The sequence below is a fragment of the Schistocerca cancellata genome, chromosome 1, assembly GCF_023864275.1.
Source record: "Schistocerca cancellata isolate TAMUIC-IGC-003103 chromosome 1, iqSchCanc2.1, whole genome shotgun sequence".
NCBI lineage: Eukaryota > Metazoa > Arthropoda > Insecta > Orthoptera > Acrididae > Schistocerca > Schistocerca cancellata.
The window spans coordinates 183,872,829-183,944,917 of record NC_064626.1 but is presented as its reverse complement, the minus strand read 5'-3'; positions in this window follow the sequence as shown (position 1 = coordinate 183,944,917).

The following is a 72,089-nucleotide window of genomic DNA, read 5'->3' as shown; positions in this document are numbered from 1 at the left end:
AGACGTTTCTTCAATGCGTTCATAATAACTGACAATCATTTTAAATTAGATAACATTAACAGCCAACTGTCACCAGGGCTTGGGTCAGATTAAATTGTCAGAATGGACGGGTTGGGATCCAGTCGCACCTTGGTTGCCGATTGTAATTAAGAGCTTAGTGGCTTTGAAGTAAATCTTATCATTGTCATATTGTTTCTAATATGTTTAATCTTTAAGCACAGCTGTGCATCTTAACCCCGAACATTTCGACATACAGCTTTCAAATTAAGTCATCTGTTTTCTGTAATGAATACTCTTGTCATCAATGGTGCTTATAGAGTTTCATGTGTTGCAGAAGGGCATTTAGTTAGACTGTGTCCAGAGCGGTAGCAGACATTGCTGTTTCACCTGACAACGGACAGGACGCAGGCCCGGCTGTCTTGTAATCACTGTCGTATTATTTGCTGTTTTGCAATACTGCACTTGAGATTTCCTTTGCAAAAATTAAAAGCTTATTCAAGTGCAGGTTTAACGTCAAAAGAACTTTGCAAATTTGTTCATTTCGTTACAGAAAATTTTATGGTTAAATGCTTCGATTATCTGTAAAACACAGTTCAAAAAATGGTTCAAATGGCTCGGAGCACTATGGGACTCAACTGCAGAGGTCATTAGTACCCTAGAACTTAGAACTAGTTAAACCTAACTAACCTAAGGACATCACACACATCCATGCCCGAGGCAGGATTCGAACCTGCGACCGTAGCGGTCCCGCGGTTCCAGACTGCAGCGCCAGAACCGCGCGGCCACTTCGGCCGGCAAAACACAGTTAATATGTTGTTAAATAAACAGGTTGTGCGAAAAGAAAGTTATATTGGTGGTTTCTACCTTCCACGTTTTCCTTAATTCCAGTAAGTATCACGTATCACGACTTTGTGGTGGTGATGCAGTAGGATGCTTTAGAGCTATATGCCGAACACGATGGTCTTCCCTCTCGGTAGTACCACGTGACCGTCCAGACCCAAGTCTTCTTGCGCCTGTACATTCTCTTGATCGCTGCTGCCGGGAATCATGTGCAGTGGTTACATTCCTGCCAAGTCTTTCTGCAATATCGTTGAAGGAACATCCAACTTATTGTAGCCCTATTACACGACCTCGTTCAGACTCAGTTCGGTGTTGACAATTGCACCTTTGAAGTCTCAAAATGCATTCTTGACTACCACCACCTCACCACGTCCAATCTTAAAGGCAAATAAAGCTCGTGACCTTCACAGCGAGTATTTAAAGAAAAAATTATCTAAACCCCATAGTGCCGCTATCAGCCCCACTCTTAAGCGACTGACGCGAAATTTGAAGAGACACAATCTTTCAAGTGTAGAAACATGCGTACCGATTTCGTTTTTTGTCGTACAGTTAATTTTTGGTGATTTTTCTTCAGTCAGTGCAAGTTGTTTTCTAAATAAACACTACAAATCAAATGCGCTACCTGGCATTATACCTGAAATTTTCCAATGTCTCCAGGCCTCTTCTACGTTACAGCCTTCTTTCATGATTCTTAAACCAAGTGCTAGCTATGATTAAGCTATGCTCTGCGCAAAATTCTGACTTACTGTCTCTGATACTTTTGTGTAAGCGATCGTCCGTTTTCTTTCAAATTTTCTTTCAGTGCGGGGTGTGGGAGAAAAGCAGGTGAAAATATTTTCGGAGATCAGAAGAAAATATGAACCTTCCAAATAGGGTACCATTGTCTTACCAACTGCGTCAAGTCGACTGGTTTGATAGTTAAATATAGTAGCAGTAAAACTGCGAAGAGATCTTGATGCTGTCGAAACTGCTTGTAATAATTACTGAAATTTTTTTGTTTCTTACCTTACTTAATATTTCTGTAGTTATACCTGCAGAAAAGGGAACAAATTGTCCTAAAAATCGTTGTACAGTACCGAGTACCCCTTGTAATCTAGTAGCTCTTACGAAATGCGTGCTGCGTAATCGAATTCTTCTGATGTGCAAGTGACGTACATTAATGCACTTTCAGTACTCGACACACCAAAGGGGATTTGACTTTTTCGCCGACAACGTTGGGAACACTTGAGGCTGGAAGTATGAGGCGGCCTGGCTTTCAGGCAGTAATCACACGTGGAGACGCGAGGCACTTAGCGCCCCCTTCCACCCGCCAGGGCCCAGCAAGTGGCCGCTGCGTACAATGCGCCTTGCAGCTAGACTCTCCCGCCGCGCAGGTTCTCGCCCTGCCGCCGCCTCGAAATGCGGAGCACGCGCGCTCCAGATTACTTTGGCCGCGCCTTGGGCGGCATGTGTGCGTCTCGCAGGCTATGGGCCGAGCGGCGTTCGCCTGCTTTATCTGGGCTAGGACCTCGGGTGCAAGTGATATTCCACATGCCGGCTGCGTACGCCGGCAATGTTGCCTGCGCCCAGCTGAAGGAACTGAGGAGAATAACGTGACTGCATAGAGCGTGAGGAATCAGCTAAGCAAATCTAGAGTTGGAAGATTTATTTTCTTCTTCGCACACTAGGCTATTTAACCAACCGCATACTTCAGATATTACTTGTAGCTTTTCTCGGTATCCGAAGGAAAGTAAGTATGGATGATTAGAATTTAATGTTCTGTCCACATCGAAGTCATCAGATACGAATCACAAGCTCAGACTGTTTCAGGGTCAGAGAAGGAAATCAGGCGTGTTCTTTCAATGGGACCATCCCTGCATTTTCCTGGTCTGAATTAAGAAACTCACGGGTGAAGTAATCTGGATGGTTGGATGCGGATTTGAGCCCTCTTTCTCCCGAATGCTAGTCCAATGTGGTAATCACTTCTTGGTATCTGGTATTATATTGTCATCTTGTTACATCCCTGTCATATCCAGCCTCCAATATTTCTACATAGAGATGCTTCGCCCGTGTGCAGAGTCGTCCCTACCACAGAGACGTACTGCGAAAACCCATTTCACTGAGGTAGGCAATGCGAGATTATCTGGGCCAGTAGCCGATTTCGTGGGAAATAATTTAGACATTCACCCACCGGCTCCATGTTGCAGTTCGTTCTGATGGTGCCCCATGCAATATGTGGTACTAGCATGTTGTAAACTAATAAACCATGACTTCGTTCAAAACTGTACGTTTCTGTATATTAACGACTGACTCTGACCCTGTCATTTTCTTTATCAAAACTAGATTAGTTCATTGTATTAATGCCGCTAATACGACCAATAACTGAAAAACTTTCCCAGATATTTATGAGACCAAAAAAAGTTATTGTTATTAATGTTCAAATGTGTGTGAAATCTTATGGGACTTAACTGCTAAGGTCATCAGTCCCTAAGCTTACACACTGCTTGACCTACATTATCCTAAGGACAAACACACAAACACATGACCTAGGGAGGACTCGAACCTCCGCCGGGATATTGCTATTAATGATTGTAGGTGAAATTATGAGTGTTTACCGCCAGTTCTACAGGTCATCTCCAGTATATGTGTCATCGGTACAATCCTCAGACCATCGAGGTGCTATAAGAACCATACGTCACAACATATACGTTGCTCAAAACTTTCTTCAGCCTTAGAAGCCATCTCTCACTATAGAGTGGTAGGTTTTAAAGTATGTTTGACAACATACTGTAACGTCTGAATCTCTGTGATATATAAGAAATCTAATTACAGAAATGTGTATTAGATGATAACTCTCCTTCTGCCTACATTGTATGGTATTTTTAAGGTTAAGGCTGATAAAGCTCTGTATAAAACTTTTTTCAGTGTATATGCCGACTCGTGAATCAGTTGAAGTTTGAGCTTTCAAAGATCTTCCAAATCTTCTCAACCAGAAGTCGACTGACTGTTGACACCGACGTGAGTCTCTTGTATAGCAAACGCGTGGCCTACTATTGGCGGAATGATGTCACTACCGGAGTAAATTCTTTAATGGGCGAGTGAGAAACATATCAGCTTAACAACGCTCCTCTGGCATCATAGTTTTCATTTTTATCTGATTTAAGACCAAATTTATTTGTAAACCACTACAATACATGTTCTGAATTAGAAGTGTGGTATCAATTTTAGTGTGATCTCCTCTTCTCAAAGTTACTTGCATGTATGACAAGGAGTGAAATGAATATTCTTCTCCCACGTTATGTAGGTGAAAACGACGGCAGTGCTCTGTAGCACTTCTAACTTCCGCATCTCTGACCAACTAAACAGTCGCCAAATATAACCGCTGTTGTTCAAACAAGATGGAGATTCTCAGCAGCGTGTTAGACAATGTGTGCGAAATGCCATATGTTCGTACAGTACGTTTCCTATCTCTTAAAGCGTTAGTTATTGCCACAGTCAGCTACAAATGAAATGTATTTACCTCAGTCGCAGTACAATACTATCAGCCTGTCCTACAAGAGATTGCCAGTTTCACTCGAGGAAGTCTCCCACAGTTTGGAGACGAAACGTCACGGAATGGTTCTCTATATCGACTACGGTCTCTAGCTTGGAAGTGTCAATTGGAGGGAACACGACCGTGAAAGCCTACAATGTATAAACCGACAAGAACTGCTGCTGCTAGTGAATGAAGATCTATCTCGAAACAACGCACTTCTTCAGTGGAAAAAAAAGAAACAGAGAATGAACAATAATTGACTGGAGGCGTTTGGTGTGGTATGACAAGTCGCCATTTTGCCTCTTTCTTATTGAGGTAGTTCGTCGAGTGCACCAACGACCAATGATGCGTGAATGTGACGGGTCAAGTTCAACTCAGATCTGACACTGTTATTTTCCGAGGTGTTTTCGTAGTATTACTTGCGATTACTCTTTTATGCTACCGAGAACGTAAGTTTTTTCAGTGTTCTCGGTAACTACAGTTCCGCTCATTAATTTAAGTAAACCATGACTGTTATCTGGTATTTCAAATACGAACAACAACAAAAATCTTATTTCTAAGAACTCTCCTTAGATTTATTGACTGCCTCACAAAATCGAGGCATATGGTCGATACGCTTTTGTAGATACTGTGAGTCTATGTGATTCCATGATATTTCTGAGATGTTCCTTGCTTGTTATGTGAACTTTCCGGTTATGCCTCTCCCCTCATCCAAGACTATTTCAATAGGGTTGCAAACAGGACTTTGGAACGACGATGTCCTATTTTTGAGTAGCTCCTGTTTTTATTTTTTTTTATTTTTTGGTCGTCAGTCTACTGAGTGTTCCATGCGGCCTGCCATGAATTCCTCTCCTCTGCTAACCTCTTCATCTCAGCGTAGCACTTGCAACCTACGTCTTCAATTATTTGATGCATGTATTCCAATCTCTGTCTTCCTCTAGTGTTTGCTCTCTACAGCTCCCTCTAACACCATAGAAGATTTTTTTTGTCATTCATTCATGTCTTAACAAATGTCCTATCATCCTGTCCCTTCTCCTCACCAGTGTTTTCCACATACTCTTTTCCTCTCCGATTCTGCGCAGAACTTCCTCTTTCCTTACCTTATCAGTCCATCTAATTTTCAACATTCGTCTGTACCACCATATCTCAAATGCTTCCATTCTCTTCTGTTCCAGTTTTCCTACAGTCCATGTTCCACTACCATACAATGCTCTACTCCAGACGTATATTCTCAGAAATTTCTTCCTCAAATTAGAGCCGTCATTTGATATTAGTAGACTTCTCTTGGCCAGGAACACCCGTTTTGCTTTACATGTCCTCCTTGCTCCGTCCGTCCTTGGTTATTATACTGCCTAGGTAGCAGAATTCCTTAACTTCATCTACTTCGTTACCATCAATCTTGATTTTTAGTTTCTCGCTGTTCTCCTTTCCACTACTTCTCATTACCTTCGTCTTTCTTCGATTCCATATTCTGTACTCAATAGACTGTTCATTTCGTTCAGCAGATCATGTAATTCATCTTCACTTACACTCAGGATAGCAATGTCATCAGCGAATCGTATCATTTATATTCTTTCAGTTTGAATTTTAGTTCCACTCCCGAACGTTTCTTTTATTCCCATTATTGCTTCCTCGATGTACAGATTTAACACTAGGGAGAAAGGCTTCATCCTTGTCTTACACCCTTTTTAATCTGAGCAATTCGATCTTGGTCGACCACTCTTATTATTCCGTCCTGGCCGTTGAACACATTGTATAAGACCCGTTTCTCCCTATAGCTTACTGCTACTTCTTTCAGAATTTCGAACATCTTACACAATTATACATCGTCGGACGCTTTCTCCAGGTCGACAAATTCTATGAACGTGTTTTCATTTTACTTTAGTCTTGCTTCCATTAGTAACCGCAACGTCAGAATTGCCTCTCTCGTGCCTTTACCTTTTCTAAAGCCAGACTGATCGTCACCTAGCACATCCTCAATTTTCTTTTCCATTCTTCTGTCTGTTATTCTTGTAAGCAACTTGGATTCATGAGCTGTTAAGCTGATTGTGCGATAAAACTCCCACTTGTCAGCTCTTGCAATCTTCGTAATTGTATGGATGATGCTTTTCCGAAAGTCAGATGGTATGTCGCCAGACTCGTACATTGTACACACCGACGTGAATAGTCTTTTTGTTGCCAATTCTGATGGAATGTTATTTGTCCCATCGCCCTTATTTGATCTTAAGTCTTCCAAAGCTCTTTTAATTCTGATTCTAATACTGGATCCCCTATATCTTGTAAATCGACTCCTGTTTCCTCTTCTATCACATCAAACAAATCTTCCTCTTCATGGAGGTTTTCAATGTATTCTTTCACCCATCCGCTCTCTCGTTTACGTTTAACAGTTGAATTGACGTTGCACTCTTGATTTTAATGTCGCTGAAGGTTGCTTTGACTTTTCTGTATGCTGAGTCTGTTCTCCAGACAATCATTTCTTTTTCGATGTCTTCACATTTTTCCTGCAGCCATTTCGTCTTAGCTTCCCTGCACTTCCTGTTTATTTTATTCCCCAGCGACTTGTATTTTGTATTCCTGAGTTTCCCGGAACATGTTTGTCCTTCCTCCTTTCATCGATCAATTGAAGTATTTCTTCTCTTACCCATAGTTTCTTCGCATTTACCTTCTTTGTACCTATGTTTTCCTTCTTAGCTTCTGAGACGGCCCTTTTAGAGATGTCCATTCCTCTTAAACTGTACTACCTACTGCGTCATTCCTTATTGCTGCATCTATAGCATCAGAGAACTTGTCATTCCTTAGTACTTCCGCATCCAACTTCTTCACGTAATGATTCTTCCTGAGTAATGTCTTAAACTGCAGCCTAATCTTCACTACTATATTGTGATCCGAGTCTATGTCTGCTCCTGGGTAGGCCTTACAATCCAGTATCTGATTTCTAAATCTCTGCCTGACCATGATATAATCTAACTTAAATCTTCCCGTATCACCCGGCCTTTCCCAAGTATACCTCCTTCTTTTGTGATTCTTGAACAGAGTTTTTCCTATTACTAGCTGAAACTGGCTACCGAACTTAATTGCCTATGAAATATTTCTCTATTATGCGCAACCCACATGGTATCTTATGTTACAGAGGTATGCGATAGTAGTGCTTTTGGGCCATTTAACCTTCTATTTTCAGAATGTCACCAATTCTATCTCCCGCAAAATACCACCAAAGCATGATATGCGCCTACTGAGCCTCACTGTAGGTAGAAAGCACTACTGGGACATCCTTTCTCCTTTTGATTGACGAATCAAAGTTCTACTTCTATTACCAAAAATATCCCATGTTTATTCATCTATGGACAATAATTCTTCCACTCTTTATGTGTCCACATAGTATGTTTTCTAGCCTATTCGAGACATTTTTATCAGTTTCAGGAGAGGTCTCCTCGCTGTCACACATCCTCTCACGCCGGAACCAATCAGCCTTCTTTTTCCGTTGCAACGGATATGTTTTTCTTGTTCGTTACCACGAGTTCTGAGAAACTTTGTGCTGCTGTTTTGAAGACATTTTAGTTACTAGTAATTCTGATGAAACTGTCAATACATTTAGCAGTTTTACGAGGTCTTCCTGGTCGTGGTAGGTGCTAGTTGCTACCTGTTATCTTCTAGCGGCTAAGGATGTATTGGAGTCCCACTGTAGACACGCCAGATTGTTTCTCAATTAGGGGATTATATAAATGTCCTTGTCTGAGTGCTAAAATTGCAGCCCGTTTACATACGGATTTTCCGCTCTTGGAACCATAATGACGATGTCCACACTGCCAACTGTCACTAAGAAACTGAAGTGCAGAAGGCATACATGCACGCAGCGTACCACTAACTGAACTACACTGCAAGGAACAACAGACCTATGAGGAATGGTCATTTATTCGTCACACAGGTAAGTAAACATACCGTTCCAGGTAACTATTTTGTGTGCACACAACACTCTATAATATAGCATGTAGATGAAGGTATAAGCAAAACCTGACACGCTTACCAACGTTTGTACTGTACTACTGATTAATCAGCCTTAGCCACGGTATTAAACAGTGCTCGGCTAGATCATACCTACCTACAGTCAGTATGTCCACCTTTGTCACGGATATCAGCGGTGACGCGTCGTGTCATGGAAGCAATGAGGCTTTGGTAGGTCTCTGGAAGGAGAGGACACCACATGTGCGCACACAAATGACTGAATTCCCATAAATTTCTGGGAGCGGGACGATGAGTTTCGACGCCACGTTCAGTCACATCCCAGATGTCTTCGGTCGGGTTCAGAGCTGACGAGTTGGTGGGCCGACATATCAATTGGAACTCGACACTGTGTTAGTCTGATCACTTCATCATACTCCAGGACTTGTGGCGTGGCACATTACCTTATTGCCGTCGGGAAACATGATCGTCATGAAGGGCTGACAACCAGTATACGATATTCCATGGTCGTCATGGTCCCTCGACGAGCTACAATGGACCCATGGAAGCCTACCTTGAATGTTCTCCAAAGCACAGTAGAGTCGGCGACAGCTTGTCTCCGTCCTACAGTACAAATATCAAGGAGCTGTTGCCCTGGAAGGTGGCGCATATGCTTCCTCCCATCTCTATGATGAAGGTATCGCGATTCATCAACCCATGTAACTCTGCTAATGCACCAACGTCCAGTTCCGATAGTCAAGTGCCCATTTCAGTCGTAGTTCCGGATGTCGTGATGCTAACATTGGAACACGCTCGGGTCGTCGACTGAGGTGGGCCATTGTTAGGAAGGTTCGGTGTACTGTTTGTGAATACACGCTTGTACTGTGCACTAGTCTGATGTTAGTTTCGCCACAATTCGCCGTCTGCCCTGTTTTACCAGTCTGCCTAGCCTACGACTTCCGTGATCTGTAATGACAAGTGGTCTCCTAAACCCACGACATCTGGACGCGGTTTTACCTTGGTTTCGCCACATGGGGAAGACACCACAGCATTCCACGAGTACCCGACAAGCGAGACAGATTGCACCCCTTCCCCATTCTACACACAGCCATACTCTTACTGATACTACATGCACCGTGAGTGTTTATGACTAGCAGTCATTCCTAGCCAGGTGACGCTGCTATCATCTGGTCGGGTTTTTATCGATAGTTGGTCGATGATTATAATGTTCTGACTAGTAAGTGTATGATACCTGCAGCAAGTTAGATGTCAGTAATTAGGGTTATTGAAATTAATGGGCGGTAGTTCAAGTGTTGCCTTTTCTTCTACATCTTCATGACTGGTATGATGTAGACGTTCGCGTGTTCCAGGATGACAAAAGTCGTCTTCACATGGCAGCACGTCTGCGTTACTGGTTTCAGGAACACTAAGCGGCCACCCCGCTGACTATTAAGATCTAAATTGCACAGAAAATGTGTGTGATTGTTTAAAACAATGGGCTAAACTTAACAGTCAACATTCCAGTAATCTAGTTCTCCTACAGAATGAAGTCATCAGTGAATGGCTTCAACTGAATATTCTGTGCATAAATAAACTTTTATATATCTTCCTAGCGAGTTTGGGGCCATTACCAAGTGTGCAGGCGGTGGTACACAGCATTAGCGAGTTATCTCGTGAGTGACTAACTTCTTATCCGCTGTGCTTAGTATTGTCTCATTCAATCGTTTTTTATTTACTCATTCGTGGAACGCATTCCCCTTCGGCACTGGAAGTATTGTTGTTTCCTTGTAATAATAGTCAACTGTAAGACAGTTTTGATGTTATGTTGATGTATAATTGTGATCTTGGATGACGAGTATTCAATGGTCTTAAGTAGTAGTTTCTTATAACAATATATAATTTAATTGTTATAAAATAAAACGCTATTTCTCTGAAAAGAAGATAAAGGACATGCTGAACACGATTTTGTCTATAGTATAATGTGTAATCGAACTGTCAGACGTTATGAACGGGTAGCCACGTACTGTCGCCTGTTACATGTGATGTCATACTGACGACATCGACAACTGGTTACAATGTTCACAGACTCACAGACGTCAGCGACGCTGTCATGTCACTCCCCCTGCCCGTTGCGTCATACACCGTCCCGATCTCACAGGGCGACCACATCTGGCCGTGTCGCAAGACATTTACGCTATTTAGGCATATGAACAGTAAATCACATTATGCCTCTGGCGCCACCATAATATGAGTATTACGTCATTAATTTCTTCTTATTAACATTTAAAAACTTGTTTTTTTTCACAAACCTGTAAGAAAAGTTTTTTTATCCAACTCTCTAGTTTGTTATTACATATCTCACTCTTTTATCCATTGTTTACGTAGGCACTGTTTTGTGGACTTTCTCTAAATCCATCACACTGCTAATGTGCTCCTGCTCTTACTTTATTTTATTGTTGGAACTAACACCTTTCCTGAATTTTCTAGTGCTGCAACATAACAGAGCTAAATATTATGTCTTACTCTCGACAATATATTATTTATTTTAGGTTGCAGTGATATCTGTTACTACAGTTTCCTTTAATCAATTAGTATTCCTCTTGAGTCTTGTAATAATTTCCTTTCCCGCTTCCCTGCTCGGTACAAGGTGTCCTACAAAAAATTATAATGAATATTAATAAATAACTACAATCTAAAATCTCGTAGTCTACAGATTATACTATCCCGAATCTGTATGGAATCACTCACTTCAATTGTCTCCCTGTTCAAAGAGAGGAAGACAAAGAAAACATAGCCCATTTCCTATCCACCACTATCAAAAGCAGATGTTTTCCCATGTGCCAAGATGTAGGAACACTTAGTGCATCCAGGAACATTGTTGAACATAAATGTTTTATTACTCATCAGTCAACGTTATTATCACACGATGTGCGTCTTTTCAGTGGTGCATTCGGCCCTGAATTTATTTTTATGGTTGACTTCGCGCGCTCGAATCAAAGAACACAGGTAGTGGAGCTCTGGTAACGAGGGATGTTCGGTGAATGGACTGGCTTGCCCATTCTCCCCGACTTTAATTGCATCGAGCACGTTAAGATGTGTTGAGGGACGCATTGCTGTTTGCCCATATGCACTAAAGACTGTCCAACCGCTGTCAACAGCCCCGGTGGGGCAAAAGAACATCCTACCAGAGGAACTCTTCACCAACCTTGTAACCAGCATGGGAGCACATTCCAGAGCACGCACTGCCATGCCTTGTGATCACACGCCCTATTAAAAACTATCGCCTTTTGTAATTTCCAGGAGACCATAAAAAATCACAGTGACTTCAACATAATTACGATATTGTCTTTGAATAAATGTGTTATTTCTGTTCGTCTCATTGCGTAGTTTGTCCATTTAACTTCTGTACTATGTTGTAGCAGTTCTTTCTGTGTTGTGCGGTCAGTTTCATCGAGCTATGTTCTTAGCAGTGACACATCGAACGAAAGTTAGTTTCTTGCATGTCAGTGTACTTAGCTACTAAGTCTCCATGCAATTTTATGATGAGTATCACCTTCATAACTTAATTGATGACATACTCGTACGACAGGCAGTCGTATTGATCTTTGTTGTACTCACAACCTTTTCCTGCATGTTTCTTATAGTACATATTGTAGTACGTATTGAATATAAATAATATTTTTATACGAATGTAGTAAAAGTGGTTATGGATATAATTTATGCACTGTTCCACATACGTAAAATGTGTAAATACGTGCCGGCCGCGGTGGTCTAGCGGTTCTAGGTGCTCAGTCCGGAACCTCGCGCCTGCTACGGTCGCAGGTTCGAATCCTGCCTCGGGCATGGATGTGTGTGATGTGCTTAGGTTAGTTAGGTTTAAGTAGTTCTAAGTTCTAGGGGACTGATGACCACAGATGTTAAGTCCCATAGTGCCTAGAGCTTTTTTTTTTTTTTTTTTTTTTTTTTTTTTTTTTTTTTTTTTTGTAAATACGTGTTTACGGTGGGACTTTTCATGGCGTAATATCATAAAGTAATAGAAGGAGGTGGTGCTCCAAAGTTTCTCAAAAACTATGGAGTCTGCACAAGGCTAACTCCTACGGTTTCCGGTGTTGATTTAGAAGAAAAGACTGGAAACACGTAACGATAACCACTCGGTACGAAGCGCGATGGAATTATTCAGAATCAGTCCATATTTGCATTTCCATCTGCATCAGGGAACGAGGTACTGTCTGGGGAAAGATCTACACAGAATTAGCGATCGCCAAGTTTGTAAGGCCGCAGAGAGACATACTATTTCTCGTATTTCTTCTAAGTGGTAGAGCATTAACCTAACTAATCAGCAGCAATTCTCCTACGTCCTTTACTGCGCCTATTGTTGGTGAGGCTGCTCTGGGCTTCGTTATGATGCTTGATTTATGTTGAAGTCGTCCATTTCTGTTTATCAGTGCGAAATGGAATGTCAATTAATATATAAAAGGATGTGAGGTGTTCCCAGGATTGAATCCTGTGGAACATCGGTAGTAATTTGGGCCCGCTCGGAAAATCAGTTTTTGTTTGGGACTGAGTGAAATATTTTACGACACTTCTTTCCAACAAGTTATGCATCACTGAATCGACTGACACTTCCATAATGTTGTTCATGATTCTCTCTGGACAGCTTTGCGAAAAGAAAGTGGCTCCAAGCACTATGGGGCTTAACATCTGAGGTCATCAGTCCCTTAGACTTAGAACTAAGTAAACCTAACCAACCTAAGGACATCACACACATCCATGCCCGAGGCAGGATTCGAACCTGCGACCGTAGCAGCCGCTTGGTTCCGGACTGAAGCGCCTAGAACCGCTCGGCCACCACGGCCGGTGGACAACTTTGCAGCTATATTGCAACTACTGTTGGAATGGGGAATAAGGAAGGGGGAATTACCGACAGTGCTTGGCATTATTTCGGATGATAGCATAACAGAAAAATGATTGAGAATCACTGATAAACGTGTCAGCTTGTTTGTCGCCAATCGAAGCCGACAACCGTCTTTAGAATGCATTGAGGTCGATATCACATTGGCGAGCGTGTCCCGTGTGATGCCGAGAGTAGACTTTCACGCCCGTGTCTGCTGTTACGTGCCGTGTGAGGACGGCTAAAGAGCGTCGAGGATTCTGCCGCAGAGATACGACGCAGCCCGGCCCGTGTCGGCGCCGCCGCACGCCCCAGGCCGGCTGTTAGGGAAATGGAGCGGTCCCCACCGTGGCGTTAGCAGCCACCCGGGGGACGGAGCTGCCGCTACGGCCCAGGTCCTCGGGCACGCCGGCTAACTTCTGCAGCCGCCCACCGAGGGTGCACAAGGGCTATGAGAGCCGTCTTTACAAGCCTCTGACTTGGCTGTCTCCCATTGAAAGCTGTCTGCTTCTATAGTTGGTGAACGTGAGTGCCCTCGTATTTTCTCTAAATTAAGTGACAGACCATTTCATTAGGATTAATCATTAACCCTCCGTCGGGCGCAATCAGCCCAACAGGCACAGATGTCGTGTTTTTCTCCCTCTCTCGCCAAGTCGGCGGCGTGGGATTTCCCCGCCACTAGTAGCTTCCTATCTTCAGGTGCTGTTTACAACTCACTCCATTAGTGCTCGAGTGACCCTCGTGGAGAGGAGGTGTGACGTTCGTCGCCTCTCAAGCTCATTGCGCCTGATCACGTCTCATTTACGAAGGTGCGTATTTTTTGTTCTTTTTCACCAGAGTGCTTATTTTGTTCATTTGATGGATGAGTAACGTGAATTTTGTGAGTTATTTACGCAAATATATATTATTTTGAGCTCGGCCTTTCAGGCACATTGCGCCTGAACACGTAATTATTCTGGGTATGGCTCGGAATTGCTATGATCTGTCTAACCCACGTCATCTTGAAGAAATATAGGATTTGCTGATGTGCGCTGAAGAGGAAGACCGCATGCTGATTGAGGATCTTGGGGATGAGAGTGACATTGATTCTCAAGACGAGATGGAAGAACGTGAAGGCGATTCAGTAACAGAGCAACATGAGACTGATGAAGACGAAGAAAGAAGGGACAACAAAACAAAAAACTTTTATTTAGGAAGAGATAATAAGACCATGTGAGCCAAAAAGCTACTTGGGAAAAGAAAGCTCAAGGAGTCTCACAACGTCATCACTCACCTTCCTGGAACCATAGGAAATGCTAAGAATGCTAAAACTGCTGTTAAATGTTGGAATAATATATTCACTGATGACATCCTTGATAGTATTGTTAGATAAACAAACCAATACATGGACACTATCAAGGATCGTTTCTCCAGAGAGAGAGAGACATCAGTTCCATAGATGTAATCGAACTAAGGGCCTTTATTGGCTTGTTGTACCTAGCAGGATCATACAGAGGGAACCGTCGAAGTCTGGAGAAACTTTGGGGGACTGAAGGCGACGGCGTTGAAAATTTCAGCCTCGTGATGAATCTCAAACGATTTAAGAGTCTGATACGTTGCCTTCGTTTTGATGACCGAATGACCAGAACCCAACGGGAAGAATTTGACCGGCTAGCACCGATTCGTGAAGTTTTCTAAAAGTTTGTGGAAAATTGTCAAAAGAGCTATTCCCCTGGTGAAAACGTCACAATAGACGAAATGCTTCCAGGTTTTCATGGAAGATGTGTTTTTCGGCAGTACATACCATCAAAACCAAACAAATATGGAATAGAACATTTTGCTCTTGTTGATGGTAAAATGATGTATACAGTCAACATGGAGATCTACGTTGGATTACAGCCATTGGGTCCCTTCTGTATCACCAACAAGCCAGGTAAAGTTGTCAAGAGATTGGCTAAGCCTTAATTTGGATCTGGTCGCAATATTACGGCAGATAACTGGTTTTCAGATTTAGAACTCATCGACTATTTGAAAACAAAAAATCTGTCATTTGTTGGAACTGTTAGAAAAAAAATGCAATTGCCATCAGAATTTGTTGAAGTAAAAGGGAAGGAACGATACAGCAGCATGTTTGGTTTTAATGATGGGAAGGTTTTGGTTTCCTACATAACACGCCAGAATAAAAATGTGAGTCTTGTATCTTCGTTGCACAATGACGCTGCTATTGATACCGAATGTGGAGGGAAAAATAAACCACAAATTGTTACTTTCTACAATTCAACAAAAGGTGGTGTTGGTACTGTAGATCAGAATGTGTGTTACTTATAGTGTTAGCCGAAACACAAAGCGCTGGCCAATGATAATTTTTTTCACAATACTGATTGTGGGTGGTATGATCTCACAGGTAATTTATCTTTGAAATTAACTGGAGAAAATGCGTAGAAGAGTGTACCTAAAATCACTGGCACATCAACTTGTTCTTGGAGAGCTACACAGAAGAAGTACGAAAAGTTGGTTCAAAAGATTTATCCCCACTGAAGATAGAGAGGAATCACCACGTTTCCCACGTCCAAAAAGACGTAGATGCACCACCTGCACTACAGAAACGGGTTGCAGAAGGATGTAAAACTATGAATGTAAAAACTGCCATAACGCAATCTGCCTATCCCACGCAAATATGGTTTGCTACCCCAGGTGTTACGTGCTTCACCCACTGTCCCTGCTGTCGAGACATCTTCGCGGGTACCGGACGCGGTTGGGCCACCCTCTCTTCAAGGGGAGTGGCGGGTTCAGCGGCGTTCGCGGCGCATGAGGCGAAGGGTCAATGTGGAGGTTGGCCGTGTGGCATCGTCCGCTCTGCCTGTAAGTGGACATGTGGCCGCTCCTTCAGCAAGGTCCGAGCAGGCACACGGGGGGAGGGGTTTATTAGTTATTGGGAGCTCCAACGTTAGGCGGGTGATAGAGCCCCTTAGGGAAATAGCGGAAAGGTCGGGGAAGAAGGCCAGTGTTCACTGTCTGCTTGCCTGGGGGGGGGGGGTCTCATCCGAGATGAGGAGGAGGCCCTGCCGGCGTCCATAGGGAGCACGGGGTGCACCCAACTGCAAATTTTTGCTCATGTCGGCACCAATGACTCCTGCCGTCTGGGTTCAGAGGTCATCCTCAGTTCGCACAAGCGGTTGGCGGAGTTGGTGAAGGCGGAAAGCCTCGCTCGCGGGGTGGAATCTGAGCTAACTATTTGTAGTATCGTTCCCAGAACCGATTGCAGTCCTCTGGTTTGGAGCCGAGTAGAAGGCTTAAACCAGAGGCTCAGACGATTCTGCGGAGATCTGGGGTGCAAATTTCTCGACCTCCGCTATCGGGTGGAGAAAAATAGGGTCCCCCTGAATAGGTCAGGCGTGCACTACACGCAGGAAGCAGCTACAATGGTAGCGGAGTACGTGTGGAGTGCACATGTGGGTTTTTTAGCTTAGAGAATTCTCTCCCCAGGCCCGGCAAGACGCCTCCAGAGACGCGGCAAGGTAGGAGTCCGCAACATGCAACAGGGAATAACAGTATTAATGTGCTAATAGTAAACTGCAGAAGCGTCTATAGAAAGGTCCCAGAACTGCTCTCATTAACAAACGGTCACAATGCCCACATAGTACTAGGGACAGAAAGTTGGCTGAAACCAGACGTAAACAGTAATGAAATCCTAAACTCAGATTGGAATGTATACCGCAGAGACAGGCTGGACAGTGAAGGGGGAGGCGTGTTTATAGCGATAAGAAGTGCAATAGCATCGAACGAAATTGACGGAGATCCGAAATGTGAAATAATTTGGGTGAAGGTCACGGTTAAAGCTGGCTCAGACATGGTAATTGGATGTCTCTATAGACCCCCTGGCTCAGCAGCTGTTGTGGCTGAGCACCTGAAGGATAATTTGGAAAATATTTCGTATAGATTTCCCCACCATGTTATAGTTCTGGGTGGAGATTTTAATTTGCCGGATATAGACTGGGAGACTCAAACGTTCATAACGGGTGGCAGGGACAAAGAATCCATTGAAATTTTTTTAAGTGATTTATCTGAAAACCACCTTGAGCAGTTAAACAGAGAACCGACTCGTGGTGATAACATATTAGACCTTCTGGTGACAAACAGACCCGAACTATTTGAAACAGTTAACGCAGTACAGGGAATCAGCTGTTATAATGCGGTTACTGCATCGATGATTTCAGCCGTAAATAGAAATATTAAAAAAGGTAGGAAGATTTTTCTTTTTAGCAAAAGTGACAAAAAGCAGATTTCAGAGTAGCTGACGGCTCAACACAAAAGTTTTGTCTCAAGTACAGATAGTGTTGAGGATCAGTTGACAAAGTTCAAAACCATCGTACAATATGCGTTAGATGAGTATGTGCCAAGCAAGATCGTAAGAGAGGGAAAAGAGCCACCGTGGTACAACAACCGAGTTAGAAAACTGCTGTGGAAGCAAAGGGAACTTCACAGCAAACATAAACATAGCCAAAGCCTTACAGACAAACAAAAATTACGCGAAGCGAAATGTAGTGTGAGGAGGACTATGCGAGAGGCGTTCAATGAATTCGAAAGTAAAATTCTATATACTGACTTGGCAGAAAATCCTAAGAAATTTTGGTCTTATGTCAAAGCGGTAAGTGGATCAAAACAAAATGTCCAGACACTCTGTGACCAAAATGGTACTGAAACAGAGGATGACAGACTAAAGGCCGAAATACTAAATGTCTTTTTCCTCTGTTTCACAGAGGAAGACTGCACTGTAGTTCCTTCTCTAGATTATCGCTTTGATGACAAAATGTTAGATATCGAAATAGACGACAGAGGGATAGATAACCAATTAAAATCGCTCAAAAGAGGAAAGGCCGCTGGACCTGATGGGATACCAGTTCGATTTTACACAGAGTACGCGAAGGAACTTGCCCCTCTTCTTGCAGCGATGTACCGTAGGTCTCTAGAAGAGCGTAGCGTTCCAAAGGATTGGAAAAGGGCCCAGGTCATCCCCGTTTTCAAGAATGGACGTCGAACAGATGTGCAGAACTATAGATCTATATCTCTAACGTCGATCAGTTGTAGAATTTTGGAACACGTATTATGTTCGAGCATAATGACTTTTCTGGAGACTAGAAATCTACTCTGTAGGAATCAGCATGGGCTTCGAAAAAGAAGATCGTGTGAAACCCAGCTCGCGCTATTCGTCAACGAGACTCAGAGGGCATGGACACGGGTTCACAGGTAGATGCCGTGCTTCTTGACTTCCGCAAGGCGTTCGATACAGTTCCCCACAGTCGTTTAATGAACAAAGTAAGAGCATATGGACTATCAGACCAATTGTGTGATTGGATTGAAGAGTTCCTAGACAACAGAACGCAGCATGTCATTCTCAATGGAGAGAAGTCTTCCGAAGTAAGAGTGATTTCAGGTGTGCCGCAGGGGAGTGTCGTAGGACCGTTGCTATTCACAATATACGTAAATGACCTTGTGGATGACATCGGAAGTTCACTGAGGCTTTTTGCGGATGATGCTGTGGTATATCGAGAGGTTGTAACAATGGAAAATTGTACTGAAATGCAGGAGGATCTGCAGCCAATTGACGCATCGTACAGGGAATGGCAATTGAATCGCAATGTAAACTAATGTAATGTGCTGCGAATACATAGAAAGAAAGATCCCTTATCATTTAGCTACAATATAGCAGGTCAGCAACTGGAAGCAGTTAATGCCAAAAACTATCTGGGAGTACCCATTAGGAGTGATTTAAAACGGAATAATCATATAAAGTTGATCGTCGGTAAAGCAGATGCCAGACTGAGATTCATTGGAAGAATCCTAAGGAAATGCAATCCGAAAACAAAGGAAGTAGCTTACAGTACGCTTGTTCGCCCGCTGCTTGAATACTGCTCAGCAGTGTGGGATCCGTACCAGATAGAGTTGATAGAAGAGATAGAGAGGATCCATCGGAGAGCAGGGCGCTTCGTTACAGGATTATTTAGTAATCGCGAAAGCGTTACGGAGATGGTAGATAAACTCCAGTGGAAGACTCTGCAGGAGAGATGCTCAGTAGCTCGGTACGGGCTTTTGTTGAAGTTTCGAGAACATACTTTCACCGAAGGGTCAAGCAGTATATTGCTCCCTCCTACGTATATCTCGCGAAGAGACCATGAGGATAAAATCAGAGAGATTAGAGCCCACACAGAGGCATACCGACAATCCTTCTTTCCACGAACAATACGAGACTGGAAAAGAAGGGAGAACCGATAGAGGTACTCAAGGTACCCTCCGCCACACACCGTCAGCTGGCTTGCGGAGTATGGATGTAGATGTAGTCGTAGATATAGATGCCAGCTTTGCTTTTATGTGCGCCAATGTGTTCCTTCTGATAATTCTGAGTGAGTGTGAAAGACACCAGCATCAAAAAAGTGACTTAAAATTGGAGGTTTTTTCTTAAATTTACTGTTTAATGAAATTTATGTACTAAAAACGGTAACTGTTTGGTGATGGTTTCAAAATTTCATTCCTTTCAAATTTGTTACTTTTGCGGTTAATAATTTTTTTTCTTCCTCTTTCGTATGTTATGTCTCTACACATTCCCATGAAAGTAACTGATTACGTTTAGGGTACTAAAGTTGAGAATCTGAGATAGTAGGTGATTTCAAAATCTGTGCCTGCCAGGCTCATTGCGCCCGAACTCAGGAGTCCCAGAATTGCGCCCGACCGAGGGTTACTAGTTTCCAGTATTTCATTTATTGATCTGTTAGTTGGGAAGCTCTCGGATTGATTACGACGCTGAGTCATCAACAAAGACCACAATTCCTTACTTTGTAAAGTCATTTACAGTGAGGTTCCAGGTCATGGGTAGCGATATGCACATACAGAGATACCGTTAATATCGCGCACACAAAGTCTAAAAGAGCAGTGCATTCGCAGAGCCACCATTCGTACTCAGATGATTCATGTGGAAAGGTTTCCGAAGTGATTATGGCCGCACAACGGGAACTAACAGACTTTGAACGCGGAATGGTAGTTGGAGCTGGATGCATGGGACATCAGATTTCGGAAATCGCTAGGAAGTTCAATATTCCCAGATTCGTAGTCTCAAGATTGTGCCGAGAATATCGGATTTCTAGCATTACTTTCTCACCACGGACAACGACCGAGAGCAGAGGCGTTTGTGTAGTGTTGTGTCAGTGCTCACAGAGAAGCACCACTGCGTGAAATAGCCGCAGACATTAATGTGGGACGTACAAGAAATGTACCCGTTAGATCAGCGCCTTTGCTAACACACGATATTGAATGAATAGCCTCCCCTGCGCTCATGAACATATCGGTTGGACCGTAGACAACTGGAAAACCAAGGTCTGGTCAGATGAGTCCCGATTTCAGTTGGTAAGAGCTGGTGGTAGGGTTCGAGCGTGGCGCAGACGCCACGAAACAAGGCACTGTGCAAGCTGGTGGAGGCTCCATAATGGCCAGCCGCTGTGGCCGAGCGGTTCTAGGCACTTCAGACGGGAACCGCATTGCTACTACGGTCGCAGGTTCGAAGCCTGCATCGGGTATGGAGGTGTGTGTTGTCCTCAGGCTAGTTAGGCTTAACTAGTTCTACGTGTAGGGGGCTGATAACCTCAGATGTTAAGTCCTATAGTGCTTAGAGCCATCTGAACCATTTGAGCTCCATAATGGTGTGGGCTATGTTTACATGGAATGACTGGCTCCTCTGGTCAAACTGAACCGAAAACTGGCTGGAAATGGTTGTGTTCGGCTACTTGGAAACCTTTTGCAACCATTCATGGACTTCATGTTTCCAAACATAATGGTATTTTTATGGGTGAGAATCCTCCATGTCACTGGACCACAGTTTTTCGTGATAAGTGTGAAGATCTTTCTGAAAAATTGTAGTGAATAGTTTGGTCACCCAGATCGCCCGACATGAATCACATCGAACATTTACGGGATATAATCGAGAGCTCAGGTCGTGCAAGAAATCTTGCACATGCAACACTTTCGTAATTATGGGCTCAATAAAGCGAAACGTGCGTGGTGGGGAAAACGCACATTTTGCTGTAGTTGAAACGACGGAACAAAATTACACCCAGGAACTTCAATAAAATGATTCTAAGAAAGCGTGTAAATGTTCTAATTTGCCGAAAAACATAGAAGAGGTACAGGCTATCCCTAGCAGAGAAGGAATGTTGTACCACCACTGTCGCAATGGAAATCGTAGTCCATACGAGTACTTTCTTCACTTTACTTGCTTTTAAGGAGCGATGCCAAGCTTTGCCTAGATCTGAGAAGGCCGGCCGGAGAGGCCGAGCGGTTCTAGGCGCTTTACTCTGGCACCGCACGACCGCTACAGTCGCAGGTTCGAATCCTGCCTCGGGCGTGGATGTGTGTGATGTCCTTAGGTTAGTTAGGTCTAAGTAGTTCTAAGTTCTAGGCGACTGATGACCTCAGAAGTTAAGTCCCATAGCGCTCAGAGCCTTTTTTAGATCTAAGAAAAGAACCATTTATATGCAAATGTGGTTGTATGATATTCAATGTAATACTGTATATGTGTACCTGCAAAGTCATTCCTTAGGCATGAATGTACTTCTCTTTCTGTGCTGCGTTCTTATACTCGCACCTTTCATATCTGTTTTGCTAGAGAGCACTATATTAATTTCCTGGAATTCAACTTTCAGTTACGTGAAAAGAATTTCTGTACGCAGCCCCAAACGTAATCCGGAAAGCAAAATTATAGACTCAGTATAATTGTCAGTTTGCTAGCACGAGAACGGACAGACGCAGTCCACCCACACTAAGAATAATTTTTTAATCGAATAGAAATTATTTCTCTCTGTTTAATATCAAAAATTCCATACACTATCCAACAGAATTAGAATTTTTCAGCAAACTCAGTCCTCATGAACATCCATACACGTCAAAAGAGATATACTTGTATATGAATATACTTATGTTCCACATTTCCTCCTAAACCATTGTACCGATCTGAACCAAATTTGTTACACATATCACTTACTGTAGGAAAATCATGGCTGTGGTGGGTAAGAACCACCTACCTTTCAAAGGGCGAGGGGGTGGGGGGTGGGGGAATTGAGTCAAAAAGCAATGTGCCCACGGCATGGGAGTACCCATTCTATCTGTGGTTCCTGTTCCATAAACGTTCGATGCTTGCGACCATTCAACGTGCTGTCGACAAATACGGAGCAATTGTTTCCCATAATGCCACACCAAACGTTAATTGAACAACAAGGACGTAGACAGTCAACTAATCAGTGCGGATTGTCTACACTCTAGTAACGCATGTTAAGACGATTAACGCTACCATGGTTTGCGTATTTAGACCCATCGGCAAACGGTACCCCGTCGAAGATCATGGGGATGTGTTATAAAATACGACGCCATGAAGTTCTTGATGCAGTAACGCGTGATATGGATGATACTTATGCCAATGGTGTATTGTGACAATATTAGTACGTACATACCGGAATCGTGTTGTAATTGCCGGGCGCTTATCCGTGGGCTGTAGTGCACTGCTGCTGGTTTAACTGGTACAGATATTTCATTAGTTTCCACTGTAACACGTTTGCTTCGTTTCCCTTTGCCGGTATGTCCGCTGCCATCAGACATAAAGGGGTTCACAACCTTGTAAAAGAACCAACTTTCTCTGGAAAACTCTCGGCATACAAGCAACAGCAGCCTCAGCATTTCTCCTACATTCTCCATCAATCAGGTTCATTTCAGTTCTTTTTTCTGTGGTTACAACATTCATCGTCCGCTTGCACGTCTCTTCTCTAAATAATAGGTAGGTGTGCAAGCAATGAATGCTGCGCAAGTGGTGTAAAGTTTAGAGCCGCTATCTACGTCTTCACGATACGTGATCCTGGGTCGCAGTGTACTGCCTGTTATGATACGTCTCAGTTCGCTACACGGCCACGTGGCCCGTCGGGTAGTCACCTGCTCGGTATGTCGGAGGAATAAAACGTTGCAAACGGCGTTTCCAATTGGAAGTTAGGAAATACTGGCCGCTCCTACCATCGCAGCATGGAGGTGGGGGTCCCACGTGCCATTGGCTGTTGAAGGTCCACTGTGTAGCGTGTCGTAAATTACGAGTGCGTATCCATTTATATTCCTCCGATTACAACGCCTTTTGTAGTGAAAGGAAGAAAATGCTGCTCTTATACCAGGTGATCAAAAAGTCAGTATAAATTTGAAAACTTAATAAACCACGGAATAATGTAGATAGAGAGGCAAAAATTGACACACATGCTTGGAATGACATGGGGTTTTATTAGAACAAAAGAAAAGTTCACAAAATGTCCGACACACGGCGGTGGACAGCCAAACGTCAGTGACCGCTACCGTGACGGGTGAGAGGTACGCCGATATGTTACAGAATCGCATCATCCCCAGCCTGGCTGATAAACACTTGCTGGAACGTAATATGTTTATGCAGGATGGCGCTCCGCCCCATATTGCTAGATGCCTGAGAGATCTCTTGCGCTCGTCGTTTGGTGACGATCGTGTGCTCAGCCGTTACTTTCGTCATGCTTGGCCTCCCAGACCTCAGTCCGTGCGATTATTGGCTTTGGAATTACCTGAATCGCAAGTGTATCGTGATCGACCGACATCTCTAGGGATGCTGAACGGCAACATCCGACGTCAATGCCTCACCATAACACCGGACATGCTTTACAGTGCTGTTCACAACATTATTCCTCGACTACAGGTATTGTTGAGGAATGATGGTAGACATATTGAGCATTTCCTGTAAAGAACATCATCTTTGCTTTGTCTTACTTTCTTATGTTAATTATTGCTATTCTGATCAGATGAAGCGCCATCTGTCGGACATTTTTTGAACTTTTGTATTTTTGTGGTTCTAATAAAACCCCATGTCATTCCAAGCATGTGTGTCAATTTGTACAAAAAGCGGGGTTTCCCATTGAAGATTTCAAAGATTTACACCACCATCGCCGGCCGTTGTGGCCGAGCGGTTCTAGGCGCTTCAGTCTGGAACCGAGCGACCGCTACGATCGCAGGTTCGAACCCTGCCTCGGGTACGGCTAAAATGGTTCAAATGACTCTGAGCACTATGGGACTTAACATCTGTGGTCATCAGTCCCCTATAACTTAGAACTACTGAAACCCAACTAACCTAAGGACATCACACACATCCATTCCCGAGGCAGGATTCGAACCTGCGACCGTAGCGGTCACGCGGTTCCAGATTGAAGCTCCTAGAACTGCACGGCCACACCGGCCAGCTACCTCAGGTATGGATCTATGTGATGTCCTAGTTAGGTTTAAGTAGTTCTAAGTCTAGGGGACTGATGACCTCAGATTTTAAGTCCCATCGTACTTAGAGCCATTTGAACCATTTGAACACGCCTCAGGGTGGCGTAGCGGATCGAATGTCCCTCTCCGAGACAAACAAATTGGTATTATAATTTTTTTTGATCCGATGTGTAGTTTTCCAGATATTTAGATGTCTTCAGTTAAAATGAACATCCTGTACATAAAAACGTACTACGGGCCATTCAAGATGCATCATAAATAAAAGAGGTGAAACGTGAATGGCAATAAATAAACTGTCTTTCATTTACTTGCAAGGACGGAACATACTTCCATGAATTTTGATGGAATGACGGTAAACGGAAAAAATTACGACGTTATAGGCTATTAAGGTTTCTCTCGTCGATTTATACAACAGTATCAAGAATATCCATCTCAGACTACAAATACCATCGAGCAGTCTTCAACTATAAATAATGTAATTTTACGTTATATAGACGTAAAGGTCAGAAACAAGTGTTTGATAGCACAAAGAACAAAATTATATGCACAAAAGACTTGGATAAAAGAAACACACACAAATAATATCCACTCGCATAAAGAATAAAATATTTGCTAAAAGAATCCTCTGTCACAAAGAATGACATGTTCACACATTACAGTGTATACACACAAACACAAACAAATCAAATGAACAAATATCAGACCACACACTCAACACAACCAAAAAATGAAAGATAAATACACAGCAACAGTTGGCAACACTGCACTGTAAACGCACACCACGTTCAACAAACAATGAAATGTGAGAATGAAGTGTTGTGATAAATGTTGGTGAAGAAATGCCGAAAACCGACAATCTGCAGTACGTGGAATGTGCAAACATATCTTTAGAACCATACACATGGAAACGCAACACAGTAAGACACTTGTACCTAGTTCACAGTGCATTCCGTCAATTTTACAATTTGTAAGTGGTCTACTAAACCGGTGGCGTAACAAGGCTAGTCAGAGGAGATCAAAGAATGTAGAATGATGGAAACAATTCGTGCAGGTAGCTAATTTTTGTACTGTCGTAAGAGAGCGTGCCTTGAACCACAGACAACAAATTCTCGCTGGTGGGGAGTGAGTGTGGGAGTGGAGGCACGTTTGTAGGTCACTTTTGCACAGCTTGTATCGTTAACGTACCTCAGTGAAGAATGTAGCTAATGAAATTTCCTGCAAAAAAAAAAGTCCTGTTCATTTTTTCTGTAGGACTAGTAGTTCGTGCGTAGCGAGCGAGATAATACGAAAACCTCTCACGTGATTTAATTTTTTTAAGCCTGATATAGCATAACGGAATGCATAAAACGACATCGGCAGAGGCAGCTGAATCACCCTACCTTTGGGTTAGCCTGCCTTAACTGTCTCGCCCTGTACACGGGTCATAACCTTATCTGCATTGCTTTTATTCGTTTCGCTTCAAACGTCAGCACGTTTATGTAGCAAAACGGAACTCTTATTTCAAGGAATTTTGTTAGCAGGTAATTTGTACATGTGAAAGAATACGGACTGAAATGAACAAAAACGAGGGTTATGAAAGTAGCACAAATGAAAATTGCGAAACGCTTAACATCAAAACTGGTAATCATGAAGTAATTCTGCTACCTTGGAAGGAAAACGGATGAAGCAAGGACAACATAAAAAGCAGACTAGCAAAGGAAAAGAGGGTATTCCACCGAAAAGAATTCTACTACTAAAGTATATGCTTTATTAGTTGGCCACGCACGAGCAGATTTTAGCATAAGACCACGGATATTTCCGATGGATTCAGGAACACCTGCAGTGTCTACCTGTGCATCAGTGGAGACAAGGTCTGTATCCGTCATCCGGAGTTCTCGGAACAGACGATCCGGCCTCGTTATCTGAGCGCAAACGAGCGGATTTCTGCGAAGGGCCGCGATCAGAAACCCTGTCAGTTTCCTGTGGTCTTCGCGTGAAAGTATCTTATAGTTACTTCCATTATAGCTAAATATCAAAAAACTTATTCAATTTTACCGCGAAAGACCAAGTTTGTGGAAAATGTCCCATCAGCATTACACGAACAACAATATAGTAAATTTGCTTAGCAGATGGAAATAGCATAAAGGTTTTCTGAGACGTGGCAGTCAAATTCTGTACGCATAAAAAAACTTCTGTCTTGACCACGAGTCTTTATTACACATTTTCTGTCCTTACATGATCAGCATTCAACCATTTTCAGAAGATCAAGATCCTATTGACACAGAGTATCGCAACGAAGTTAATTACATCCACATCTACATAAATATTCCGCATTCCATCTTAGGGCGCGTGGCGCAGTGCACCCCATACCACTACCTTTGCCCCTCACAAATACAACGAGGGGAAAGCGGCTGTGTATATTGTTTCGTACGAGCCGTAATTTTCTCGTATCTTACTTTCGTGGTCCTTACAGGCAATGTGTATTGGATGCCACAGAGTCGTTCTGCCTTCAGCTTCAAATGTCGGCTCTCTCGATTTTCTCAATAGTGTTCATCGAAAAGAATGTTGCCTTCCCTCCAGTAGCAGCCCGCCTCTGAACTGCTTCGATGTCTTTCTTTAATCCGACCCGGTGCAGATGCCAAACACTCGAACATAACTCAAGAACAGCGTCGACCTATATGCGGTCTCCTTTCCTAGGAGTCTCACAATTCTCACATTCGCCTTTCCTACCACAATCCTCACATCGTAGTTCCATTTCATACCGCTTTGCAACATTACAACCAAATACTTAAATTCCGTGACTGGCAAGCAGGGCACTACTAATGCAGTATCCGACCATTACCGCTTTGTTTCCCCGACTCGTCCGCATTAATTTTCATTTTTTCTACGCAAATTAGAAATTTTGTCTAACTCATCTTGTATACTCCTACAGTCACTCAACTTTGACACCTACCCGTACACAACAGCATCATGAGCAAACAACCGTGGATTAATGCCCACCCCGTCCATCAAATCATTTATGTATATGGATAATAACAGCGGCTCTTTCGCACTTCCCTCGGGCACTCATGACGATATCCTTGTCTTTGATGAAAACTCGTCGTCGAGATCGAGTTCTATATCAAAGAAGTCTTCGATCCACTCACATACCTGTGAACCTATTCCATATGCTCGTACCTTCTTTAACATCCTGCAGTGGGGAACGGTGTCAAACGCTCCCCGGGAAAAGATTAAAGTAATATAGTAACGAATTAAATTTAAGACACAAGTGTATTTATGTGTTCATTATCATATTAAGCATTACTGCGTTACGCGCATTATTTTACCAACATTGAGAGCTACTTTTCCTTACAAATGATGAAGAACGCTGTCTTCCTAACGTATGAAACCTTCACGATTCTCAGGGGAGTGTCTGCATTTCAGGAAGCCAATCTCTGCCCCGTTCACATATCTTCACACGTTATTGAGTCTTAGTTCTGTAGCGTGATTGTGACGAGGCAGCCAATAAACGTAAGAACAAAACGGGAACAGCTGAAGAAGGCGATTAGGTCGGTCGTCGTAATAGTGTGCATAAACGGAAAGTACAAATCGACAGAAAACCCGGAAGTACACCATTAATCATTAAAATACAATGAACTACAGTAGATGCTTGTATCAACTCTAGGCCCAATTGAAATGTTCCCACCTGAAAGTGCTTCGTAATCGTATTGGCTCTTTTTTAAGTAATTCTTGAAGTCATGAGGTCCAGAATATTGGAAAGACTCACTTATAATAGTATGGTAGAAGTGTCTCATACTTCTTTTTGTACTAGCGCTGCAGAGACTAGAAGAAGAAATCATGTGCCCGCTTTGCCTGCGTAATATTGTGTATCCTTCTTAATAAAACATATAACGTTTGATTGTTTCAAACTAATATTGTAATCCACACTATTGTTTAGTAGCACTCAGCGTGTTTATTACTGAATACGATGAAAAGACACAAGAGTGTCTCTCTTTGCGTCCACTCTATTCTGCAGATGAAAAATTAAGTCTGACTTCTTCATTTCTTTCGAGACAAGTGAAATATGACAGCAACAGAGGGGAAATTGTTTATCGGAGCGCCTAAACGTAATATTTGACGAAAATAATATTTACCACCTCGAAGCTAAGCCGAGAGAGCTACACCACTGTCAGGGAAGGTGTGTTGTGTTACAAATCATGCCTTTTGTCAGTCCATTTTTTAACCCATTTTGTGCGGTTTTTCTTTCGAGAACCGTAGGAGCACATAACCTACTTAACGCTCGCGACAGCCTTAATTGTCTGCCTTCTCTATAATGTAAACGATTTTCAAAGTACCATGTACCACGTGCATTAATGTCTTAGAAACACAGCACTGTGCACTCAGGCAGGCACTCCGTCTTCAGGCCACAAGTGGCCCATCGGGACCATCCGACAGCCGTGTTATCCTCAGCTGAGGATGCGGATAGGAGGGGCGTGTCGTCAGCACACTGCTCTCCCGGTCGTTATGATCGTTTTCTATGACCGGAGCCGCTGCTATTCGGTCGAGTAGCTCCTCAATTGGCATCACGAGGCTGAATGGACCCCGAAAAATGGCAACAGCGCATGGCAGCCCGGATGGTCACCCATCTAAGTGACGGCCACGCCCGACAGCGCTTAACTTCGGTGACGGGAACAGGTGGATCCACTGCGACAAGGCCGTTGCCATATACTCTGCACTCAAATCTGCAAAAATCACGGGATGGCGCTATGCGTGTATACAGATGACGGTATTAACGCGTACATAAGGTACAGGTATAAAAGGGCAGAGCATTCGCGGAGCTGTCATTTGTACTCAGACAATTCATGTGAGAATGTTCCCGACTTTGGCGGCCTCATGGGAATGAACAGACTCTGAACGCGGAGTGGTAGTTGGAGCGAGACACATGGGACACTCCATTTCGGAACTCCCTAGAGTATTCAATATTCCAAAGTCAACAGCGTCAAGAGTGTGCTGAGAACACCGAATTTCAGGCATTACCTCTCTCCAAATACAACGCAGTGACCGACGGCCTTCACTTGACGACCGAGAGAGCGGAGTTTCCGCACAGTGGTTAGTGCTAGCAGACAAGCAACACTGCGTGAATTACCGCAGAACGTACGACGAACAGTGCAGCAAAATCAGGCGTCAATAGGCTATGGAAGCAGACGATCAACGCAAGTTCATTTACTAATAGCACAACGCCTGCAGCGCCTCTCCTGGTATCGTAACCATATCGGTTGCACCTAAACGACTGGAATGCCGTGGCCAGTTACATTTGGTAAGAGATGACGGTAAAACTCGAGTGTGAAGCAGACACCACGAAGCAGTGAACCCATGATGTCGACAAGGCACGGTACAAGTTGGTGGTGGTTCCATAATGGTGTGGGCTGTGTTTACATAGAATAGACTGCGTTCTGTGGTCCAACTGAAACGATTATTCATTTGGAAATGGTTACGCTCAGCAACTTGGAGACCATTTGCCGCCGTTCACGGACTCCATGTTCTCAAACAACTATGTAATTCTTACAGATGACAACGCACCATGTCATTAGCCCACAATTGTTCGCGACTGGTTTGAAGAACATTCTGGGCAGTTCGGGCAAATGGTTTGGTCACCCAAGTCGCCTGACAGAAGACATAATCGAGGGGGCAGTTCATGCACAAGATTCTGCACCGTCAGCACTTTCACAGTTATGGATGGCTGTAGAGGCGGCATGGGTAATTATTTCTGCAGTGGACTTTCATCGATTTGTAGAGTCCATGACACGTCTGTTTTCTGCTGTACGCCGAGCAAAAGGAGGCCCGACGCAATATTAGGAGGTAGACTTTTGGCACCTCAGAGTACAACGTACGTATAAGGAGACAGTCGCAACTTTGAAATCCGTAATCTGTGGCCTCTGGTCTGTCGAGCATGTACCTCAATCCTGCGCCCACGTGAATACCAAAATTGCAGCTATTTACTCCATACACAGTGTGACCTGGACTCCGGTCAGATCCGGAAGAGATCCGACGGGCGGGGCCTGCCCGTTAGTGGAAAACGGGAAACGACGAACCTGAGATCAGCAGACCAGCAGTTCTCTCCCCCAGCCGAAGACCGCTCGTGTGTGGTCAGCTAAATTGTGGAAGAAATTACTCAGAATATTCCTTTGGAGCACAGCGTTGTAGGGTAGGGAATCGTGGTTTTTGGGAAAGCTAGGACAGAAGAAAATCAAAACGTTTAAGGTGTTGTGCTACACAAGAATGTATAAGATTATGTTGTTTGATAAGGTAAGGAATGAAGAGGTTTTCCGCAGAATCGATGAAGAAAGAAACTTTGACAACGAAAATGGACAGGGCGATATGACATGTGTAAAGTCACTATACTAGAGTGATGTGTCGAGCGTAAAAATTGTAGAGAAAAAGGTTGGAATACACACAACAAACAATTGAGGATATAGGGCACAAGTAATATTCCTAGAGGAAGATGTTGGAGTTGAGAAAGGAGAGGAATTCGTCGCTTGCTTCATCAAGTCGTTTAGAAGACAGATTAGTCAAAAACAAGAACAAAATTAAATTAAATTAAATTAAACAGAATTCTCTCAAAATCTACTTCTTTGTTCTTGGAAATGAAAGGCGTTTCAAAAGGTTAATTCGAATTAGCAAGACCAGAATGTCTATGTGAATGAAGATTCAAGTATGATGTACGAGGGCGTGCTGAAAAATAATACCTCCGAACTTTTATGTCAAAACTCGTAAGGTTTTTAAATAAAACAAACATTATTAACATCCTACGCCTTTACCCTTGATGTCTACATAATCGCCGTCTCTGCCAGTAGAGGGCCCCTAACTTTCCTACAGCACGACAGCGCCAGACCACAAACGAGCTCTGCGATGTCTGCGTCTATCCTACCCCTTCAGTTCACTGTTATCAATCATCCTCCATACAGTCCCGACTTGGCCTCACACGATGTTCATCTACTTACAAATCTTAAAGAACAACTTCGAGGACTTCACTTTGACGGTGATGAACGGTGGAAGCAGAGGTAAGATTGTGGGTTCCGTCAACAAAGTCAAATAATCAATGTGACGATAAATAATGTGACGATATCAACAAACTGGCCTCTTGTTGGGAGAAACTTGTTCGTTGCCAGGATGTCTATGTTGAAAAATAAGTTCAAGTGGTTCAAATGGCTCTAAGCACTATGGGACTTAACGTCTCAGGTCATCAGTCCCCTAAACTTTGAACAACTTAAACCTAACTGACCTTAGGACATCACACACATCCATGCCCGAGGCAGGATTCGAACCTGCTTCCGTAGCAGTAGCGTGGTTCCGGACTGAAACGACTAGAACCACTCGACCACAGCGGCCGGCGAAAAATAAGTATGTAGACATGACGAATAACCATGTAAAATGCTAATAACCTTCATTTTACTTAAAAAGCTTGATGAGGCTTCCCACAAAATATTCGGAGGCATTACTTTTCAGCTTGCCCTCGTAAACTGTAATTTACCATATATATAATGATTTTTTTGCAGTACAGAATTTTGTACTACAAAGGTCAACCCAATTCTAGAAACTTTTCACATCCATCATCATACAGCCTCGTGTACTTTTCACAACTACGTTTTGATAAAGGGTTTCATTTAACTTCGACAAGTGTTCAATTGCCCTCCAATGAATGAACAAACATCCGTACGACACCCAAACTCGTCGTACACCTGCACGAGCAGGTCTGAGTTTACTGAATTCCAGTTATTGGAAGGGGAGGCGCATAGTTGCAGGCCCATGGTCCAGTGCGAGACCCACAGGAAAACACAACTGTGTTGTTTTCTTCTCTGCTCGACACACACTGGGCAATGAACAAACGAGTTAGTTGCAGGAAGGAGATACACTCGACCACCATGTGAACTGACAGGTAAACTTTTAATTTCGATGCTTAAAATTCCCACACGTTCTCTACTTCTTTCTTATGGAAGAGTGTATACGGGGTGTTACAAAAAGGTACAGCCAAACTTAGAGGAAACATTCCTCACACACAAAGAAAGAAAATATGTTATGTGGACATGTGTCCGGAAACGCTTATTTCATGGTAGAGCTCATTTTATTACTTCTCTTCAAATCACATTAATCATGGAATGGAAACACACAGCAACAGAACGTACCAGCGTGACTTCAAACACTTTGTTACAGGAAATGTTCAAACTGTCCCCCTTTAGAGGGGATACATGCATCCACCCTCCGTCGCATGGAATCCCTGATGCGCTGAAGCAGCCCTGGAGAATGGCGTATTGTATCACAGCCGTCCACAATACGTGCACGAAGAGTTTCTACATTTGGTACCAGGGTTGCGTAGACAAGAGTTTTAAAATGCCCCCATAAATGAAAGTCAAGAGGGTTGAGGTCAGGAGAGTGTGGAGGCCATGGAATTGGTCCGCCTCTACCAATCCATCGGTCACCGAATCTGTTGTTGAGAAGCGTACGAACACTTCGACTGAAATGTGCAGGAGCTCCATCGTGCATGAACCACATGTTGTGTCGTACTTGTAAAGGCACATGTTCTAGCAGCACAGGTAGAGTATCCCGTATGAAATCATGATAAAGTGCTCCATTGAGCGTAGGTGGAAGAACATGGGGCCCAATCAAGACATCACCAACAATGCCTGCCTAAACGTTCACAGAAAATCTGTGTTGATTATGTGATTGCACAATTGCGTGCGGATTCTCGTCAGCCCACACATGTTGATTGTGAAAATTTACAATTTGATCACGTTGGAATGAAGCCTCATCCGTAAAGAGAACATTTGCACTGAAATGAGGATTGACACAATCTTGGATGAACCATTCGCAGAAGTGTACCCGTGGAGGCCAATCAGCTGCTGATAGTGCCTGCACACGCTGTATATGGTACGGAAACAACTGGTTCTCCTGTAGCACTCTCCATACAGTGACGTGGTCAACGTTGCCTTGTACAGCAGCATAGGCTGGAATGTTCCGTGCTCCCTAAGACGCCGATCAATTGCTTCGAACATCTTCCTGTCGGGACACCTTCGTTCTGGAAATCTGTCTCGATACAAACGTACCGCGCCACGGCTATCGCGCCGTGCTAATCCATACATCAAATGGGCATCTGCCAACTCCGCATTTGTGAACATTGCACTGACTGCAAAACCACGTTCGTGATGAACACTAACCTGTTAATGCTACGTACTGATGTGCTTGATGCTAGTACTGTAGAGCAATGAGTCGCATGTCAAAACAAGCACCGAAGTCAACATTACCTTCCATCAATTGGGCCAACTGGCGGTGAATCGAGGACGTACAGTACATACTGACGAAACTAAAATGAGCTCTAACATGGAAATTAAGCGTTTCCGGACACATGTCCACATAACATCTTTTCTTTATTTGTGTGTGAGGAATGTTTCCTGAAAGTTTGGCCGTATCTTTTTGTAACACCCTGTATACTGACGAAACTAAAATGAGCTCTATCATGGAAATTAAGCATTTCCGGACACATGTCCACATAACACCTTTTCTTTATTTGCGTGTGAGGCATGTTTCCTGAAAGTTTGGCCGTACCTTTTTGTAACACCCTGTAGTGAAGAAGAGTGGAACTTTTTGAAATAACATATAATCCTGACAGGTTAGTAGAGCAAGCAGATGATATTCTAGTAATGTTTCTAATTAATTCGTTTTTTTATTGTGCGTTTGTTCCGCATAGGCTCAAGTCTTCCAGATTTTTAAGGGATTTGCTATGTTTAGTTTAAGGAGTGTCCGGATGACGTCTCTTTAGCCATTCCATTAGCCTGCGGGATCGAATACGTACATCACCCACTATCTGCGTGTAGTGTTAGTCATTTGAAGGAGAGTGAAAATTCTCTATATGTTAGCCAATCGTTAACTGAGGCAAGACTTGTGTACCAGTCCGATATTCACCTTCAAATGGTTCAAATGGCTCTGAGCACTATGGGACTTAACTTCTGAGGTCATCAGTCCCCTAGAACTTAGAACTACTTAAACCTAACTAACCTAAGGACATCACACACATCCATGCCCGAGGCAGGATTCCAACCTGCGACCGTAGCGGTCGCGCGGTTCCAGACTGTAGCGCCTAGAACTGGATATTCATTACTGGGACGATTACAGACACCACTCAGACCTGCCGAGCCTTGATTGAAACGATGGCGTGTTAAAGTAAACGTCGACTAGTGCGAGGCTGTTCCGTTCACACGCAAAACGAAACACCTGCACAAAAATCAAAACTGCAAATAATAGTACTACACACACGCCCAACACTTTTTGTAAGGAAGTCGGATACCTCGTTATCCGGCACTTTTTATGAAGACCTAAGCTATGAAAATGGTACCGAGCATTGCACGATGCCCAAAAATATCAACCTCCCTACCCTTCATTGCCCGCATCTCGTGGTCGTGCGGTAGCGTTCTCGCTTCCCACGCCCGGTTTCCCGGGTTCGATTCCCGGCGGGGTCAGGGATTTTCTCTGCCTCGTGATGGCTGGGTGTTGTGTGCTGTCCTTAGGTTAGTTAGGTTTAAGTAGTTCTAAGTTCTAGGGGACTTATGACCACAGCAGTTGAGTCCCATAGTGCTCAGAGCCATTTGAACCATTTGAACCCTACCCTTGCATGATCTGTAGCAGGTGGTGAGAAAACTACTACTGCTATTAAAACCCGACAGGGCTATCACAGAGGTTTTTTTTCCCTTGGCATTTGCCTCGAGACTTTTTTTCCCTTTGTCCTTGAAGCAACTACCCTTGTTTAGCTTTTTGTTCACTGTGTGTCTCCTCGATGCTACCGTGTTAATGGGTAACCCTACCTAGACGCACGGGTAACATCACGACCCCACATCTCGTGAAGTCCTCGATTAGTAACTAACAAATACCGAGGTGACAGCATATCTTTTGACATGGTCACCACGTCGGTGTGGGCGTGGAGGGGCTCCAACATGTTTTCAACCGCCCAAAAAGCACTGGCTAGCACACCCAAGTTGGCCGTGGTGGCCGAGCGGTTCTAGGAGCATCACTCCAGAACCACGCGACTGCTACGGTCGCAGGTTCGAATCCTGCCTCGGGCGTGGATGTGTGTGATGTCCTCAGGTTGGTTAGTTTTAAGTAGTTCTAAGTTCTAGGGCATGGTGACCTCAGATGACAAGTCCCATAGTGCTCAGAGCTATTTGAGCACATCGACCTCGTCGTTGATCCGCCGAGCAAATTCGATTCGGCGATGGCACACCTCCCCATCCCGGAATCGGCGCTTTAACAACCACGGCAATCCGGGTCGGTGATGATTCTAATTGATACCAGTAATTACTGTAATGCTTTTAGTATCGAAAATGAGAAACAAAATATTTTGATCGAGCACTACGATCATATCCTTTACCTGCACACTCATAACTAAGTTTCATTTCCAACAGATTTCCGTGCGTTTACAGCAGAGTCTTACCACGAACCTTTAAGAGCCCGACGGCGGAGACTACGTGAAAAAGCAAGAATCCCTACATAAAATTTACGCCCTGCTCGTTCTGGGGCAAAACCTATCAGCGTGAACATCGGCACTGACTGTACTCCTTTACGGCTCTGTCAAGTTTATGTATAGCTAGCTGAAGCGACCAGCGCAGCATCGCTTGGCATTTTGCCACTGGCTAACGCCAGTATTTAGTGCCTGTCACAGCACATCGTAACTCTCGGAAACGAGACATGAATTATTTTTCTCCTGTACTCTGTACCGTTTTTTATCGTAGCTCTGATTCAACATTCCGTAAAAATTACGAATGAATTTATTTCACATTGTACTGGTGCGGATCGCTAGTCTAACACAGTGCACAAACAGGATCGCTTGCAATTGAGCGGTGATCATGCTGCCTGCCATATTATTAGTTTATATTTTCCGTTATGTTACATTGTGTTGGTCTATGTATAACAAATTATGTTATTGTTTAATATACAGTTTCTTCTCATTTTTCTGTACTAGTGGGCAAGAAAGTAATAATTCGGCACAGAAGGTAATATTTATTTGGAGAGGCTAACATTTGATTGGAAGAAGCGAATAAAATCTCTCTCTCTCTTCTCTCTCTCTCTCTCTCTCTCTCTCTCTCTCTCTCTCTCTCTCTCTCTCTCTCTTTTATGCCATTCTGTGGTCGCAAGTGGGACTGAATAGCTGGAATTCAGTATCGCAGTATCGATTTCTCTTAATACTGGGCATTCAAACAGTTTTATTACCATCCGTGCACTGACGACAGCGAATATCAAAGCTGTACGTTTACTCCCTATACATTTATTCCAGTCACATTTTAGTGTAAGATACCAGTGTCTGCTTGAAGAGGGCAAATGGTGGAAAGTCGCCTATGGTAGATAGATAAACAAACCTGAGTGTTACTAACGCATCTCTCTACGCCATTCGTAGATACTACTTGTTTAACGTCATACCTCAACATCGAACAACAGCAGCGAGCTAAAATACACTCCGAGTGACACGTAGTGTGGTGACTACTAGACTGTTTCAGGCTCCCGAACTCGCATGATATGTGGTATTTCCTCCTGGGCATTAATAAATGTACTGCATTAGAGTTATGGTGACCTGTAGTGTATTCATTTCTTCCCAGCTTTAATTATTTTCGTTATCATTTATTGACATTAACATTTAAAAAGTTCGCAGTTTATTAAGTCAGCCTTACAACTATCAGATTCTCAGTGAAGACTGATCCTTAAGCAAAAATTTTATGTCACCTTAATCGGCAGTCAGAGACTTCAGATACGTTGTTGCCATCTTTAGCTATTCAATTTTATTCAGTTGATCGTACCATAAGTGTACTAACCAAATTCCTCATTAAATTCTTACACGCTTATCTTTTGCACCTCGCACATTCTTTACATCTTTACTAACTGACAACATACAAGGTAAACATCATCGCAATTTCTGAAATTCGTATTTTAAAACTTACCGTTGTCAACAGGAATAATAAATTTACCCTGATGTTGTTGCTATAGTCATCAGGCCGAAGACTGTCTTTAAGCTAGTCCATCTTTTGTATCCTGGGCAAGCATCTTTATCTCTGACTAAACACTGCAGTCTATATAAATTTGAACTTGTTCTCAGCGTTCAGCCTTTAGTCGTCCTCCACAAATTTTATCCCCACACATTCCGTTGTTAGGAAACTGATGTTTCCTTAAGCCTCGTGGTATATCCTACCAACCGATCCCTTATTTGAATCAAGTTGTCACATGAACTTTTTTTTTTCTAAATAACACTGAACAGCCAAAGAAACTTGTACAGCAGCCTAATATCGTGTAGGGCACCTGCGAGAACGCAACATGAGGTGGCATGTACACGACAAATGTCTGAAGTAGTGACTTCACGAATTGACTCCACGAATCCTGCAGGGCTGTCCGTAAACAGGTGTGCCATATCAATCCAACTGCACACGCCCCACACCATTACAGAGCCTTCACCAGCTTGAACAGTCTCCTGGTGACATTCAGAGTCCATGGATTCGAGGGGCTGTCTTCATACCAATACACTCCATCCGCTCGATACGATTTGAAACGAGACTCGTCCGACAGTGCAACATGTTTACAATCATCAACAGTCCAATATCGGTGTTGACGGCCTCAGAGGAGGGGTAAAGCTCTGTGTCATGCAATCATCAAAGTTGCACGAGTGGACCGGATCCGAAAGCCTATGTCGATGATGTTTCGTTGAATGGTTCGCACGCTGACGTTTGTTAACGGACCAGCATTAAAATCCGCAGGAATCTGAGGAAAGGTTGCACTTCTGTCACTTTGAAAGATTCTCTTCAGTGGTTGTTGATCCCGTTCTTGCAGGATCTTTTTCCGGCCGCAGCGATGTCGGAGATTTGATGTTTTATCGGATTACTTATATTCACTGTACACTCGTGAAACGGTCGTACGGGAAAATCCCCTCTTCATAGCTACCTCGGAGATGCTGTGTCCCATCACTCGTGCGCCGACTACAACACCACGTACAAACTAACTGATATCTTGATAACATGCTATTTTAGCAGCATAACCGATCTAACAATTGCACCCAACACTTCTTGTCTTATACAGGCGTTGCCCACCGCAGTGCCGTATATGCCTGTTTGCATATCTCTGTATTTGAATACGCATGCCAATACCAGTTTCTTTGGCGCTTAAATATATGTTTAGAACTACTTCGTTAGTTATTCTATCTATTCAACTAATCTTTAGTATTATTCTGTAGCACCACATTGCAAAAGTTTCTATTCCTGTCTGAGCTGTTTGTCGTTCATGTTCATCAGATATTTTGCAACCCAAATAGACAGACTCATCTACTGAGTGTAGTGCCTCATTTCCTAATTATCTGTCCACATTTGGCACGGATAAAAGCGGCGATTCGTCGTGGGATGAAAGCAGTGAGGCTTGGTAGGTCGCTGGACGAAGTTGGCACCACATCTGCACGCAAAAGTAACCTAATTCCCGTAAATTCCGAGGAGGGGAGCGGCGAGCTCTGACGCCACGTTCAATCGCATCCAACATGTGTTCGATCTGATTCAGATCTAGCAAGCTAAGGGGTCCAGCATAAACTGGAACTCGCCACTGTGTTCCTCGAACCACTCCATCACACTCCCGACCTTGTGACACGATTCATTATCTTGTTGAAAAATGCGACTGCTGTCAGGAAACATGATCGTCATGAAGTATGATATATCCAGCATAAAACACCTTCTTAATTCCAAATCGGGACTTCAATAGGTCTCGTAAACTAAATTTGCTTGTGCCAATCTGTTACGATGCGGCAAATAGGAATGGAAGCAAAATAACAAAAATGCTATCACCATCCGGCTTACGTTATCATTTGGATCACTGTTTTCATTAAGTACTATATTTTAAACATTAATAAGAGAGAGGTCAAACAAATGAGACTACCAGATGCGTAGCGTGTCACAGAATAGAGCTTCACAATTACTTTTAAAAATTCTACGAAGCTATTTAAATTCCGCACTGAAACCTACGTACTGTTGCTTATGATCATTAGAATGTACTGTTGTGGCGTAACAAGGCAGCCACGCCACTCGGAAGTAGCCGAAAGGCACGCGTTAAGCTCACGCAGATGGGCGTGAGGTCTGAAACAGGATACGTAATGAATGCTATAAAGAAAAGTACGTAGCTGCTGGAATACTTAACTTTAATCCATCATTGTGGTACATCGCTCTTGACGATACAAGTGAGACTCTTTAGATACATGCAATGTAATGCTAATGGAGCCTTGCTAGGTCGTAGCCATTGACTTAGCTGAAGGCTATTCTAACTATCTGCTCTGCAAAGGAGCGAGGCTTCGTCAGTGTGCATCGCTAGCTAAGTCGTCCGTACAACTGGGACGAGTCCTAGTACGTCTTTCTAGACCTGCCGTGTGGTGGCGCTCGGTCTGCAATTACTGACAGTGGCGACACGCGGGTCCGTCGTATACTAGCGAACCGCGGCCGATTTAAAAGCTACCACCTAGCAAGTGTGGTGTCTGGCGGTGACACCACATGTACCACCTAACCTATCACATTTGTAACTCACAACTAAACACCAACTGTAATCCAAAAATACACTCCTGGAAATGGAAAAAAGAACACATTGACACCGGTGTGTCAGACCCACCATACTTACTCCGGACACTGCGAGAGAGCTGTACAAGCAATGATCACACGCACGGCACAGCGGACACACCAGGAACCGCGGTGTTGGCCGTCGAATGGCGCTAGCTGCGCAGCATTTGTGCACCGCCGCCGTCAGTGTCAGCCAGTTTGCCGTGGCATACGGAGCTCCATCGCAGTCTTTAACACTGGTAGCATGCCGCGACAGCGTGGACGTGAACCGTATGTGCAGTTGACGGACTTTGAGCGAGGGCGTATAGTGGGCATGCGGGAGGCCGGGTGGACGTACCGCCGAATTGCTCAACACGTGGGGCGTGAGGTCTCCACAGTACATCGATGTTGTCGCCAGTGGTCGGCGGAAGGTGCACGTGCCCGTCGACCTGGGACCGGACCACAGTGACGCACGGATGCACGCCAAGACCGTAGGATCCTACGCAGTGCCGTAGGGGACCGCACCGCCACTTCCCAGCAAATTAGGGACACTGTTGCTCCTGGGGTATCGGCGAGGACCATTCGCAACCGTCTCCATGAAGCTGGGCTACGGTCCCGCACACCGTTAGGCCGTCTTCCGCTCACGCCCCAACATCGTGCAGCCCGCCTCCAGTGGTGTCGCGACAGGCGTGAATGGAGGGACGAATGGAGACGTGTCGTCTTCAGCGATGAGAGTCGCTTCTGCCTTGGTGCCAATGATGGTCGTATGCGTGTTTGGCGCCGTGCAGGTGAGCGCCACAATCAGGACTGCATACGACCGAGGCACACAGGGCCAACACCCGGCATCATGGTGTGGGGAGCGATCTCCTACACTGGCCGTACACCACTGGTAATCGTCGAGGGGACACTGAATAGTGCACGGTACATCCAAACCGTCATCGAACCCATCGTTCTACCATTCCTAGACCGGCAAGGGAACTTACTGTTCCAACAGGACAATGCACGTCCGCATGTATCCCGTGCCACCCAACGTGCTCTAGATGGTGTAAGTCAACTACCCTGGCCAGCAAGATCTCCGGATCTGTCCCCCATTGAGCATGTTTGGGACTGGATGAAGCGTCGTCTCACGCGGTCTGCACGTCCAGCACGAACGCTGGTCCAACTGAGGCGCCAGGTGGAAATGGCATGGCAAGCCGTTCCACAGGACTACATCCAGCATCTCTACGATCGTCTCCATGGGAGAGTAGCTGCCTGCATTGCTGCGAAAGGTGGATATACACTGTACTAGTGCCGACATTGTGCATGCTCTGTTGCCTGTGTCTATGTGCCTGTGGTTCTGTCAGTGTGATCATCTGATGTATCTGACCCCAGGAATGTGTCAATAAAGTTTCCCATTCCTGGGACAATTAATTCACGGTGTTCTTATTTCAATTTCCAGGAGTGTAATCAAATATACTCAGAATTTGTAATCATCTAGTAACGCTTATAACCCTTAGGTAGTGGTGATCCAAGCTAACGTAGATTTGGAATAATCTGCATTTACCGGACTACAAATACAACCACTAAACTAATCCGTAAGGAAGGAAGGAAAATCAGAAATGCGCCAAAATTCATCACTATGTATTGAATGTGATTTCTGTTCCCACTTATTTGACGAGATCTAAGCTATTATTCTCCTCACTACGTTATCCAGAACACACATGGCCTATCACAAAGAAAACCTGTCTAAAAAAAGTAATATGTTCAGCATTATTTCCCTTACGCATCCACTTCCTGATGAACATTACACAATAGCCCACAAGCATTTTAATGAGCACCACCTACAGCGAACCGTGTCAATTGCTTTGAGCGCGAAATGTACAGGTCATCGTTCAACGAAGAGAACTACCTCTAAATCCAACTAAAATTTCTTCAGAATTACGTCACGTGAGTCTGAGCTCAGCTAAACACTTAATATAATGGGAAATTAAAATCTGTCTCAAATAATACCGAAGTTCAATGTTTGTTGCAGCCACGGTGGTGCGGTACGTTGAACGACAACACAGTACAAAGAAAACTACAAAAATATGAAAATTTACCGTGAATCACTAATTTGACAAAGTTTCCACGTGTTTAATGCACATTTGAAGCCTGTAACTAAATTAGAAATTCCCCATTATAGTCCACAAACACTTAAAAAAAGAAAAAAAAGTTGTACGCACCAAACACATATACAACTTTTGCACAAAGAAAATATTGTTAATTTGGATAAAAACAACACATATCCCTATATCAGAATGAAACATTTTACTCTGGTGTTCTCTCGTTTTTACTCGTTAAACATTCAGCTTAACATTTCTCGGACACAAAGATGCCAAACTGAGGGGAACTGCACCACATTAAGTTACCAAGACCTAACTAGCTAAACGTGGAAATTTGTGCAAAATTACACCGTCTCCTGATATTTCCTTGTCAACGTTGACTTTAATAAACACGTTTCTGCTATGATCGATGATGATGTAGCTCATTTTACTACAGCACTGTCTTACCAAAACTACATCACATCAGCTCCCGGCGATAAAAAAGAGTGACGATCAAGGCCACAGAGCCGCCAACGTACCCTAATTTCAAGACTGGGGGCGGAGTATAGCCCTCATTGGCTGGCTGGACTAACTGTCTCTAGCCTATCGAAACAGCCCAAAGCCTCCGCTAGCCTCTTCAAGACTGGGGGCGGAGGATAGCCCTCATTGGCTGACTGGACTAACTGTCTCTAGCCTATCGAAACAGCCCAAAGCCTCCGCTAGCCTCTTTGCTCCACTTTCCCTTCTACTCTATCTCTGTAAACCACCTTCTACACATCTTAGTTAGTCGTCTACTAGTTGCACACAACAGGAGAGGTCAGAATGATGGAACTATGACATAAGAGGTAAAGTAAACCACTGTTAGTAGACATTTCCTTATTCTATTGCCAACGATGTGCTGTGATATTGCTTTGTTGCTTGCCTTTATGCTACCAAACTTATTATCAAACAAAACTGCTTGTAAATATTTAAATGGACCGTACTTCCAGTATCGTTTCAAAAGCTTCCTCAAAATGGATTCATGATTGAACCGCAAACTGTTGAAATCAAATAAGTCAAAATTTTCAGTTTTCGTTTTTTCACTGAAGAGTACCTTTAAGAGTTTAGCCTATCGTTTGGAAATGAAATGAAAAACGTCATGCTCCTACAAATGGTAGAAAGGATGGTGCAATTTACGCTTTTTGTTGCTGAAACCAAATAAGTCACTGACTTATTTCGTTTCAACAAATGCTGCTCGCTCCCGCGGAGAATCTATTTTCCTCCAATACTACACATTGTTGATAAAATTATCCATTTCCTTTGTTGTGGCACTAACAGTCACTGTCAATGTTCATTGAGCGGCAGTTGGTTCTATTACTATGGCTCCAAAAAGCAAGAATAGTAGTGCAAATTATGACAGAAATAAGGTAAAAACATCTCGTTCCAAAGGACTGCCTTATCGAAATTACAGGGGAGATTATGTTCCAGGGAAATCAGTTAGAGAATGTTGCAAGTAAATAGCAATCTTTCTTGTAAGAACCGTAAGAAACTGTATAGATGTAAATAATATCAATATTACCAGCAATAATAATCTTATACTATTAATTTCCTTTGGGCTGAAGAATGAAGTGTTATGATTCCACTGACGTAATTTAACGTAATAATATTCTGGCAAAATTTCTTCATCTTCCCAGTAAAGATGTCCAGGACTTACATCTGCAGCACCTTACTGAATGAAAGGAAGTGAAGGCGTCCTCGGAAATCTGATTCAGAATATTGTGAAAACCGTAGGGATGCAACGTTTCTTTCTCATATAATGCTTTGAAGTGAAAGGAAACTGGTTTGCAAGAACGCTTTCCTGGATATACATGCAGTGACGAATTCGAGCGTGTTTCGTATTTGTAAATTGCTACATAAGAGAATCCCATCTGTTAAACGCGGGAAAATCCGAACACCAAGAAGGTACCAGACAATACCTTTCCAGTCATTCACGGTCATATAGTCTTTCCCCACCAAAACTTCATATTATTCAGAAAAAGAAGTAGCATATTTAAACTCTGAATTAAATGTGCGGATAATGCGCACGGTGTTCAATGATAAAAAATGCAGATTAAAGTAAACTATGACGTTTATCGTAATTATTATCGGGACAATTTCAGTCATTCCTTTGGCCGACCCCCAGTGGATGTCTGTTGTAAATGTGAAGAGCTTGAACTCAAACTGAAAAGCCCACATTTAAATGAAGGAGCCAAGCTAGTCACCAGAGCGGAATTAGATGTTCATAATCGTCGTAGTTCTAAATTTTACAACTAACTTTGGGACGCCAAGAGGAGAGCCCAATCTATTGATACTGTCACCAGAGCGGAATTAAACGTTCATAATCGTCGTAGTTATAAATTTTACAACTAACTTTGTGACGCCAAGAGGAGAGCCCAATCTATTGATACTGTGGGAACCGTAGTTTTTGATTATATGCAACACTTGTCGGTTCGACATATCCCAATCCAACTGTGGGTGTAGTGCTTCTACATACATGATTTGAACACTGAACACTCCGCTGTGTCCTTGTACCATGAAGGCTTAGGAAAGAAGCGAGCAAAGGAGGTAGCATCTTTCGTTCCTGATTGCATAAAAAGTGATCTCGGTAAAAATGTGGCTGATATTGTGTTGTTTTCTGATGGCTGTGTTGGCCAGAACAAAAATCACACATTTATACGCATGTGTATGGGCATGGTTCAAGTATGGTATTCAAGAACACAATACACAAATTTCCAGAGAAAGGTCACTCATTCCTTCCGCGTGATCGCGACTTTGGACAATATAAAAGGAAAATAAAAACTAATGACGACATGTACACATCTTATAAATATATGGAACTGATTGTAAGTAGTAAAAGGGATGTGACAATAAAATTACTTAATGGAGAGGAAATACTAGATTTCGATAACTAGTGCCCAAAATATTGTAGGAAAGGTGCTGTTTCGTGTGAGACAGTGAGAGAACTACGCAATAAAAAAAATCTTCCACGCTGCAAGTAGCTTCAAAGAAATATAATATCTTGAGAAACGAGAGGTGGTTGGATTTCCGTATATCGATGATTAATAGGACATACTTTTCACTTAACAAAAAGACATGAGCCCATCATTCCAGGATTAATGGGCAGCATTCTAATAGCCTACCCAACATACCAAGTACCAATTTCCGGAATGAAGATGGAAGATGTGAAGAAAGTCATTGAATATGTGCCTGCTGCAAAGAGCTCATTCTATGAAGAAGTACTTTCTTGGCCCATGATTGACTAAAATTATGGCTAATATGCAGTTAATCATTATTGCTGTTAAAATAATTCAAATAGTTCTATTTTGCAAGACCATGCTAATGTATTATGAAGTATTCATACAATTAAATACTAAGAAAAGGAAAAATATCTTTGTAAGTTTTTGAAACCAGATAGGTCAAAAAACTTTGAAATCATTAAATGTCGAAATGATGTACTCTAAATTATTTATTTCTCCCACAATAAAAGCAGAATGAAGTCACTTTCAGTTCTGAAAAATCCCATTAATACATATAGCAGTATTCAGTTTTTTGTTTCTCCTGAAAAGTGTAAAAAACCGAGTTACTGGGTTTCAACAAATAACGATTCAATTTTTTAGTAACACTCCGGAGTATTTCAAGGAAAGATCAATAAATTCATCGCTCAAGTGCAAACAGCGAATAAAGAAGTACTGATGGAAAATGTTTATGAGTTTGTGAAGTGAAGATTCTGAAACCGAATACTGTATTGACTGCAATGGGCATTGTGTATAGTTACGACCCGTCGGGTTTCAATATGAAAATGCCTGCAGGGAAGCATTATCCTTCACAGGAACGTCAAAAGTTGAAATTCTAGCAAAATCCCTGAATGCCTTAACAGATATTTATAAATATGGTTCATTACATCAGAGGAAATTTAGTGTTCCTCTTGCTCATAGTTTTGAAAGAAAAAGGTGGCAACTTCGTACCAAAAGTTGAAGATTTACAAAGCAGAAAATATTCTCGTGTTCTCTTCTACGTCCTGTAAACTGAAGTTTGATTTCATAAGGAAATGGTTCGAACAGATTTATATACTTAACACAAAGAAAACATCTGTCCTGTGTTACATTCATGGACTACGCAAAATGAAGGAAGACTTATAGCCATTGATCGACATGAAAAAGAGGTGATTATTTTAACAATTGTGACGGAATGACAAGTTTAATTCAGACATTAGACTTATATAGATTTCGGCTGTGGAAAAATTTCTTGGACCATTTTTCAGACGTAACTATACTGTTATGTAATTGAATGTGGTTATGCAATATGGAACCAACTCCAAAAATCCACATTTTATCAAGAGCTGTTGTAGCACAGCTTTACAAATAGAATTCAAATTTGACTTTATCCCTAAAGCAAAACATTTTCTAATTTTCTATCAGATTAATGGTATAAAGGTCAACGTTTGTTGATTAACTGAGAGTAGGGGCCAAAAGTGGAGTTGGTTCACTACCGCTTATCTTCAAATTTAATACTAGGAATTGGTTCTTGTGGTTTGTCGTTGGAAAGACTGAAATACCTACACTTCAGAATTCATTTTCGAATAATTTTTTAGTCACATTGTCAATGCAAGAGTAGCAAAATGAGGAGGTAATTACAAAGAATAACTGCAATAATATATCAAATTCACTACTGTTTTATTGTTTTATGCAATTTTACGAAAATAAACGCTTCAACATTTAAGGTAAGATTATTACTACTGTTAGTTATACAAATACGTCTTGCACATATGATTCTTTTGCGCGCTGAAATGCTCGAAAACTACTCCAAAATGAAGTCAAGTGTACCATCAATGCCGTCAACATCATCCACAATGTTAGGGTCTGAAGGTGAGTTTTCATAAAACTGTCAAGAATCCTCTGAAATGAAATACATCATCGATTGTATGTCATTCAATTTTGGCAGTGATACTGGTTTATCATTTGACCATAAGGATGCGAGGAATCCTGTTAGGTCTGTCGAAGACTTTGAGCGCCCTGCAGTACATCTCTGAATATTTACCTCAAAGAAATTCTTGTTAATGAGTACTGAATAAGGTTTCTCCTTGGGTATTCTTATTGGGCAAAGTTCCAGACATTTAATTTTGTTACTGTGTTGTCATGTTTTCTGTTAACAAAGTTTTTTTTAACAAGAACTCTAAAGGTTTTGCTTTGTCGTCCTATGGATTTAAAGAGAGTGTTCCCTTTCTGCCTTGTTGTATGAGAATGATGTAATCTTTTGGGATATACAGCATTCACCGCATTGTAGTGGACTATCTATATCACCATAGTCGCTGTCATTCTGTCAGGACAAATCACTGGAAGTAAGAAATTTTTGGGTAGTCGCTTTATGGATGATATGTTCCAGCAGAGCAGTCTTGAACAAAAAAATGATTTATGTTTCTGTTCTGGCCTCCACAAGACTCAGACCCCAAAATTAGTGATTTAACTTGTTCTCCAACATTACTAAGAAAGTGTGTCCTCAGATAATATACTACTACATCAGCTCCACGACCACCAACTCCTTCAACCCACACGTAACACTGATCTACGTTATTTTTTTTCTGTGTGCATTCCGCAGTTATACGTCGAGAGTATCCGTTCATTATGTTAGTTGGATTTCGGGGCAAGGGTGAAGTTTTTTCCGAGTCAAATGTCATGGTTTCCATTTGTTCATTTATTATTCATGTTATTATATTCTGTTTCGGTAACTTTTTTGCTTTCTCTGTTATATTTACGTGTATCCTATGATCCGCTTTGATCTGCTCCCAACTAACTTCACTATTTACGGATTGGATTTCTGATTTAAGTCAGTCACAAACATTACAAGTGTCTTTCTATAATCCTTTCCTTTGAAATTTCTGAAAAAAGTATCTTTTTATTTGATTAAAAAAGGATGTTACCATATTCCTTTGTATACAAGTTATACATATTACTCATACTTAAATCTGGTGGAAGGTATTTTGATTATGTATTTTTGGTGTTGTTGTAGGTTACATACTTTAGGAACTACAAGTTTCCTTACATCCTGAGTCTGCCGACAGGTCTTGTGTGTACAACACAAACGGTAATGACTCAATGACATCCCTTTCGTAGGTTGTAATTTTTCCTCTTTCAATGAACATATATGTTTGATGGTGTCCAACTGTTATTTTGTTGTGACAACCCCTATTTCTCCTTTGGTCTAAAACTGATAGTCCAGAATCTGTTTCAGCAGTGCAGGATACACTCTTTTCGTTACAATTCGTAATCTTCGACACAAGAAGTCCCTACAATCTTCGGTTTCGTTGTATTTGCACACTCTGCTGTAATTCCACTTACTAACGTCACTATCTCTGTTTCGGCTGACTGCATGTTGTTTAACCATATTGCAAAACAGTATTGCATGACAGTGATGTTTGGATGTTATAATCGTATTTCACAGTTTAGTACACTAGTCTTATCTCTGCTTAATGTTTATTTTCACATTGCATTTTTTTCTGCAGTTGTATAACCTCGGAACATCTTTGGTTTTACAGCTTGCTCCGAGAGATTAAAACAGCTGTTGGTGATATTTCTTCTCTTTTCCCTTTCTTGTCTTGATAATACTCTGACCTTTCCTTTCCTCCCTTTCCTGGGTCTCCCTTTCTTTCCATGGTCATTAACAACGCTGTTTTCACTCTCATTGTCTGTACTGTGCTCAGTATTTGAAAGAACAACTCTGTCGCATTGAGACAGGCCTAATGCTTTTATATTGCTGTTCTTGGAATCACAAAATATTGGAACTAAAACTGAATTTATTTCCTCCGATAAAGGCACCTGAAGTGAAATTGCATTATTTTAAGTCAACATATTAATAATATTACATACAAATGAGACAAAGTTTTGACAGACATATTAGGTAATTTGACGTGGTTTGTTAACAACATTTCAGAATGTGTGTATAGTTTCATCGTCACATCCTGGCTCAGAACTGCATGGTAATGCCAATTAGTTATCAACTGAAGAAAACCAACAATTATAACCCAGTAGGCCGAAATATTAAAATATTCTGGGGCTCGTTATTATTTACGTACAGATAATTTACTGATTAACGTTATTAATTAAAATGTTACATAATAGAGCCGCTAATAGACATTATATGTTTCAGGTACAACTTGGTCATATAACCTCAAAATCACATCAATCAATATTTTCTGTTGAACAAACAGACTCCAACGACTTTCCTCTGGATAATATCTGTACGACAAAACTTAAATGAGTGCTTGGCATTGTTGGCCGGGAAATCCCACCGGGGATGTTGGGCGGCCGTGTGCAAGTCTTATTTCAGTCGACGCTACATTGGGCGACTGGCGTGCCGGTGGTCAGGATGAAATGATGATGAGGAAAACACAAATCTCCAACCCGTCCGGAATCGAACCTGGGCCCACTGCATGGGACGCAAGCACGCTACCACTCAGCGAAGCTGGCGGACTATTTGTGTCCTTTAAACAGTAACATGGAAGAATATGTTTCTCATAATTACAAGTTTATTAGTTATGTTTCAACTCCAATGTGTAAACAAGCAAACCATGTGACATTCTTACACGGATTTCGACTATATTGCAAATCACTGCCACATGGATACAGCAAATGGTAGTTTGTTAAGCGTCTGCAGAGATTAGCACGTTGTGGAATACAGATGGTTATATTTTGCATGACGTTCTACACGTATTCCATCACAGTTTGCAAGAGAGAACCAGAAATCTGAAAATTGATACGCTTTTATCAATTGCATAACTACGTCGAATCACGATGATACTTTTTATTTGAGAAGTAGTATTCTAAAAATTCAACGCGTCATTCATAGTAATTTTTTTCGTTCATATTCGTCAACCTTTTTAAATACGCGTGGTACAAGGGTGGTCCAACTGAACAGAAACAACCTAAATGTGAGACAGCTTTAAAAGCTGCTTTATAAACTGTGATTTTATTTGTGACTCCTGTCATAAAATTGGATTTGTCCGATGTGCGTGGTGCACAAAATCTAAGTGCTTCCAAAATATTCCGATGTGAACGATTCTGAGCGTCCTCAGTATTGTACAGATTCACAGTAATGCTACAACGGTAATGTATAAACAGTTAAAAACGTAACATAATTAAATCTGAAAAGGTTACAAAAAATACAGAGTGTTTGACGAAGATATGCAAATACTTTAATATGTTATTCTACAAGTAAAACTAAAGAAAAAAGTTCAGATATACATAGGTCTGCAAATGTTTAGTTACAGAGTTATGACCAATAAAATATTTTGGCTGCAATTTAGCAACTTCGCTCGTATGAAGCCATCGCAAAAGTACGAGATTAAAGTAAAGCCCGATTTCCATTTATTTTGTTGTTATTGATCTGGTGAATCTAATAAAACGTGTCCCAGACATAGTTTTCCAGAACTAAACACTTGCAGACCTACGTTTATATGAACTTTTTCTGTAGTTTTACTCCTAGAAATACTTGCATATTTTCGTGAATCACCCTGTATATAAAATTTTAAACTTTGTTTGCTTTAACAGAAATTCCCTGTATTTAATATATTTGGTAAATTGTCGAGAGGCCCTGCTACAACCAGAGGACAAAACTGCTAGTTTAAATTGTAGGAAGGGGACAAAATAAGGGGCTGTAACTTACATTCGAACATACAACTTTATTTATTTGACCAAACATTACAAGAGACAATAACATTAGAAAATAACATAGGATTAATTTTTGGAATTTAATTACCTGCTGAATGCGCTATACAACCTCATGCCTGAAGGGCAAGACCACTTTAATTTAAAATCGGCCGAGATTTTTAAAAGGCCAAAAGGCCTTATCTTAAAACAGTTCTTTAATTAGGCTGAAGTCCCAAACAATCTTACGCCTGAAGGGCAAAACAACCTTAATTTAAAAATCGTCTAGAAGCCATACAAATACAAACAACAAGAACAAATACGAAAGGCAGTACACCCAACGGTGCTCTGAAGTTTCCGAGGATCTGCCTGAAATTCAAACACTAACGGTCGCTTAGGTGAGACAGGCAGTCGGCCCAACCATTCTCGATCTGACGACAACCCAACCGACAGTCAACGGATCCACCGACAAGATATCTTCCGCTCCACCCAACCAGCATACAATAAGAAGTTCAATGGAACAACGTAGAAGGTATCGGCGCCCACAACCAATGATACATTGAGCTGTCAAACTACACACCGTGTTGGACAGTGACAACGCGATGAGGAAAATACCATGCCTGAATTTACGGCCAGGTAAAGTAACCGGAACGTCAATGGCCACAAGGCAGAAGATTCCACTGGAGCCTTACAATTCAAAATAACCAAGTACAGTTAAACTCCACCGGAGGGTGCCTAAAATTTTCCAACTTGAAAACGCACGTTGTAGCTCGCGGGAATGTCCCAACAGACGACAACGAAATCCAAACGGCACATTGTGAATAGTCGTGACTTGCTGGTAGAGTAAATCAAAACTGATCTTTCGTGTCCAGGATCGGTGAGCTACGGACCTCGTAGCAATGGGAACAGCACCACACACTCCAACAGCGCGTGGACGCCGCCAGCGTCCTCGGCCAAACTACGCGCTGCGGAGATTTCCTCACCGCTCCACGCCAACCGCTCCACGCCAACCGATCAACTCCTCGCACACCGCACAGCCGGAAACTCTCAGCGCCAGGCCAAAGATAGTGCAAAGTGCAAATATCGATACACAGCACTGCTGCCACTCGCGGAGGGAGAGGATAACAGCATAATCGCGGTAACCGCAGGAGACTAAACAATAGCAGCCAAGGTGTAATCCAATGCATAACATGAACCAGCGATAGCTCAATTGTGCTGTAGATTTCCGTTCTAAATAGCAAAGAAGAAAGCATTCCTTGTAAGATCTAGTTATTAAGTACAGCCTCATAGACGTATGCTTGTCATTTTCCTTACATAACTGTTTTGTTAACGAAAGGTTCCTTGACATGTGATTCAATTAAATTACTGTCAGATCTTATTCTCTGGGCATTCATTAAATTTTCCGATATCAAATTTTATTGAGCCACATGGTTTAAGAGATATTATCTTCGCCAGTAACAAAAATTCTTGATATTTCGTAAATTTTGTTAAAGATAAATTTTTGAAATTTTGCGGCATATTGAGAGGCCTTATTCTGACCATTTCTCGAGAAGTTTCCATTAATATTTGCTTAACTTCTTTTTTTAGTATGTTTCACGTAAGTGGTGTTTGTTAACAACCCTACTTAGCCTACTGAGCTTCGTGGCCGCTTTCAGCCGCTGGCGGCCGCGGAGTCTTGTTGCTATGACGCACGGCCTTTGTATTTATTGGCAGCCTTTGAGGAACATCCGCAATTGTATGCCAATAAATTTTAAATTAATTAGTGGCTATATTACTTAACGTTATCATCTACAAGACATTATTTAAAATTTTATTTAAAGCTGTACATCTGCTTCGGGATATGCATTTACTGCTCATGTTATGAATTTTGGGTAACTAAATTTTTTTCTAAATTTGCGTAAGCACAAAAAAAAGGTTCAAATGGCTCTGGGCACTATGGGACTTAACATCTGAGGTCATCAGTGCCCTAGAACTTATAACTACTTAAACCTAACTAACCCTTGGACATCACACACATCCATGCCCGATGCAGGATTCGAACCTGCGACCTTAGCGGTCGTGCGGTTCCAGATTGAAGCCGTAAGCACAAGGTACTGTCTTGATTATTGTGTTACGTGAATATTTACAAATAATTTAATCATAATTACTGGTCTGAACCTAAAATGGGATTGTACTTGCCTCACGTGTGGGCGATCTCAACCTGTTTTGGATCTTGATAAAATTTTCAGTAGATACTGTGCTAATTTTAGAAATGTGGTTGATCTCTTGTGTGTTAAGGGCCTGTTTGTTTAAAAATTTAATTAGTTTTCCAAAAAGGCCTTAAGTGACCTTTTCTTAAATTCTCTTAAAGATATTTTTGCTGCTGTCCTATGCACACATTCTGTTTTATGGGAATAGAGGTCTTTTTTTTCAAATTGTCCTCTTTTACATTTATTCTGGTACTGTGTTTTCTGCCTCTTGAAGTACGATCGCTTGTTTATTTAGTAAAGGGATTGGAAACGAAAGAGATATCTGGGAAACTGCAATCAAACCAGTGTCGTCATTTTGAGGAGTGCTGCACGAAACGATGAGACCGTTGTCATAGAAACATGGAAAACAATAATTATTGCGACATACATCATACCTAATGAACACCGACTTTTTGCATACACGTGTTTTTTTCGGAGAATCTATTGCAAAACAAACTTGTTTTACATTCTTAAACGGTTTTTGGTCATCAGACTATTTTGTAGCGTCCCACGCATGTTGGAGCATATTACCGAATCCATGGTATTAGCCGGCCAGAGTTGCCGAGCCGTTCTCGGCTCTACAGTCTGGAACCGCGCGACCGCGACGGTCGCAGGTTCGAATCCTGCCTCGGGCATGGATGTGTGTGATGTCCTTAGGTTAGTTAGGTTTAAGTAGTTCTAAGTTCTAGGGGACTGATGACCTCAAAAGTTAAGTCCCATAGTACTCAGAGCCATTTGAACCAAACATCTACCCATGGTATTAGAGGAACTGTAGAAGGGAAAAACTGTAGGGGGAAGACAGACATTGGAGTACATCCAGCAAGTAACTGAGGACATAAATACTCTGAAATGAAGAGGTTGGCGCAGGAGAGGAATGCGTGTCTGGCCGCATGAAACTATTTATAAAAATGCTGAAGGGGAAAACAATATCGTAGCATGACACCGAATATTGGTGCGAACAACTAATGGTGTATGACTGACTGAATTTTTATGTAGTCTTCTCTAGAAGCTGTCTCCATATTCTGTTTGATGGTGTACGTGTAGTTCTTCACATACCCGCAGTAATAAACGTCGCAAAGCTGCAGCAAGAGAGTAAATTTCTTATGAATTACATGAATGCGTGTAGGTGACGCTCGGTGGGAGTGTGAATCGGCCATGAGGAATGCCGAGGCAGTCTCTGCAGCTGTAATAACGCCGTGAGCCGGATGGCGCCGTGTTTACCTCACCTGCCCAATAAGCAGGAGATCAGGGGTTCGAATCCCGGTCTGGTACACATTTTCGCTCTTGCCGCTGATTCCGCTTAATGCTCCGTTGCAGCTGACAACAGTGATCCCCCTTCAGTTTACATATAGAGCAAATTTTGGTGGATTTCCTTTAATAATCCACGCAGACGGGCCATCTGCATTTTGAAAAGATTATGCGGGAATGAGAAACAAAAACAGCATTCGCACCGAGGTTTGATCCAGAGACCTCGCGATTACGGAACCAAGCGTTTACTCGCTTGGCTGCCCCCTCCTTGAATGCTAGCGACCGCGCAAAATTTTTAGCGCCACCTAAAATTTTCAGTCTCGAGTTTCTCGAAACCGGTTGAGAGTTGTGTCTTTCTGCTTACATACTTTGTATCGTAACACCGAAAATGCAGGATGCATGGCACCTGCTACCATTATACAATTTTTTTAATTGTATGTAAATATTTGTAATTTAAATGCTTTCCTTTTAGTAAGTAAGGACATTGCTTCACTGTATGTGCCCATTTAGGTAGAAGTCTGTTGACGTTTTATTATATTTATCTGTGTTTTACTGTTTAACTTATAAGTTCTGGGAAAAAGCCAAAGGAATTGTTATTTGCACCGAATAGCAACGATAATAGCAGTGCTTATGCGTTGTTAAATCTTTGGGTAGGGGATTGTTGCGCAGAGCGCTTGGAGAGAGTGGGAGACAGGTTCCAGCCCTTGTAGTGTGGTATTAACGCTCTCGCAGTAGAGAGTACCATTTCGGCTGCATCATGTGCGCGAGCAGGCCAGATGACTAGCAGCAGGAGGAAGAACAGTGGACGGACGGAATTACAATTGCCCGTTCCTGTAATTAACCGTGGCCCCACAAGATGCTACCGTCTTCAACAACAGCAACAGTTCCAGCAATATAGATTCATGGTCGGCTCCAAGTTTCGTCGCAGGCACAGCACTGAAGTAAGACAGTTCATTGGTAGAAAGTATTAACGGCTAACCTAGCAACACAACTGAATGTAATTTGATTAATGAACTTTACTTAAATAATAATCAGTTAAACTCAGTGCGATGGTGTCCTCATTGCACCCAGATAGTGTTAACAAGCACGATTCTTGTTCCCTTTTTTCCTTATATGCTAACGGAAGTTTGAGAATCTATCAATGGTAAAAATCCAGATCTAAAGAAAATACACAAATAAAGAGTGCAGAAGTTTTATTTATTTTACATGTAGCTTGGAGCACATGGCTGTTTGGTTTGGTACGTACTCTAGTATTTAATTCTGTTCAAGTCAGTAAAAAAAAAAAAAGGCTCAGTTGTTCAGACAATAGTATGAAATCCAATTTAAAAACTAAGTAGCTGCAAAGTAAAAAGTGCTTGGCCTCTCTAAATTTCTTTGATGAAGTTATGTTGAGGTCTCGGCAAGTCATTGCTCACGGAACAAAGTTCACTAGTAACAAACAGTTTAAGTGGATATTTTCAAGTCATTACTCGATTGCCGTTTTCAAAATTTAATGACAAACTTAACGTAAAAGTGACTTCTCAGATTTCTTTATCATTACATACTCACTTAAATGGTTCAGAGCACTATGGGACTTAACATCTGAGGTCATCAGTCCTCTAGAACTTAGAACTACTTACACTTAACTAATCTAAGGACATCACAGACATCCATGCCCGAGGCAGGATTCGAACCTCCGTAGCGGTCGCGCTGCTCCAGACTGAAGCGCCTAGAACCGCTCGGCCACCGCGGCCGGCCATACTCAATTAAAATTAGCGTCAAAAAACGTGACAACCTTTAATTGCCACGTCGGTGTTAAATAATAAATGTTTTTCTTTCCCAACATCTTGTACAAGATTTTGGATGTAAATCGCCCTAGTGCGCTGGCAGCCGTAATTATTTCCTTTTCGTTCATTCATGATCAGTGGTACCCCTTTTCTGTCCAGTGTTATTCGTGAGTGAATGCGCAAAATAACTTTCACTTTTCCAAATTGTTGCCCTGTTCGGTTTAATTACTTTCTTTTATTATTAGTAGACTTTCGTATCAGAAAGATCGGTTGTACACTTTCTCCCTACTTATAGGTATTACTTCTTTGGGAAAGATGGCCTTACCCAATTAGAAAAATGTCATTAGGTATACACGCGAACGACGGTCATATTTTATATCGCAAGCAGAAGAGGCCGATTAGTAAGGGGGAGGTTACAGTATGTTCAAATTTTAATCGTGTCTTATACACTATGTCATTGTGAATCAAGTGCGGTGGAGATCGTACTGTCCCCTTGTTAGCCATTTTGTATTTTCTTTCAATCACATCCTCATTTTTGCTATCCGACGTGTCTCCAAAATTCACCGTTCATTGGTTTCAGTGTACGGTCACGACTGAAGAACAGCCGAGAATGCTGCAGTAGAGAGCGAGAACGTTTTCGAAGTGACGGTCGGGTACTTTCCGGAGAGTGGTCGAGCTGCGACGTGGCGCGGCGGTGTCCGGAAGGCTGGAAGCGACAGGTTGATCGCCGGAAGCGAAGGAGACTGCTGCACGCGCCAGACACGCGGCCGTCCAGAAACTCCGATAACGGCGGGGGAGGCAAAGCGAGGTGAGGCGAGGCGTGGCGCCGGCCCTAATCTCGCCTCCACTGTCCCTCCCTCCCCCTCCACCCTCTCCGCCCCACCCCCGCCCACCTCGTCTGCTAATCGGAGGGCTGCAGCGTGCTGTGCCCGCCAAATCGCTGTCCGCGGCACAGGCAGCGGACGACCCGGCCGCCGGCTTTCTGGAACAGCTCTGCCGCACTTGTCCGAACCGACAGTTAACTGCAGGTGAGGCTTACCGGCCTGCTTCCCTCCCAAAGCTCCCCGCCTGCTTGCCGCCCAAAGCTCTCAGGCTCAATCTCAAAACGGCATTTCAAACGACCAAAGCGGCGTGTTCGTTGTCTAGGTTCCACTTCTGCCTCTGAAGTGGATGAGCACAACTGATACAAAATCAGACATCCCAGGGAGACATCTCCTTTATACCATGTTCCGTCGCCTGTAGTCTTAATAATGGTTTCAAGAGGAGAGGACGTAGCATATCGCGGAAGCCACTCATTGATGATTAGATCCGCGCAGGACACGATGGAGGGTGCGCAGTCACGAATGGGTCGACTAAATCAAGGAACGTTTACCATAAACCGACCTGGACTATTTTTCAGCCAATGCTCAGAAATTTTTTGAGCAAACCACAGATTTATACGAATTTCGTCCGAAGCGCTGGGCGAGTTCATACGTTTGTTCGGAAGGGGAGTCCGCAATTGTTTGCCCTGCTTTACACCGGTTGGCTACGCTTAGGACTGTCGTAGTTGAGGGTTATATCCACTTCTTTCTCAATCAATTTTACAGAAATTATTTGGTGAAAAAATTCATTTTTTTCCTTTCTTGTGGCTTTATATGTCAGCATCATAATGAATTACCCATCATTTTTTATGGTAATAGTTTTTGTGGTATTTGCTGCAGAAAATTTAAAAAGAGGTTGAAATGTAGGGTCGCTATGATTTTGAGTTACGTCATATGTTGCTGTATATGAAAATTAGCTCACATATTGAATTTTTCTTTAGACTTGGGTGAATATCTGCCTCTGCTACCAATCTTGAGAAAATTGATTTTACGTAGCGCATTCCTTTGCGACCGTGTTCGCCTGCGATAAAATGCGAATGATGTATCCATAACATTCCCCATATCTCATAAACGATTTCAGATATAGAAACGAGTTTTTTGGCAAATAATAGCTTATAAAGAAGAGAATGTTTAGCCATATACTTATGTGAAACTGCATTAAACTCAACCAGAACAGGCGTCGGTAGGCCCCACGTTATCGTGTCATCCTCAGCCGACACCCATCACTGGATGCGGTTACGGAGGGGCGTGTGGTCAGCACACTGTTCTCCCAGCCATTGTCAGTTTCTTTGACCCGAGCGTCTACTACTCAGACAAATAGCTCCTTAATTGGCCTCATGAGGGCTGAGTGCAGCTTGCTTTCCAACAGTACTCGGCAGATCTGGGCAGTCACTGATCCAACTGCTGGCCAACCGCCACAGCACTTCAGTGATCTGACAGGAGCCCGTCTTATCACAGCAACAAGGCCGCCGGCCGGAACTTCATTATCTACTGCGTTATTCCACCAACTAAATGCAGACGTCTTTGATGAAACAATGTAATTTTTAAGGGCCATAGATAGCTGGTGATATGATAATTGCTGTCGGTTTTGCAGCAACGTAAGTGAAGACATTACACATTTACTTTTGTACCGAGAATGTGGTTTTTCATACCTGTTTACCTTACATGTCCTCGGTTCCTCATAGAAATAAACCACTGTTCCAGGAATCTATCACAATTCCATTTGCACAATATGATAGTGAGGCGTCACAGCGTTAACTCAATTTCTTTTGGCAGACGAAGCATATTGTAACACAAAAACAAAATTCGCAACAACACATCTCAAAATTCTCCACTCATGAGGTTTGTCTGAAATTTGCAAATGATTAACAAGTCAGGCGAAAATATATCTCTGCTTTTGTAGCACTTTCAGAGGAATTCTTTTCGGATACTAAACAAATTGGAGGTAACAGTATACCTTTTTGGATGGTCAGCACCGTACTTGCAGCCTACGCTTCAGTTTAGAACGGCACTATTCCTCCAGTGCTCAGCACTTCCTCTACAGTGTGTTGTAAGGCAGCCACCACCACTACGGCTCTAACCACAATTGCCCAGGCGACTGTTTGTTTTACAGCTCACATTATTCGACCAAGCTGGGGGATGCTAATTTCTGCATCTCGTAATCCTCCCAGCCGTTAGTAGGTAGGCAGTGAGAGGTCAAGGACAGAGAACATTGTTGCCAGGTTTCCTGCCACATCATCGATGATGATGTCAGCAACATCATTCACTGCTGCTGGATCTACCACCTGCCCTCCTCTTATGTTGACCTATTTCCCTGCGTACAAAACGGCACACAGTTCAAAAATTAGTAGGAAATTCAAAATTTAGTGCAACGTTCAAAAATAGCCTAATCGCTGTGTATGTAGCGCAGTTGTCCTGAGTATAAATTAGGGGGAAATTCGAAACTCGAAGGTAGTGCATTGTCCTGTTGGTGAGAATTTTTTTTAACAAAAGGGAGACAGCATTCAAAGTTAGTCGAATGGGTATAATATGACGTCAGAATCCAATATGGTGATCTAAGGTGGCTGACCAGGGATGCTATTGCAAACTGTACTGTTGACAAGTTTCCTGGGTTTTCTGCAGCCATCATGCCGGTGTCAGGCTGCATGGGCTGGTGTTGACAGTCAGGAAAAAAGATGTTTGATTCTCTGTGCACGTCCAAACTTGTCTTTTTGAGAAAGGGTGCTTTTCCCCTGTCAGTCTGTCAGTTCGAACCTCTTGACTATTTCCAGGATATGTAAATCTGTTTTCACCTTGCAAGTAATAACCAGTCTGAACTCGATTGCTATATATAGCTAACTTACTTTCAAAGACTCAAAAACCTCTTAACGTTAACGCACCCGCATATTAATCCCTGTTGATGCATGACTGTTGCCCAGAAAACGAAATCACTGTGCTGCCTCATCCTCCGTACTCTCCAGACCTGGACCCTGAGGACATTTTTTTTATTTCCAAAGTAGAAAAGCCCGTTGAAAAGACGAAGATTTGCAACTATAGACGAGATAAAAGAAAATTCGCAGACGTCCTTCAAGCGATCCAGCAAGAGGCGTACCATGGCTTATTACGGAAGCGGAAACGGCATTGGGTGCGGTGTACCAAATGTGGAGCACAGTATTTTGAGCAGATCGAGGACAATAAATAAAAGACAAGGGCAGAAAAATTTTGAGGACAAAGTTCCGGAATATTTTGAATGGATCTCGTACACATAGAAAGCTATTTTTCACTCAGACATGTAGCGACCTTCACAGCTTTCTTTTTAGAGCAGTCATTGTTGTCAGATCAACAGTTTTCGACACAAACGAAAAATGTATAATCCTCCACTTGACAACCGCAAGAACTTCGTTAAGCACCTGAGACTTTGTAGGCTACGAAATGCGGGTTCATCTGAATTTTGTTGTCCATCCAGTTCTCTCATTTCGCATCAAAGGAACGGAAGGAAGGAGGGCCACTCCTGGCTGCCAGGATACTGTGCTTCGGTCGTAGATTGCTGCTGGGCTTGTGATGCATAAAGCAGTCTGGTAATGTTCGTCAGTAACGTTCGTGTTTGTTGGGTTTGAAAATGCAGTGAGTGGTGGATCTACCGTGGTCGCCATTTTATACAAAAAAGTGAACTTACATCAGTATAACTACAGAGATTTCAATTATTTGGCAGACACTGCCCAGCAGCTGACCCAATCTCTAGAAATGTCTGTTGGATCCGTAGTTGGTAAGAGGTGGTGTGGTCGCACAAGTGCACTCTAAACATATATTAAGTGGATGAAACGTGAGTAAACTTACTTGTTCTGTGAGCAAAGTAACTGAAAATATACATAGAATAAAGTCTCTTGCTTCTCTGTTTACACAATGGTTCTGCTCCAGCCAGCCTCTGAACTGTCACTAACACTTTTAAACACTGAATATCAATAGAGTTGTACTAGAATGTACTTGTTGTCTTACTGTGAGTCGTCCGAGATACAGGTGGATCTTGGTGTGTGGCATCTTAAAAATACGCATGGGTGGATACGTATCCATGTGGAGAGCGGAGGGACCGATGCTCCCTATGGTGTGGTGGCGGCCTGGTCGAATTATTTTCTTCTTCGTAGATGTGAGCACTGCGAGTGTGCAATTGTCAAAGACCCCGTTCTCATAGGTTAATGAACTAATGTATGTGTGCGTGAGCGTGTGTGTGCGCCCGCGCGTCTGTGTGTGTGTGTGTGTGTGTGTGTGTGTGTGTGTGTGTGTGTGTGTGTGCGCGCGCGTGTGTGTATGTGTGTGTATGATGTGAAGTCATCTTTAATTATCAGTAATTATGATAAATGTTCATGACAAATCAAATTTGATGCCACTGAGTAACAATTTAGTATATTGTAATTCTATATTTCCATGTATAACGAATTTTTTCGGATGTTTTAGAGAGCATTCAGGTACAATACAGTAGCAGAACAGTAAATTTAATTTCAATGTAATGCTTGTGTTACATTTCAGACGATCATAATTTTTTGAGTGACAGATACATCTAAAAAAGATAGTTTAAGTCACCACCTGCATGTACGGTCCGATCTGGTTACCTAACATTGATCTGGTTACCTAACATTGTCGGCAGAAGAGTGATCTCTGTTATGAAAGATATAATATTCTGTAGAGAATTTTTATTTTCCCAGATCGCAATAACTACAGACGTACGGTGTGGCCGTGCGGTTCTAGGCGCTTCAGTCTGGAACAGCGTGACCACTGTGGTCGCAGGTTCGAATCCTGCCTCGGGCATGGATGTGTGTGATGTCCTTAGGTTAATTAGGTTTAAGTAGTTCTAAGTTCTAGGGGACTGATGACCACAGATGTTAAGTCCCATAGTGCTCACAGCCATTTGAACCATTTGAACAGACACGTACGGCTAGCTCTGCATACATCGTACCTATCAATAAGCATGAACTTTCCTGTAATTTACTGTTATACCGTAAATGTATGTACAAATACTGTAAATGTTTTTGTAAATGTTAAACAGCCTTCTGTCGAGAACAGAGACCTACCACCTTCCTAAAAGCCTCTCGCTGTCACTTGCGTAGTCCATTTAATTTCTTGGTTTTTAATCGTGGAAAATTACAAAATGTTTTATGATGTTTTAACGAAATTTGATATGTGTGGAAAGCCAGCTTTTAAAAACTGCACCTGTTGCAGCTGACTGACACTGTCCCTTCACTCTTAATTACGAAATGCAATGAAATTGTTTTAAAATTTCATATAAAATTGTAATTGCAGATTACTGTCAGCACTGCGCGTACAATTCAAAATCATGTAGGACACTGTGCCATCTGGTGGTGCTCTTTAAAACCATACAGTTCGTCTGACTATTGTTTGGCCGTGTCTCGTCAGCTGTCAACACGCACAGAGAATGTAATACCTTATATACGAAACGTTTTTTATCAGTACGTTTTGTGAGAGTTTTTATTACTGGACGCGTGATGCTACACTGGTGCGCCTGTTCTAGCGAGATCTGTGCACATCTGACAGGTTCTATTGTGACCTTGACACTGAATTTTTCCGTAACTGCTTCTACCACAGTTACGGTTTGGCTGCTGTACGTTCATGACTAGTTGCCAGTCCATTACATAGAGTGGCACAATAAATTTCGAAAAATTAAGGTGGAACAATTTGTTTTCGTGTAGTTTTCATACACACTGATGGATGAATTGCGTATTCTTGAGAGATGGGTCATCGTAATAACACCATAGAACAAGTAGGTGTGGTCAAAGCGTATATGTTGATGTTAATCGAACAACTGGGATACAAGAGTCCTGAAAAAGGAAGACTCCAACTATAAAAGAACATATGTGATGAAACTTGCAGAATAGCAGTTTTCTGAAATGATTTCATCGAACCTTTATGCAGTTTGTGTAATGAAACAAGATCTTACGATATAAAGGCAGCACATGGAGTGGAGTATTTCAGGGTATCTTTGTCGAAGGAAGTGGTTAAGTGCAGAGTCACACAATAGATGACAACGCTCTTTGAAATACTGTTGAGGAGATAATGGTAGACTTTTTCAAGCGTGTACAAGAGGAGTGGCTGCGTGCCGGTACCGCATTGCACACTCTCGCTTCTATCACCATCAGACAGCACAAGCATGACGATACACTCTACAAACTTCCATTCGAGTCACCTATACTCTACAAATACACTTACGACACGACTCACAAACCACTAGAAGAGGGATCGTAACACACGGAGAAAGAATTAGCTTTCCGATTAGGTGGGACAATTAAACTTTAGAGATCTCCGAAACAACAATGCTATACGACTGTCTTTCTTTTTCCGGATTCCTACAACTATGGGCAATTGTAGGCTGAAATGTGTAGCAAACTAAAGCCACAACAACCTCATAGGGTTTGATAAAAGACTGTTATATGGAGTAATATCAAGAATACCTTCTATAGACATTGAAACAAAGTTTGTATCTATATACTGAAAGTCCACTGCTATGAAGAATGGCTTTGTTCATGGCTAAAGTGATTCGCTATGTTGTTGTTGTTATGGTCTTCAGTCCTGAGACTGGTTTGATGCAACTCTCCATGCTACTCTATCCTGTGCAAGCTTCTTCATCTCCCAGTACGTACTGCAACCTACATACTTCTGAATCTGCTTGGTATATTTATCTCTTGGTCTCCATCTACGATTTTTACCCTCCACGCTGCCCTCCAATACTAAATTGGTGATCCCTCGATGCCTCAGAACATCTCCTACCAGCCGATCCCTTCTTCTAGTCCAGTTGTGCCACAAACTTCTCTTCTCCCCAATCCCATTCAACACCTCCTCATTAGTTATGTGATCTACCCATATAATCTTCAGCATTCTACTGTAGCACCACATTTCGAAAGCTTCTATTCTCTTCTTGTCTAAACTATTTATCGTCCACGTTTCACTTCCATACATGGCTACACTCCATACAAATACTTTCAGAAACGACTTCCTGACACTTCAATCTATATTCGATGTTAACAAATTTCTCTTCTTCAGAAACGCTTTCCTTCCCATTGCCAGGCTACATTTTATATCCTCTCTACTTCAACCATCATCAGTTATTTTGTTCCCCAAATAGCAAAACTCCTTTACTACTTTAAGTGTCTCATTTCCTAATCTAATACCCTCAGCATCACCCCACTTAATTCGACTACATTCCATTATCCTCGTTTTGCTTTTGTTGATGTTCATCTTATATCCTCCTTTCAAGACACTATCCATTCCGTTCAACTGCTCTTCCAAGTCCTTTGCTGTCTCTGACAGAATTACAATGTCATCGGCGAACCTCAAAGTTTTTATTTCTTCTCCATGGATTTTAGTACCTACTCCGAATTTTTCTTTTGTTTCCTTTACTGCTTGCTCAATATACAGATTGAATAACATCGGGGAGAGGCTACAACCCTGTCTCACTCCCTTCCCAACCACTGCTTCCCTTTCATGCCCCTCAACTCTTAAACTGCCCTTTGGTTTCTATACAAATTGTAAATGGCCTTTCGCTCCCTATATTTTACCCCTGCCACCTTCAGAATTTGAAAGAGAGTATTCCAGTCAACACTGTCAAGAGCTTTCTCCAAGTCTACAAATGCTAGAAACGTAGGTTTGCCTTTCCTTAATCTAGCTTCTAAGATAAGTCGTAGGTTAAGTATTGCCTCACGTGTTCCAGTATTTCTACGGAATCCAAACTGATCTTCTCCTAGGTCGGCTTCTACTAGTTTTTCCATTCGTCTGTAAAGAATTCGTGTTAGTATTTTGCAGGCGTGACTTATTAAACTGATAGTTCGGTAATTTTCACATCTGTCAACACCAGCTTTCTTTGGTATTGGAATTATTATATTCTTCTTGAAGTCTGAGGGTATTTCGCCCGTCTCATACATCTTGCTCACCAGTTTTGTCAGGACTGGCTCTCCCAAGGCCGTCAGTAGTTCTAATGGTATGTTGCCTACTCCCGGTGCCTTGTTTCGACTCAGGTCTTTCAGTGCTCTGTCAAACTCTTCACGCAGTATCATATCTCCCATTTCATCTTCATCTACATCCTCTTCCATTTCCATAACATTGTCCTCAAGTACATCGCCCTTGTATAAACCCTCTATATACTCCTTCCATCTTTCTGTTTTCCCTTCTTTGCTTAGAACTGGGTTTCCATCTGAGCTCTTGATATTCATGCAAGTGGTTCTCCTTTCTCCAAAGGTCTCTTCAATTTTCCTGTAGGCAGTATCTATCTTACCCCTAGTGAGATAAGCCTCTACATCCTTACATTTATCCTCTAGCCATTCCTGCTTAGCCATTTTGCACTTCCTGTCGATTTCATTTTTGAGACGTTTGTATGCCTTTTTGCCTGCTTCATTTACTGCATTTTTATATTTTCTCCTTTCATCAATTAAATTCAATATTTCTTCTGTTACCCAAGGATTTCTACTAACTCTCGTCTTTTTACCTACTTGATCCTCTGCTGCCTTCACTACTTCATCCCTCAAAGCTACCCATTCTTCTTCTTTCCCTTTTTAAATTTTCTAACCTACCTGCCCGATTAAGGGATCTGACATTCCACGCTCCGATCCGTAGAACGCCAATTTTCTTTCTCCTGATAACGACGTCCTCCTGAGTAGTCCCCGACCGGAGATCCGAATGGGGGACTATTTTACCTCCGGAATATTTTACCCAAGAGGACGCCATCATCATTAACCATATAGTAAAGCTGCATGCCCTCGGGAAAAGTTACGGCTGTAGTTTCCCCTTGCTTTCAACCGTTCGCAGTACCAGCACAGCAAGGCTGTTTTGGTTGGTGTTACAAGGCCAGATCAGTCAATCATCCAGACTGTTGCCCCTGCAACTACTGAAAAGGCTGCTGCCCCTCTTCAGGAACCACACGTTTGTCTGGCCTCACAACAGATACCCCTCCGTTGTGGTTGCATCTACGGTACGGCTATCTGTATCGCTGAGGCACGCAAGCCTCCCCACCAACGGCAAGGTCCATGGTTCATGAGGGGGGGATTCGCTATAACAGTTGCCTTTCAGTATGAATTTTGGTGGTATCGAGAATTTGACGAACAAGCATTCAAATCAGAAGAACAAAGGTAGCTGTAGCATAACGTATTACATAGATGGTATCCTGAATCATATTTTCAAACGTCAACGTATAACTAACGCTTGTACCATCATAGTTGTCCAGCACAGGCTGGTGCATTACATTTTGAGGGACTTTTTTTTTTTTAGTAGCACTGTGCGTGTTCTTGTTTTTCCAATACTTTAAATTATTTTTAATCCAAACCGTTCAGAAATTTTGTACGACTGTGGTACGTGCCCGAAAGGACCATTTTTAACAGACATGTATACATCAGGACATAGACAATGCGCTGATTTGTGACAAGCGGGATAACATGTCGAGGAACTCCCAGAGTAAGGAAACTGTGGCACTGTACGCCACTCAAGTCGGTTGTCGTTACAAAGGACTCAGTAGGTTAACTGATAGAACAGGAGTGATATTTACTTGCGTAGAATTACCAGTAATATCTGAAATTTAAGATTAGTTATGAAATGCTTCCGTACGACAGTGATGTTTATTAATGATGAGTATGACATTCGTCTAAATGTCCACAGCTGGTATAATCGGAGAGCTTTTAACCAGCAGTGTAAACAGGAGAAGTCTAATTTCTGCACAAGACTGATCACAATTTCAGCACGTCAATTTTTCTGCACAAACCGTTTCCTTATTAGCCGCACAAAACTTTTGCAGACCAGCGTATGGAGCAAATCAAATACCGTCAATGGTAGCAGTGGCTGGCCAACAGCTACATGAAGCCACCGGGGCCAACGAGATATACGGGGCCCTGCAATGAACTTGTGACGTCACGCTAGTCGGCTTGTCCGCCACACTTCGTGAACGGGCCCAGGTGAAACCAATATTTAACTGAATAGATACCCACTAAAGGTCTTAATCTTGTTATGACTGAACCGTGGAAAAAATTGCTGTTTTGAAGAACCCGCCGCAGCGCGTTGTGTGAAGCAGTCGCCCTCCGTTTCTGGCGGTGGCGCCGCTGTGGCAATCGCAGCTCGGGTGTCTCCCTCTGGTGGAAAAGGGGAAAGGTTGCCTGTTCACGTGTATTTAAGGGTTTAAGGGGCGCTATAAGCTCGGCAGGGGGCAGTTTGCGAGTCTCGGCGAGTCTGGTCAGTTGGTCAGCCGGGTCAGTGTGGGGCACTCAGTGTCTGTCTGTCGTCCGGAGTGCTAGTATGTGTTAGGCCGCTTGTCTGCTCGAGTTTCTTCAGGCAATGGTCATTGGCGGTTCGATCGATCGATTGGTCTGTCGCACACTGGGACATAGGATGACTTGTCCGCCTTGAGCGTCGGCGCATGTGAGGTCGCCACGTCAGTCCAGTGACCCGCGCCGTATAGCGAGGGGTAGTGGCTTCGCGGTCGACATGAGAGCAACAGGAGTCAATCCACGACATCGGTCTGGCCGGATCGAGCTGCGACACCGTGAGACGGGAGATCGGCGCGCTTTCCTCCGTCCGTTGAATCGGCTGGCAGCCGACGGTTCGGGAGAGCGTTTTGGGCGTGCTGCGCCAGATCTTCGCCAAACCTCGCAGTTTATTAGAAGTTAAGTGACACGTGATATGTTGTTTCTTTTACTTGTTAAACTCTACTTGTTTCTGGGTCAGTCTCTCGTCCTCAGCTTGCTCGTCTGTCTCTCGTCCGCATTAGTTAGGCAGTTAGTGTCTGTCTGTCGGTCTGCCGTACGTTAATAGCTGCCTCTGTCATGTTTGTCGGATTCAGTGTTAACGAATTTATTGCTTAAGGTGCAATGGCCGAATTCCTGAAATATGTTTTTTATCTTGCCTATCATCTTGAGAGGCGGTATATGTGTAATGTAGAGCATGTTTGTACATTTTATGTAAAACTGCATTTCATGGGTTTTTTATTTAAATGTTCATTTTAGTATATAAACTTGCCACCCTTCCACCGTAAGAGTTTTCTTTTAAAAACAAGTTGCACTTTCAGTGGCAAGTAATTTTCTTTTAATATGAGTGTTTTGTACCATTTCCATTCGGGGTGCATAGTTTATGTGTTTGTGTGAGTTGTTAAAATTTTTAGTTTAAAGTAATCCGGTGTGTTGCAGGTTTGCACCAGTGTAGTCTTTCAGAGGATGTTGAGAGCGGTCGTGACTACGGCCGTGTTAAAAGGGAGCGGCAAGGTTCTCAGCCCGAAAGCTCATACTGTCAAAACAAAAAAAAAAGGTATTTCTGCCTCTGAATGAATTGTAACTTGATACTTAGGTGTTTTCTGATTAAAATTTTAAATATTTTTTAAGAAAGGGTTTTTAGGAATAAAATTTCCATTTGTTGAAAGAAATTTGTTTCCATCAGTCACCCACTGGCAACTACTTGCACGCTCACATAGTGTGATTAAATGTGTTAATGTTCTTGATGAATCGCTAGTAAATACAGTAAATTCTTTAAGAAAAGGTTTTGAAAGTAAATCCACGGTTCAGTGACCTGTTGAGAACTTGCACACACTTAAACACATAGCCAAGCATTTATTAAACTCGTCTGAAGCAATACCAGCTCCCCACCGGAGTCGGCTGCTAGCATTCATAAGACCTGCAGTGTCACGTGACATACGTGCCACAAGCCTATCCGTTCGTGGGCCACGCGAGGCCACCAAAAGACTTGGGCGGTGAGGACAACACGTGCCACAGGCGACAACGGGTGCATCAGCCCCGCTTTTCACTTTCATCCCGCTAGCCGTGTGCGGCTGGGCAGCCAGAATTACCCGCTATTAAATATACACAATGCCGGATCTCCTAGCGTTGCGGACCGGCCGCATTGTGGGAGGGATGCATTTATCCCCAGATACACGATACCGTTTTAATTAACTGTAATTGTAGTTTATGGACAATAGCCCGGTATTAATACGCCGGTTTTGTTAAAAAATTGTGAAATATTATGCCACCGCGAAATTGATTTGGGAGCGGCGGTGGAGCGGTTCCAGCAAATGGGAATCCCAGTATCGTCAGCGTGCTGCGTCAGCTGCACCCGGCACTTCAGGAATAACTAGAGACTTGTCAGTCATCTGCCGAACGAGAGTAACGTTTTCGAAATTTTTTTCAATTAATTGTCAGGAACATGTACCGGTTTTATAACTACGAACCAGTTGCTTTGCATAAAGCGTGTCTCTCTCTCTCTCTCTCTCTCTCTCTCTCTCTCTCTCTCTCTCTCTCTCTCTGTGTGTGTGTGTGTGTGTGTGTGTGTGTGTGTGTGTGTGTGTGTGCGTGGGCGTGGGCGTGGGCGTGCGTATATCTTGTGAGCATATAATTATCACCTTTCCTTTGAAACGTTTCTGAATCTTCAGGAATGGCCGTTTTGTCTGGAATGAGCGTCATACAAGAGTGAGATGTTACTCTTTTTTTTCTTTCTTTTTTTTTTGGTGCCTCCAGGTGTAATGGACGACAGAGGCCGGTTTTTGAGATGCTTTAACGGAGTGATTGTACGTTTGGAACTGGGTAACATGGACAGAGTTCTTATATTTAACTTCCGCGTAGTGTAGTAAAGCAAAACTGTGATCTCAATCAACAATAGTCATACTTTGGTGGCTACTGCAAAATTATCAGTCATGTTTTAAGAGCTTTGGCAATTATTCTTCACCCTCCCCCTTTCAGTTACAAGTATTTCGTAATAAAAGCAAAGAGCAAATACCATAATTTAAGTACCGTTTTTCTGAAACAGTTTTCAAATGTTCAAATGTGTGTGAAATCTTATGGGACTTAACTGCTAAAGTCATCAGTCCCTTACACACTACTTAACCTAAATTATCCTAAGGACAAACACATACACCCATGCCCGAGGGAGGACTCGAACCTCCGCCGGGACCAGCCGCACAGCCCATGACTCCAGCGCCTTAAACCGTTCGGCTAATCCCGCGCGGCGCAGTTTTCACTGTTTATGACAATACCAAAGGAAGAGTATAGTTTTCAAAATAGTTTGATCCCTTTTTGCGTTATTAAAAATTGTAATACATTTTCAGTTTAAAGAAACCATATCATTCATTTGCCAACACGTCACTCAGATTTCCCTCACAGTTTGAACTTCAATCTTAAACACAACTGTAGTAAAATGTCTTGCAGTATTGTGTGGTCAGCTAGCAGTATTTTTAAGTTCTGAAAGAAAAAGGAGAAAGACTTAATTTTAGAACAAGGCATGATTTCTTTCAGGAAATTATAGACCTCACCAGTTTATCCAACTTGGAGTACACCCTCCCGTGAGAGTTGATTCACAAAGCACAAATCGAAGTTAGTTGTGAATTGGCGAATGAACTCAGCTATAACTTAGAAGACTTGGATCACTACATTACAGAACATGAACCAAAACTGACACTACCATAGGGGACTACCTACGACGGGATTATGATTTGTGTTGAAAGAAATGAAGGTCGGATTTTTTTTTTTTTTTTCGATGCACCATGTAGCGCCAGTAAAACTTTTGTTATGGGCTCGGTCCTATCTATAATTCGAGTTAAAAAAATCGTATTATCATTGACATCATGCAGAATTACAGTGACATTAACGGAAGGCGATAAAACGGCACATACTGGTTTGAAATTGCCATTAAATGTAGCTGAACAAGAGTTTTCAGTTAGTGATATAAGGGAATCCAAAATTATTATATGGGACGAATGTATAATTGACCATTAAAAAAGTCTTGATGCCCTCAATACAACATCAAAAGATCTTCAGAAAAACAACAGATTAATGGAAGGAGTGTTATTGCTACTAGCAGGAGACTCTCTACAAAAATTACCGATAATTCCGAAAACAACAGCGTCAGATGAAAAACCGAAAATTTAAAGAAATTGATGTTTGGAATAATGTTCAAAAGTTTTCTTTGAAAGAAAATAAAGACAAGAGATCCAACAGCTTACATATATGCCGAAAGTTTACTGAAAATTGGAAATAGAACTTACCGTCTTGATCCGTACTTTGGTAAGCTTATTTTACCACAAGAATTATGCAATGTGTTAGAAGCCGAAAACAACTTAATGATAAATGGTATCCATTGACAGGAAGGAACTACCTAAATAAAGACTGACAGTATGAGCGAACAATTTTAATACCAAAGAACGACGTAGTGCAGCAAATAAATCAGCGAAAACACAAGATGATTCCAGGAGCAGAAACAATATATAAATCGATAGATACAATAATAGATCAAGAAGAACGTGTCAAATTTCCAACCGAAATTTTGAACTCGTTAAATATATCAGGTATGGCTCTACATGCACTGAAACTGAAAACCGGATCGCCAATAATAATTTTACAAAATATTAGCTCACCGAAGCATGTAACGGCATAACATAGTGTGTTAAACAACTATGAGTACTTCATAATATTATTGAAACAATAATTTTCACTGGCAAACAAAAAGGAAAATCGGTGTTCATACCAACAATCTCATTGATCTCAACTCATATGCTTTTTTTTCTTTTAAGTTTACAGTTTCCTGTAAAAATTAGCTTACAGTAAGAGAACCAACAAGACTCAGGGTCAAACATTTCACTACTGTCGAGTTCATTTGAAGGAATCATGTTTCTTCTGACATGGTCAACTCTTCGTTACGTTTTCACATTGGAATATAAATTGTGGCAACTATTTATTCACAACCGATACAAAAGAATTTCCGGTTTGCAACTGTTACTGTCCTTCAAAGTAGTCACCAGCGTTGAGTAGAACCCGTTGCCAGCGATGTGGAAGGAATAGTATACCGTTAGCAGAGCATGTTCTGTTGACGCTGCGAATGGAGCGCTCTGTTGCCTGTCGAATCTCTGGAACAGTTCTGAGGCGATGCCACGAAGTGTTTCCTTCATCTTCGGAATCAAATCAAAGTCACAAGGACTTAAGTCCTGGGAGTATGGTGTAAGGTAGAGCACTTCCCAGTCCCATCGGCCGAGCAGAGCAGCCGCAGCTTGCGCTGTACGCGCCCGCGCATTGTCGTGCCAAATGATGGGTGGGTTGCGCAGAAAGTGTCACTGCTTCTTTCGCACAGCTCGTCGCAGGTGATACTCCAAAAACGAACAGTAATACTGTGCACTGACGGTCTGCCGTGGAGGAACGTAATGCGTTAGGATAACACCTTCAAAGTCGTACACGAGAATCATCATAACTTTCACCATACTGGGGCTCTGACGCACTTTCATCTTTCACGGCGACCCATAATGACGCGTTTCAGTTT